This window comes from Mus musculus, chromosome 4, assembly GCF_000001635.26.
Source record: "Mus musculus strain C57BL/6J chromosome 4, GRCm38.p6 C57BL/6J".
In the NCBI taxonomy this organism is placed as follows: domain Eukaryota; kingdom Metazoa; phylum Chordata; class Mammalia; order Rodentia; family Muridae; genus Mus; species Mus musculus.
This window is the reverse complement of record NC_000070.6, coordinates 118,739,203-118,811,291: the sequence shown is the minus strand read 5'-3', so window position 1 is coordinate 118,811,291 and position 72,089 is coordinate 118,739,203. Positions and strand designations below refer to the sequence as shown.

At 42.4% G+C, this 72,089-nt stretch overlaps 3 protein-coding genes and 1 pseudogene across 5 annotated transcripts; all 4 read left to right on the top strand.

The window, feature by feature from the left end:
- Window positions 1-1,429: 1,429 nt before the first annotated feature.
- Olfr1335 (olfactory receptor 1335) lies at window positions 1,430-2,437 on the top strand. The gene has a single exon (NM_207703.1). The coding sequence runs from the start codon at window positions 1,430-1,432 to the stop codon at window positions 2,435-2,437; it is 1,008 nt and encodes a 335-aa protein (NP_997586.1).
- Gm12855 (predicted gene 12855) lies at window positions 19,385-20,292 on the top strand (annotated as a pseudogene).
- Olfr1337 (olfactory receptor 1337) lies at window positions 28,706-29,656 on the top strand. Its single transcript, NM_146309.3, has one exon. It carries the CDS (start codon window positions 28,709-28,711, stop codon window positions 29,654-29,656), a length of 948 nt encoding a protein of 315 aa, NP_666421.2. The 5' UTR covers window positions 28,706-28,708.
- Window positions 29,657-54,333: 24,677 nt separating this feature from the next.
- Olfr1338 (olfactory receptor 1338) lies at window positions 54,334-58,103 on the top strand. Of its 3 annotated transcripts, none has more exons than XM_006503115.2 (2): window positions 54,334-54,383; window positions 56,742-58,103. In XM_006503115.2, the coding sequence occupies exon 2, from the start codon at window positions 56,750-56,752 to the stop codon at window positions 57,695-57,697; it is 948 nt and encodes a 315-aa protein (XP_006503178.1). In that variant the 5' UTR covers window positions 54,334-54,383; window positions 56,742-56,749; the 3' UTR covers window positions 57,698-58,103. The 3 variants fall into 3 exon arrangements, with proteins under 3 accessions (XP_006503178.1, XP_006503177.1, NP_997035.2); XM_006503114.2 differs by lacking the exon at window positions 54,334-54,383 and adding an exon at window positions 55,743-55,881; NM_207152.2 differs by lacking the exon at window positions 54,334-54,383 and having other exon boundaries at window positions 56,756-57,697.
- The last annotated feature ends 13,986 nt before the right edge of the window (window positions 58,104-72,089 follow it).

The window sequence follows — 72,089 nt, the reverse complement described above, 5'->3', positions numbered from 1 at the left end:
GACAATGCATTGAGTGTGCTTAACCTTAGGGAGCACATCCAAACACCACTAAAGGGATTACTTTAATTTTCTCCACTGTTGGATCTAGTTACCCTTGTTGATACTAGACACGTGTTACTGCAGCCATGCTGGTAGGTGCGTGGGGATGTGAGCTTGAGAAGCAGAGGTGGGCGTGGCTCTGTGGTGTCCTCTGCAATGTCCAGATGAGTGATGGAGCTGAGAACCTCTTACCCTCATCAGTGCCCAATAGACAGCTGCCTCCGTGAAATGCCTTCAATAGTGTTCTCTGTTCTCCTGGAGCATCCGAAGTTCTGTTTCTTTAAGTCTTTCTACAAATATTTTGAGTTCTTCGTTTTTGGTTTTATTGCTTACCATTATTTTTTCCCTCCATGGAAAGTTCTCTTAAAGAAATTTTACCTTCTCATACCCTAAAATGATACGTATATTTATCAGGTTTGATTCTAAACATTTAATTTTTTTAGAATTACCACTCAAATCTACGGTATGTCCAGAATTGACTTTTTGTGGGTAAAGGGATATGGAAGTTAAAAAGGAAGAAAGAATTTTCCTGCTTGAATAATGTCAGGATCCACCAGCATTCCCTGAGAAGACTACAATGTCTGCAGCATATTTCATGCAAACATATCTATCCTTACTATTATGTCTGTATGTGTGGGGGCCTGTGTCTAATTCACACAGGTACTTTTTGCTTCATCTGTTAGTTTGCTCTTTTTTGCATATGTTTGGTGTGTATGTGTGTGTGGTTGGCTGTGTGTGTGTGCATATGTGTATGCAAAAGTGTGCATGTGTGTGTCTGTGTAAGTGTGTGTGAGTGTGTTTGGAGTCTGACATGGGATTCTTCCTCAATTGCTCTCACCTTATTCATTGAGGTAGAATCTCTCAGTTGAACCCAGTGCACATCATTTCAGTGTCACTAGGGCACTCACTCAGGGATCCCCTTTCTTTGCCTTCCCAGAGACAGATCGAGTGTGTGAGACAACATGTGACCTGTCATGTGTTGTGTGGTGTTTCCAGGAGTTACATGAGATGCTTCAGATATTCCTCATAATCCCAAGTCATGACTGTAATCAGCTTCATTAGATAGCTGAAGAGACTGCGCCACTGGGAGCTTCAGTAACGTGAGAAGAGTGTACAGGAACTGATCACAGAGCTTAGAAGCCACATTGCAATCTTTATTTATTTTTGAATAAAAACTATTGTGCTTCATTTTATGTATATGGATTTTGCGTATATGCATGCTTATGCACCAAGTGTGTGTCTGGACTGCGGAGGTAAGAGCTGGGCATCAGGCTCCTGAGAAGTGGACCTAGATAGCTTTGAGCTGTCTGGTACCCTGGAACAGCATCAGTGCTTCATGTTTGAACCATCTCCTCAGCCTATATCTCCCCTTTCTGCCTCTACTGCTGCCATGTGTCAGACAACACATAGAATAATGGATTCTCTTACAGTCTCTACCATGTGGAGGATGTCAGGACAAAACCAAAGTTGGGTTTCTGAGTTCATCCTGCTTGGCTTCTCCAGTGATTCCACAACCAACAGCATCCTCTTCATTGTCTTCCTTCTCATCTACCTGAGCTCAGTCCTGGGCAACGGGCTCATCATCATGCTGGTATGCCTGGACACACAGCTGCACACTCCCATGTACTTCTTCCTCTCTACCCTCTCCCTGTTGGATATGGGCTATGTCACCACCACCATGCCCCAGATGTTGGTGCATCTTCTTGCTCACTCTCAGACCATCTCCTTTGCTAGCTGCTGGCTGCAGATGTACGTGTTTGGTGCCCTGGGTATGACAGAGAGCATCCTCTTTGTTGTCATGGCTTATGACCGGTATGTGGCCATTTGCTATCCACTGCGCTATACTGTTATCCTCAACTGGGACCTGTGCATACGTTTGGCAGCAGGGACTTGGATCTGTGGTTTCTTTTCCTCTTTATTGAATACTTTCTTCACCATGAGTCTGCCATATTGTGGGCCCAACAGGGTCAACCACTACTTGTGTGAAGGTCCTTCAGTGCGTAGCTTGGCTTGCATGGATACTCACTTTGTAGAGATGGTGGACTTGGTCTTGAGTGTTTTTGTAGTTGTTACTCCAATTTCCCTCATTGTGGCTTCCTACATTCATATTGCCAAGGCAATTCTCAAGATTAAGTCCACCCAGGGGCGCTGCAAGGCTTTCTCTACCTGTGCCTCCCACCTGACTGTGGTTACACTCTTCTATCTTCCTGCTACTTACATCTACATGAGACCCAACTCCAGCAGCTCTTCTGAAAGAGACAAGCAGATCTCACTCTTTTATACTGCTTTTACACCATTGCTCAACCCTGTGGTCTACAGTCTGAGAAACAAGGACATCAAGAGGGCATTTCTCAAGGTGATGTTTTATGGCAGGTGGACCCGTGGACCACAATGGTGAATCCTTAGATAAACTTTGGATAAAATGGTCTTTGTTTAAAAAGAGTCAGTGCCTTTGCTTTTTTTTTTCCTTCAATCTTTTATTAGATATTTTCTTCATTTACGTTTCATTCTATCCCGAAAGTCCCCTATAACCTCCCCCAGCCCTGCTCCCCTACTCATCCACTCCCACTTCTTAGCCCTGGCATTCCCCTGTACTGGGGCATATAAAGTTTGCAAGATCAAGGGGTCTCTCTTCCCAAAGATGGCCAACTAGGCCATTTTCTGCTAGATATGTAGCTAGAGACACGAGCTCTGGGGTTACTGGTTAGTTCATATTGTTGTTCCACCTATAGGGTTGCAGACCCCTTCAGCTCCTTGGGTACTTTCTCTAGCTCCTACATTGGGGGCCCTGTGTTCCATCCAATAGATGACTGTGAGCATCTACTTCTGTATTTGCCAGGCACTGGCATAGGCTCACATGAAACAGATATATCAGGGTCCATTCAGCAAAATCTTGCTGGCGTATGCAATAGTGTTTGTGTTTGATGACTGATTATAGGATGTATTCCCAGGTGGGGCAGTCTCTGGATGGTCTATCCTTTCATCTTAACTCCAAACTTTGTCTCTGTAACTCCTTCCATGGGTATTTTGTTCCCTATTCTAAGGAGGAATGAAGTATCCACATGTTGGTCTTCCTTCTTCCTGATTTTCTTGTGTTTTGCAAATTGTATCTTGGGTATTCTAAGTTCCTTGGCTAATATCCACTTAACACTGAGTGCATATCAAGTGACTTCTTTTGTGATTGGATTACCTCATTCAGGATGATATCCTCCAGATATATCCACTTGCCCAAGAGTTTCATAAATGCATTGTTTTTAATAGCTGAGTAGTACTCCATTGTGTAAATGTATCACATTTTCTGTATCCATTTCTCTGCTGAGGGACATGTGGGTTCTTTCCAGCTCCTGGCTATTATAAATAAGGCAGCTATGAACATAGTAGAGCATGTATCGTTATTACAAGTTGGAGCATCTTCTGGGCATATGCCCAGGAAAGGTATTGCTGGATCTTCTGGTAGTACTATGTCCAATTTTCTGAGGAACGGCCAGACTGATTTCCAGAGTGGTTGCACAAGCTTGCAATCCCACCAGCAATGGAGGAATGTTCCTCTTTCTCCACATCCTCGACAGCATCTGCTGTCACCTGAGTTTTTTATTTTAGCCGTTCTGACTGGTGTGAGGTGGAATCTTAGGTTTGTTTTGATTGGCATTTCCCTGATGATTAAGGATGTTGAACATTTTTCAGGTGCTTCTCAGCCCTTTGGTATTTCTCAGTTGAGAATTCTTCGGTTAGCTCTGGAGCCCATTTTTAATGGGGTTATTTGAATTTCTGAAGTCCAGCGTCTTGGGTTCTTTGTATTTATTGGATATTAGTCTGCTACCAGATTTACCATTGGTAATGATCCTTTCCCAATCTGTTGTTGTCCTTAGTGTCTTATTGACAGTGTGTTTTGCCTTACAGAAGCTTTACAATTTTATGTGATCCCATTTCTCAATTTTTGATCTTACAGCACAAGCCATTGCTCTTCTGTTCAGGAATTTTCCCCCTGTGCCCATATCTTCAAGGCTTTCCTCCCACTTTCTCCTCTATAAAATTCAGTGTCTCTGGTTTTATGTGGAGGTCTTTGATCCACTTAGACTTCAGCTTTGTACTAGGAGATAAGAATGGATCAATTCGCATTCTTATACATAACAACCGCCAGTTGTGCCAGCACCATTTGTTGAAAATGCCCTCTTTTTTTCCACTGAATAGTTTTAGCTCCCTTGTTCAAAGATCAAGTGACCGTAGGTGTGTGGGTTCATTTCTAGGTCTTCAATTCTATTCCATTGATCTACCTGTCTGTCGCTGTACCAGTACCATGCAGTTTTTATCACAATTGCTCTGTAGTTGGGCATGGTGTGCTAGTACAAGCAAGCTGTACTAGTACCATGCAGTGTTTATCACAATTGCTTGAGGTCAGGCATGGTGATTCTACCAGAGGTTCTTTTATTGTTGAGAATAGTTTTTGCTATCCTAGGGTTTTTTTTTTTTTATTCCAGATCAATTTGCAAATAGCCCTTTCTAATTTAGTGAAGAATTGAGTTGGAATTTTGATGGGGATTGCATCGAATCTGTAGATTGCTTTCGGCAGGATAGCCATTTTGACTATATTATTCCTGCCAATCCATGAGCACGGGAGATCTTTCTATCTTCTGAGATCTTCTTCAATTTCTTTCTTCAGAGACTTGAAGTTCCTGTCATACAGCTCTTTCACTTCTTTAGTTAGAGTCACACTAAGGTATTTTATATTTTTTGTGACTATTGTGAAGGGTGTTTCCCTAATTTCTTTCTCAGCCTGTTCATCCTCTGTGTAGAGAAAGGCCACTGATTTGTTTGAGTTAATTTTATATCCAGCTACTGCACTGAAGCTGTTTATCAGGTTTAGGAGTTCTCTGGTAGAATTTTTGGGGTCACTTATATATACTATCATATCATCTGCAAAATAGTGATATTTTGACTTCTTCCTTTCCAATTTGTATCCCCTTGATCTCCTTTTGTTGTTGTATTGCTCTGGCTAGGACTTCAAGTACTATGTTGAATAGGTAGGTAGAGAGTGGGCAGCCTTGTCTAATCCCTGATTTTAGTGGGATTGCTTAGAGTTTCTCTTCATTTAGTTTGATGTTGGCTACTGGTTTGCTGTATATTGCTATTATTATGTTTGTGTATGGGCCTTGAATTTCTAATCTTTCCAAGACATTTATCATGAATGGGTGCTGGATATTGTCAAATGCTTTCTCAGCATCTAATGAGATGATCATGTGATTTTTGTCTTTGAGTTTGTTTATATAGTGAATTACGTTGATGGATTTCCATATATTAAACCATCCCTGCATCCCTGGGATGAAACCTACTTGGCCATGATGGATGATCGTTTTGATGCGTTCTTGGATTCAGTTTGCAAGGATTTTATTGAGTATTTTTCATCAATATTTATAATGGAAATTGGTCTGAATTTCTCTTTCTTTGTTGGATCTTTGTGTGGTTTAGGTATCAGAGTAATTGTGGCTTCATAGAATGAATTGGGTAGAGTACCTTCTGTTTCTACTTTGTGGAATAGTTTGAGGAGTATTGGAATTAGGTCTTCTTTGAAGAACTCTACACTAAACCCATCTGGTCCTGGGCTTTTTTTGGTTGGGAGACTATTAGTGACTGCTGCTATTTCTTTAGGGGAAAAGGGACTGTTAAGATCGTTAATATGATCCTGATTTAACTTTGGGACCTGGTATCTGTCTAGGAAGTTGTCCAATTCATCCAGGTTTTCCAGTTTTGTTGAGTATAGCCTTTTGTAGTAGGATCTAACGATGTTTTGGATTTCCTCAGGTTCTGTTGTTATGTCTTTTTTTTTAATTTCTGATTTTGTTAATTAGGATACTGTCCCTGTGCCCTCTAGTTAGTCTGGCCAATGGCTTATCTAATTTGTTGATTTTCTCAAAGAACCAGCTCCTGGTTTGGTTGATTCTTTGAATAGTTCTTTTTGTTTCCACTTGGTTGATTTCTGTCCTAAGTTTGATTATTTCCCTTACTGCTTTTAACATTCTGTCTTTATTTAGTGCATTTGTTGTTCTGATTATTATGTGATGGGAGGAATTTCTTTTCTGGTCCAGTGTATTTGGAGTTCTGTAGGTTTCCTGTATGTTCATGGGCATGTATTTCTTTAAGTTTGGGAAGTTTTCATCTATAATTTTGTTGAAGATATTTGCTGGCCCTTTAAGTTGAAAATCTTCATTCTCATCTACTCCTATCATCCATAGGTTTGGTTTTCTCATTGTGTCGTGGATTTCCTGGATGTTTTGAGTTAGGATCTTTTTGCATTTTTCATTTTCTTTAATTGTTGTGTCCATGTTCCCTATGGAATCTTCTGCATCTGAGATTCTCTCTTCCATCTCTTGTATTCTGTTTCTGATGCTCACATCTATGGTTCCCGATTTCTTTCCTAGGGTTTCTATCTCTAGAGTTGTCTCCCTTTGGGTTTTCTTCATTGTTTCTACTTCCATTTTTAGATCTTGGATGGTTTTGTTCAATTCCATCACCTGTTTGGTTGTGTTTTCCTGTAATTTTTTGAGAGATTTTTGTGCTTCCTCTTTAAGGGCTTCTACCTGTTTAGCAGTGGTCTCCTGTATTTCTTTAAGTGAGTTATTAATGCCCTTCTTAAAATCTTATACCACCATCATGAGATATGATTTTAAATCTGAGTCTTGCTTTTTGGATGTGTTGGTGTATCCAGGACTCTATGTGGTGAGTGTACTGGGTTCTGATGATGCCAGTGTTCTTAGTTTCTGTTAGTAAGATTCTTATGTTTGCCTTTCACCATCTGGTGCTCTCTGGTGTTAATGTTGTAGTTGTTTCTGGCTGGAGCTTGATTCTCCTGTGATTCTTTTTTTTATACTTTTTATTAGGTATTTTCCTCATTTACATTTCCAATGCTATCCCAAAAGTCCCCCATACCCTCCCACCCACTCCCCTACTCACCCACTCTCACTTTTTGGCCCTGGCGTTCCCCTGTACTGGGGCACATAAAGTTTGCAAGTCCAATGGGCCTCTCTTTCCAGGCCATCTTTTGATACATTTGCAGCTAGAGTCAAGAGCTCCGGGGTACTGGTTAGTTCATAATGTTGTTCTACCTATATCTCCTGTGATTCTTTTTAGCCTCTGTCAGCACTCCTGGGAGTCCAACTCTCACTTGAGCCCCAGTGGTCAGAGCACTCTCTGCAGACAAGCTGTCCTCTTGCAGGGCAGGTGTCTGGAAGTCTGGAGCTCTGATCCACCTCCTGTGTCCTGGAGTCAGAGCCCTCCCTGTAGGCAGACTCTCCTCTGACAAGGAAGGTGCCCAGGGGTCTGCATCTCAGCTCTATCTTCTGGCTGAGGATGAAGGCCCGAAGGGACTCTTTCCATGAAACTCTGTTGCTTCTTTCACCCACTCTCCAGTGATCACAAGGTCCTGGGTGTGCTAAGGGTCCTGCGTGGTGGAGAGTCCTCTAGTGCCCTCAATGCCCTTGGCCGACGAGGAAGATGGTGGGGCTGGCCCCTACCAGAAAGGATCCCAGCCTCTGGTTGGGTGGGGTTCCTTTGTCACTGTTCCTGCTGGCACAAGACCCTCCGCGATTCTTTGGAGCTGATGTTGCATTCCACTCACCCGTGATCCTGAGGTCCTGCAGCGTGGAGAGTCCTCTGGGGTTCTTGGCAGCCTCCGCTGGGTTCAGTTGGAAGATGGTGGGACTGGCCCCAACTGGAACAGATCAGTGCCTTTGTTTTATGTGAGCAAATTGTGCATTTGATCCAACATACAACTTAATAACTAGAGACATCATTCTTAAAAGAGAGCATGTAAATTGATAAAATGACTACCACAGTTCAACAGAAACTGTTATATTAGTGGTTCTAAATCCAAAGGCATCCTTGGGGCTCACTTTTATCAGTGGTAGATTGCAAGTCACCTTGTGTAATCAGGCTCAGATCCATCCATCTATAACTGAAGGAAAAGAATAGTGGATAAAACCATTACACGTAATCTTCTCAATAGTGATCAGCCTCTCTTTGCACACATACTTTTCCAATGAAAGCATCATGGTCCAGCCTGACACCAAGATATTGGGATTTGTTTTACTTCCCCAGAGAAGTAATGAATGCCATGTGACAGTGGTGTGGTGTGTACACTCCCGGTAAAGAGAAGTGGGAAAGTAAGAGTTTTGCTTGCTGCACTTTCCCAGAAGCCAACCTCATACATGTAAGCCAGCAGGAAACCTGTTGTTAGTGATGTTGTAATAGACACAGTAGAGGCCGAGGTGCTGTAGCCTAAGTAATGCAGCACAGGATGTCATTATTAAAATTAAAGCAATGGTGTGTGGAACAGTAGGAGTACAGACAAGAGACCAAACTTTATGCCTATATTCAATGTAGTCTATGCTGAAGTCTTCATTGTGTGGTTAAATGGAATTTAAGGGGTCTGCATTTCATCAAGGATGTCCCAGCTTTTGCTGCAAGTGACATGCTGCATCTGAGGACACGAATCCTCTGTGATGGCTGATGGTGGGGCTTTTCTACACTGAGGTGGTGAGTATCAGCTCCAGAGTAGCTCTTGACTGGCTAATTAGCAAACCCTTCAAGGGCTTGAGCTCTTTCCCTAATGATGTGTCCCTTCTGATTGTCTTCTTTAGCCATGTTTTCTTTGGGGGGGGGCACTGAATAAAAACCATTCATAGTTAAGATTTAATATTTATTCATATGTTTATGTCAAGAGAAGGTTTTACACATCCCATGCTGGCTTCGATTTTTCAGTGTACCTAAAAATAGTCTTGAATTTCAGATCTCCACCTCCACCTCCAAGTTACTATTATTATGTGCTTATGACACAAGACCTGCTGATATTTCAGCTTCTGAACAATGTCCTTTGTATCACAGAGGTCTCAGTTTGGTAAAAATCCATCTCCACCACTTTTACTTCTGTCTCTTGGAATATAGTCCACATGTCATTACCTGATACACGTTCATAAAATATTCTACTATATTTTAGATGTTTCACTTACATTTTAATTCATTTTGTGTACAGTATGTGGCCAGGATTCAATTTCATCATTTTGTGTAGGGATATACATTTTCTTAACATTGCCTCTTGACACCTTGTATGTTCACATTTGAAATAAAAAAAGATTCTTTATTTTGATATTGCCAAGTACACAGATAAGATACATTAAGCTTTTAAAGAGGAGACAGTCTAATTGGATAGAAAAAATAAATAAAAAACCTGAATATATTAAAAGTAAGAGCTCTTAAGATATTCAAATATAGAAGGCAAAGGGACATTTTATATTTCAATATATTTTTATTATAATTTCTATACAGATATATAATCTTGAGAAATAGACAGATAAAAGGCTAAAGAATTTGGACCACAGCTGTGAGCACCAAATGCTAAATACCAGAGATTGGGATATTCCTATCTTATGACAATGACCTATTTAAGAGGTATGGCAAAGGGTCTCTCCTCCTATAAGTCAGGATAACAGAGACTGACTTATGAATGTATGTCTAATAGCCTTCATTTGGCTAAAACTGCTAAGCTGTAGCTATTTTGGTAAACTGAGTCACACAAGAAAGTGTTATATTGTTGGATCTTCCAGTAGTACTATGTCCAATTTTCTGAGGAACCGCCAAACTGACTTCCAGAGTGGTTGTACCAGCTTGCAATCCCACCAGCAATGGAGGAGTGTTCCTCTTCTCCCCATCCTCGCCAGCATCTGCTGTCACCTAATTTTTGATCTTAGCCATTCTGACTGGTGTGAGGTGGAATCTCAGGGTTGTATGTAGAATAAAAAGGTGTTTTATGCCTCTAAAAGATAATTATTGTTTATATACAAAACACTCAGGATTATAATATGGCCATATTTTAAAAATCACAAAAGGGAGATCTAAATTGAAATAAATGATTGACCCCCATTCTCATTTGCAGGTTTCTACTAGATAGAAGAACTATTAACTATTGTAAGCCATCACAGGGGCCTTGATTCTTGTGTCCCTTTCTGGACACCAAAAACGTGATGATTATTCATTCTCAGTTAAATAGGTATCCATAACAGACCCAGCGTGCACAGTTGGGTCTAGTGGTTCCTGGGTTTCAGCACCAATGTAGTATTAGAAATGTGGCTCGTGTCTGGAAAGACCATACCAGGTCAGTACAGGTCCACATAAGAGAGGTTCTTTGTGGGGAAACTGGACGAGAGAGATGAAGGGGGGAAGGGAAAGAAAAGAGAGATAAGGTCAAGAGGGTCTGCCTTTTACTTAGACCATGACATAACCACTAGCAGGTAAAGGTGGGAGGTAATCCAGGTGGATGCTGGGAATGTATGGCAATTGCCATGGCAACAGATGAGTGGATCCCTGTTGCCTACAGGTGAAGTCACCTTTATCACTGGATTCGGAGGTGACCTGTAACAGTAAAACCAGTTTCTCATACCAACATAGCTCCCTTTTTCTTATCATAAAGAGAAGAAAAAAGGGGGGAGGGGGAAACTGGTGGTGAAAGGGGGATGGGGAGTCAAGTCTCTTAAACTGCTTCCTGTTGTCTAGGGGCATTATCAATTTTGGGGTGTGGCTGACTTCCACCATCAGGGTCCACTTAGTAAACACTTGCATCAGGCTCCTCTGCAAGCATTGGCTGGTAATCCTGTAATAGGAACTGGAATTCCTTGGGTCTTGTATGTAGAAAAAGAGTGTATTGCATTGTTGATAGATGTGATCGGTTCGTGATTCTAGCATATGTATCTGACAAGACAAAGATGGACAGCCCCCATATTTGTCTGGCCATTTTTTGCAATCATCTTTTGTCTTCTCAAAGAGAAAGAAAGCAAAGAGATCATAATATTTAGATGGGATAATAGATACAGGGGCTGGTTGAACAGCCTTTGCCAGCATATAGTATTTTTGTCTGTTAGCTTTTTCATCTCTCTCATGGTACACCTTGAAGGCCAGCACTAAAACTTCTCCCTGTGCAGTTAGGGGTCCCCTCTCCAGCTTTCTAAGTTTGGCTTTTTATGTCAGGGTAGCTCTGGGAAAAGAAGTAGGTCACCAGAAGTTTCCTACATTCTGAGTTTTCAGGGTCCAGATTAGTGTACTGTAATAAAGCCTTTGTGAGGTGTTCTACAAATTGAGATGGGTTTTCCTGTTTGTCCTGGATGACCTCTTGTCGGGGAGGTTTCAAAATTTACTGGTTTTAAGGCTGCCCTGCAGAGACCAGCCAGGAGACAGGTTATGAATCTATCCCTGGCTAAAATACCACCTAGAGAATTATAATTCCATTGAGGATCTTTGTCAGGCCCTGCCTCAGATCCTTTTGGATATGTTCTACCTGTTTGATGAATGTCATCTGTGTGTGTTCTTGCCTGCTCCCAAACTCACCTGCATTCATCAGGAAGTAAATTATTAGTGAAGGTCATATGTACATCGTGGAAAGTGAAGCTATAAGATTGAGTAATGTACTAAAAGTCTTTAATAAAAGCAGGGGAGTTAGAGGTATAGGAAACCAGTCTGCTTTCTATTTGAGAAAGTTCACTCAGTGAGAAAGGGACATGAACTCTGACAATGCCATCTACCCCAGAAACTTTCCTTAAAGGACGGACTGATGCTGGGTCAGGTGTCCCTGGGGGAGAAGGTCTTGGGAGTTTGGCTGTGACCTTAGAGCAGGTAATGGGAGGGCTGAAGGTAGGAGCCACTGCAGGGCAATTGGAACGACATACAGCTGGCACAGGAGGAGGGGAGGGGTCTGGAGAGGTGGAGCTAGTAGGCTCTGGGGTAGCCTGTTGAGAAGGAGAAACTGAGGAGGCAGTTTGGGTTTTTGGAGGCATGGAAACAGGTGTTTGGTGAAAAGGAGGCAGTTCCTTAGCTGGATCGAGGGTTGGATGGATTGTAGCATCATCTGGTGGAAGTTTCATGGCTAAAAGAAGTTGGGTTGGGTTGGGGAACAAGAACAAGAACAAGAACAAGAACAAGAACAAGAACAAGAACAAGAACAAGAACAAGAACAAGAACAAGAACAAGAACAAGAACAAGAACAAGAACAAGAACAAGAACAAGAACAAGAACAAGAACAACAAGAAGAACACAGGGAGGAGTTGGGCATAGAGAACTTTTTTCCATTTATCAGACTGCTGACAATATGTATGAAGATCTGGTAAAATAATTGGACCTAGTGTGCCATTAAGTGACCATTTGGAGCCATTGTCTAATGGGTACTGAATCCAGACATTATTGCAGAGGTGTACTAGTTTTGATGGTCTCAAGTCGGGCATTAACTTCAGAGATTTGAGGTTTTTCAGGAGACATTCCAGTGGGGAATCTGGAGGTATGTTCAAAGACAACAAAGCACCGATTGAGGAGTTATTGTATTATTCATACCGATGTCCTGAGAATAACTCAGTAACGAAATTTCAACCAGGCTGGATGTCCAAGTCATCACCTAGACCTTCTAAAAGCTACAGTGAATCCCAGACTCACCAGAAAGTATCTATACCTATGCCTAGATTTTCCTGAATTGCTGCCAGAGCCTGGGGGGGGGGAGTAGAGTCTGCTTTTGAGGGGATAGTCACCCAAGGGTTGAAGTCCCATCTTGTATGTCAGCTAGGACCATAAGGACCATAGCCACAGAATACCAATCCCTTAACCCATAAAGGCTGGCCATGCCATTTTTGAGAAATCTGAGCCTTCCCAAAGACTGGAGGAAAAACCTCCTTTTTTAAATTAAATATTTTCTTTATTTACATTTCAAATGTTATCCCCTTTCCTCCGAAAACCCCCTAACCCCTTCCCCCACCCCTTGCTCACCAACCAACCCACTCCTGCTCAATTGCTCTGGCATTGCCCTAGACTGGGACATAGAACTTTCACAGGTCCTCTCCTCCCATTGATGACCAACTAGGCCATCCTCTGCTACATATGCAGCTGGAGCCATGAGTCTCACCATGTGTTTTCTTTGGTTGGTAGTTTAGTCCCAGGGAGCTCTTGGGGTACTGGTTAGTTCATATTGTTGTTCCTCCTATGGGGCTGCAAACCCCTTCAGCTCCTTGGGGACTTTATCTAGCTCCTTCATTGGGGACCCTGTGCTCTGTGCAATGGATGACTGTGAGCATCCACTTCTGTATATGTCAGGCACTAACAAAGCCTCTCAGGAGAAAGCTATATCAGGCCCCTGTCAGCAAGCTCTTATGGGCATCCACAATAGTGTCTGGGTTTGGTGGTTGTATATGCAATGGATCCCCAGGTGGGGCAGTCTCTGGATGGTCTTGAGGAAAAACCTTCCAATATACTGATGTTTGTCTGAGAAATTTAGCAGTCTGGTAGCAGGAAACATGAAACTGTATGGTTGGTGTGGGCCCACCTGACTGAGTAACCCACATGGCAAAAGCTAGCCCACATATGGACCACAGTGGTAGCAGCTCACCTGGCAGAAGTTCATAAGTCCTGCGGAGGCGGTGGTGGCGGCAGCGGCGGCAGCAGCAGCAGCAGCAGCAGCAGCAGCAGCTCATGTGGTGGAAGTCTGAGTCCCACAGCAGCAGGTGGCAGTGGTCTGCAGCTGTGGTGTCAGAAATCCACATGGAGTGCAGTGGTGGCAGGAAAGCAGAGGTCTGAACCCATACACAAAGGGAAGCCACAGTCGCAGGCTGTGGTCACAACAGTCTGGGTGATGGTAGATGGGCCACAGGCCCTGCTAGTGCCCAGTTGCCTAGAACACCAAAGAAGCTACCGGCAAGCACAGCTGGGGGTCAAGGCACCCATGTTGTGTTAGAAACATGGCTTGTGTTGGGAGAGACCACACCAAGCCAGTATACACATGATACAGATTTATTGTGGGAGAAATGGGCAAAGGGGGCAACAGAGATAAAGGGGGGGGGGGAGAAGAGAGAGGAAAGGTCAAGAGAGTCTTCCTTTTATTTAGGCTGTGACATAACCATAAAGGTAGAGGTGGGAGGTAAAGCAGGTGGATGCTAGGAATGTATGGTGATTGCCATGGCAACAGTTGTGTTGGTCCCTGTCCCTTATGGGTGACCTCACCATCATCGCTGGATTCAGAGACAATCAGTAACCATAAAGTTGGTTCCTGATACCAACAGACGTGTCTAGAGTTCTTTTTACCTGGCCAGTTTTTTTAAATTAAAGCTTGATTTAAATTTGGCTCAACTTTATGAAACTTGTTTCTCACATATGAATCTCAGGATCAATAGTTCCAAGTACTCAGCATAAGCACACTTAATTCTCCCAGCAACCCCAGCCTGGAAGAGGTTACTGTTGGCAGTTTACAGAAGAGAGAGCCGAGGCAGGGCCACAGTGAGCTTAAGTGAGAATGTTCTAGAACAAGATATATCTGGAAACCAAGCTTCATTATGTTTTTAAGGGCTACAATTCCCTGGTGAGATCCCTCACTCAGCCATTAGGGGAATGGCACTGCTGACCACCAGTGATGACTTGTCATGGAGGACTCTTAAATGCCCATGTGGCCGTCCTGGCTCAGGTCCTGGATACACAGTTGGGGAAGGAAGAGAAGTGACACTAAACATGGTGTCGCCGGGGGCCAGGGAGGGTCTGGGCAGTGAATGAAAATGAGCTTCTCATCTTCCCCAATTAAGTCTAAAATGAAGGTCATCATTTCTCCATTTGCCTGATGTTTTTTCTTGCTCTGTCCCCCAAGAGTCTCTTCCAAGGAGTCTACTTGTTGAGTGCATTCAGGGAATCCCTACTGGGAACAAAAATGGCCCTTTCCCAACTCACCTGGGAAGGCTAAGAGAGAAGGCAGAATCATAAAGTCACTGCAGCTTGTACCACAGGGAAAAGGGACAAGTCTGAGACTCAAGTTTGTTGCACAGGTTCACCACCCTCAGAAGACAAGCCTAGACTCCTTGGAGACTCAGCTGGCTGAACTGTCAGTAAACCTTGGATATGTTCTGCATTGTGATCATCTCTGGATCCAGTTGGTTAGGGGTTTTCCTGATAGTCACTGCCATGAGAACAAGCAGCAGCCATTCAGTGACACCTTATTGGACCCATGAGGGATAAGATGGTCATTAATCTTGGGCTTCCTGGAGAATGCAGGCATCACATGGGACTGGAACTCAGAAGAAGCAGAACCACTCCTTTCAACTGTGTACATGACACCATAGACCTGTGGCCCAGTCCCCATTTCCTTCTCTTCTTCCTTCACCCTGGTTTACCTCACCCTCATACCCTTTATTCCTTCCTCTTCATCCTCCTTACTCCTTTATACATTTAATGTTTCCTGACAGTTTGTTTCCTGTCATGTCCTAGGTCAGTACTAGACATAACGATACAATATTTTTCTGAGCTCAAGGGCCTTAAGTGAGACTGAAAGCTGTACCCATGACTACAGTGATGGACTGTTAGAAATAAGGGAGACAGCTGGGTGTGCACTTATGGCAGTTTGGTTTTGACTGAGATGGACCTCAGGCTGGCCAGGCTGTCTTGCTCTGTGGGTGATGCTACACTTCAGATTCTCATTTTCAGCACTCCAGGGGTAGAGTTGTGTGTTTTTGTCTTTCTGAGAATGAGTATTGCCAGGTAGCCCACTTTTTTGCCCGGAACTCATAGTCTGGCTGTCTTTGTTCTCATAATGCTGGGACTGATGATCTGTATCACCAGGCTTAGTTGGATATTATAAAGGAAGACACAGACTGCTGGACAGGCAAATCAATAAAGACTGTAGTTGTCTAGATCATTTCCCTCAATCTCTATCTCTCTCCATCTCTGCATCTGTTTTTATATTTTTGTTATTCAGTCAGTCTGTCTGTTTGTCTGTTTCTCTCTTTTTGTTCCTCTTCCTGTTTCTGAGTCTCTGTCTTTCTGAGTCTCCGTCTTTCTGAGTCTCCGTCTTTCTGAGTCTCCGTCTTTCTGAGTCTCCGTCTTTCTGAGTCTCCGTCTTTCTGAGTCTCCGTCTTTCTGAGTCTCCGTCTTTCTGAGTCTCCGTCTTTCTGAGTCTCCGTCTTTCTGAGTCTCCGTCTTTCTGAGTCTCCGTCTTTCTGAGTCTCCGTCTTTCTGAGTCTCCGTCTTTCTGAGTCTCTGTCTGTCTTTCTCTCTTTGTTCTGTCTCTGTCTCTGACTCTCTCTTTTACATACACACAGAGAGAAGGAGTAAGGGAAAGAGAGGGGGAGGGAGAGATAAGGAAGAGGGGGGCTTTTACTACAATGTATTTAACTCCAGAATACTTACAATTTACTAAATCCCTTCCCATTGTTTCCTTCTATCTTTCAATGCATCCCTCAGGGCCTCCCACACTCAGACATAAGGGAAATCTCCCCAGGAGAGCAGGTCTGTGGCTAGTCATCCACCTCTGTCCTAGGAGCTCTGGTCTGTGCTCAACTAGATGGACATTGGGAAGACTTTGCCTTCACCGCCCACTTGAGAGCCCGTTTGCCAGAGCAGAGAAAGTAATGACTAAAAGAGTCAGGCTCTGAGGCTGGACCATCCGAACTCCAATTTCTCCCATGGCGACCTTGTAATCTGGAACAAACTGTCCTCTCTGGACCTTAGATTTCTACATATAGCACATGAGTAAAATCCTTCCTCCAGTGAATTGATGTTATGTTAGCCTAAAGCTGATGAACAATGGCTGGAATATACAAATTACCCAAAATAAATATTATAAATATTAGTTGTTTTATTATTACAAAGGTAGGGAACCACACACGCTGCTGTACTCTACCATAGATAGTTTGTTCTTACTTGTCTGGGAATTCAGTTACTAGGAGAAGAAGGAAGACCCCTCTAGGAGTCTTCAGATTTTATCTGGCTAATGAACATGAACTACAGGATGTATCCTACCTGAGTTGGGTCTTGGAGGTGGCAGCACAGCAGGCAAGGCTTCCTGGCTGTCTTAGTCAGGGTTTCTATTCCTGCACAAACATCATGACCAAGAAGCAAGTTGGGGAGGAAAGGGTTTATTTGGCTTACACTTCCATGCTGCTGTTCATCGCCAAAGGAAGTCAGGACTGGAACTCAAGCAGGTCAGAAAGCAGGAGCTGATGCAGAGGCCATGGAGGGATGTTCTGTACTGGCTTGCCTCACCTGGCTTGCTCAGCCTGCTCTCTTATAGAACCCAAGACTACCAGCCCAGAGATGGTTCCACCCACAAGGGGCCTTTCCCCCTTGATCACTAATTGAGAAAATGCCTTACAGTTGGATCTCATGGAGGCATTTCCTCAACTGAAGATCCTTTCTCTGTGATAACTCCAGCTGTGTCAAGTTGACACAAAACTAGCCAGTACACTGGCCAAGCTGAGTCCTGCTGTGTGGGCATCACTGGGCAGGTGTTGGTCCCCACTCTATAGTGAAGTGCTAGGTGCGTGCCTTGCAGTTTGAGAGAAGAGGTGTCTAGGGTATCAGGAGCTTTTGCATAGCGACTTGAGAGTGGAGAGAGAGTGATGGAGGAGACAGCTGTGTGTTGTGATTGGAGTCTTTAGTGAGTAGAGCATTGGGGTTTACTATTGTCATTCTGGTAGGTGAGTGGTGTAGGGAGCCTCAGGGATGACAGGAGCCTGTGTGGCTGTTTACACTGTGGTCTCACAGCTTCTCAGTGCTTATTGAGATAGCCACATTGCAGAAATATCCTTTACATTAATTAATTTATTATTTATTTATGCCTTTTTCTATTGGGAAGTCTGTTTTCTTGTAAGGCTCTTCTACAAATAATTCCTTATAAGAATCTTTGGAATAATTCTTTTTTGATACTGTCTGATTTATTGCTTTTTTGTCTGGGGAAACTATTTTATTTTGCCTTCTTAAAGGAATCTTTGTATACCCACTAAAGATAAAAATACTCCATTGGTTTTGATTCTAAATTTTGGTTGTTTTATAACCGTATTTTAAACCAGTGGTAGACCTGGAATTGACTCTTGTGTGTGCAGAGGGAGGAGGGTGTGATACAGAAAGGAGAGTTTTCATCAATGAATACCTCTCATTGACCTCTGTTGATGAAGGCTCAGGTTGCACACAATCCACCAGCATCTATTGGAGATACTATGGTAGCTCCTGGCCACTGTAGAATGCCTTCCATCAAAAACCATTTGACTGTTGTGGGGGTCTGTGTCTGAATTTTTTCTGTTCTGTTCTGTTTTTGTTGTTGTTGTTGTTATTGACTTTTTGTGTTGAAAATGTTGTGGTGTGTGTGTGTGTGTGTGTGTGTGTGTGTGTGTGTTTGTGTGTACTTGCATGCTGGCACCTTCCCCCAGCACAGGAGGGAATCAATCTTCTCCTTCTACCTTGTGGCTTCACAGATTGCTCTGGGGCCATTGGGCTTGGCCTCAGGCCAACTTTCCTGATGAGCCATGTTCTTGTCCCACACTGATTTATTTTTAGTGTTAGAAATTAGCTATTTATAGTGCCTCATGTAACTCAGGTTAGCTTCAAACCCATTATGTGGCCTAGGCTACACAAGAACTACTAATTTTCCTTCCTCTACCTCTTTATGTGCTGGGATGACAGATGTGTCACCACCATATAGAGCCTGTGTAATCTGAACAGAGATTCAGACTCTAATGAAGAGGCTCTTGCATAAAGCATGTGCAGCCTATTAGTGCAACCACCTGACAGAGTTTGCATGAAGAGGACACCATGCGGGGAAGACATTGCCTGGAGTGTGGTCAGGGCTGGACTGTAGATACAGCTGACACAGAGTTATAGGCAGTGCAGGCTGGAAGTGCCAGGAGTACAGTTGCTGTGGGGGAAGGGGGCAGCGTGGCACTTGTCATGCTGGGTGTTGGTCCAGTGAGACCATGGAAGTGAACACTGCCAGTCCTGACATGTCCACTACCTTTCAAGACTAAGGAGGGAGGACTCAAGACCAGGGTAAAGGAAATGATAGCAGCTTCACATAGTGAAGCTCAGGGCCTCTCATTGACCTCTGTCGATGAAGGCTCAGGTCGCACTAGTTGGTCAGGAATAAAGGATTCCTTGGTGTGAGAAGAGAAAAGTTATACACAGGACACAGGCTCTACGAGGTTGAAGGCCACTTCAGGTCTAGGAATTATTGAGAGACCTACTTCTGAATGGGTGAGAGTGAACTAGTCAATGTACACAATGGAGTGAAATGAGTGTATGAGACAGCACAGGACATATGATGGATTATGTGGTGTTTCCAGAGTGACGTGAGATACTTTAAATAGTCACAGCACTCTCAAGACATGAGTATCATCAACCTCACTTTACAGATGAAGAGACTGAGGGGTTGTTAAGCAACTTGGGAAGAGTGTACAGAAACTGAGCAGTGTGCTCAGAATAACCACCCCAGCATTCCAGCCTCTGTCTTTCTCGGCTACCATGTATCAGGTGTTACATATATGGCTGGAAGCCTCTCACAGACCTTGTGTTTTGGATGATTCCAGGGCAAAACCAAAGTTGGATTTCTGAGTTCATCCTGCTTGGTTTCTCCTGTGACCCCACAACCAAGAACATGCATTAAGTCTAAAGTCTGAAGTCTGTTGTTTTGTTTTGTTTTTTCAATTTTATTTTATAGGGGATTACAAGAGATTGAAAGAGGGGGCAGGGTTTCCAGCAGCAGTACACTCGGACTGATGCAGAGTGGATGAGTATCATGTGACATGGAAATTACTCTGGACAGGAAGAGGACGGAAAAAAAAAAAAAAAAAACCATCCACGACTCTATGTGGAAGTGGACTCAGAGCCACCATGAACAGCAACGGTCCGTCAATATCCAACACAGTCTATGTACCCTGTGCAATCTCCTGGGAATCCAGTATATTATCCTCAGATCTTACATCTTCCTCAGGCTCCACCCTATACTGACGCTCCGCCTGCATACCAGAATTTGTTGTCCAAACTTTGTTTCTTCAGGGGCTGCTATAGACCCCACCAGGTCAGCTGTATTTCCTGGCACCTCATTATATCTGCCGATGTCCCAGTTTGTGGCTGTTGAGCCTTTAGGCTCCACAATCCCCATAACTTATTATCTAGTTGGTTCCATCGTATCCACCTCGCTCAGCAGTGCTGGTGGCAGGAGGGCATGATGCAGGTGCCAGATTTGGAGCTGGCGCCCCCGATGGCAACATTCCTCCTCCACCTCCTGGATGCCCTCTGAACGCTGCCCAACTTGCAATCATGCAGGGAGCCAAAGTCCTTGTAACTCAGCGCAAGGGAAACTTCTTCACGGATGAATCAGATGGTGGTTACTTCATTTGGTGAGGAACCGTGGCCACTTCTGAGCCGGGAAGACACTACAAACCTTCAGCATTTCTCACAATGTAATTGCTTTAGTCATATTAACCGGAAATTACCATTTAGACAACATGTTTTTGGGGTGTCTTTCTGGTGTCTAAACTTTGAGGCACTTTTCAAATTTAATAAGAAACCATGTAAGGGTAGCAGTCCCTCCCTAAAGCATTAGAGGTAAGGAGTTATCCATTCTTCAGGTGAATGTGAGGGAAGCAGCCCTAAGGCTCTTCATAATTCCTCTGGAGTGATAGTGTGCCATGCTGGTCTTCGCTCCCAGTAATAAAACATCAAATTAGGTTTGGAGGGAACTTTGATCTTCCTAAGAATTAAAGTTGCCAAATTATTCTGATTAGTCCTTAACTTCCTTAAGTCTCTGATTTATCTTGCTTGTTAAATGAAACACACTAGCTGTCTGCATTTTCCTTCCCATCCTCTTCCCCTCCTGTCTGCCTGTCCCTACTACTCCACACCTCCCATCTGTGTCCATGGAATCAGTGGTGCAGCCCCTTGTGTCCCTGTATCTGTCCCACTTGACATTTTTGTTTGTTTGTTTTTTTGTCTTTAGAGACAGGGATTCTCTGTATAGCCCTGGTTATCCTGGAACTCACTTTGTAGACCAGGCTGGCCTCGAACCCAGAAATCCACCTGCCTCTGCCTCCCAAATGCTGGGATTAAAGGTGTGCACCACCACGTCTGGCTCCCCACTTGACATTTTTAAATTTGTCTTTCATAAGGATCTTCTGAAGCCCCCTGTGTGTCCCGAGCATAGCCTCTGTTTCGCCAGGTTTTGTATATCTCCAGGTAAGGTGAAGGGTACCTTTTGGACCAGCCTCATAAACCATCTCTGCATCACCATGAACCCAGACTAGCATGGTGCCAGAAACAGGAACTTAAACAACAGTTCTCAGTGCAGCCTGTCCTAGGAAAATTTAAAAATGACAGGCAGGGAGGAAGATGCGAATCAAAAGCTTGGCTTTAAAGCCTAATTAAGGGAGTTTTAGATTAAAAACTAGCTATCACTTCCTGAGTGTCTCGTGTAGCCATTTGGGCTCCCAGGAGTTTCCTGAGGTGGGTTAGTAGGGTCACGTGAATGCCTCACTAGGACATGACCTGAGTCCAGTGAGATCTCACTAGGATTAATATTTCAGAGATCCTTATATTTTTATTTGTTTTCCAAGATTGGATTTTATTTTATTTTATCTGATATTTTACTTCACCTTTATCTTCTGTTCTGTACCTGTGGTGTTTGTCTGTACCATCAACTGTTATGGAAGCTCAGCGTTATATGTCTCTCTACACTGTGGTGCACATAACTTGGGGATATTTTTATACTAAAACTGTAGAATAAAGACTATTTGGAAGATTTAAATAAAGTGATGAAATTGCATTACAAAAAACAGATTGAGAGAGAGATACAGAAAGACAGAGTGACAGAGACACAGAGACAGAGAGACAGAGATAAAGAGGAGCCAGTTTTCCTAGGACAATTTTACGGAGACAGGTTGCAGGTGAAGACAGAATGAGCCAGAGAATGAGAAGGAGCCGAAGATTAGAACAGGTTGGCAGACTTAGTTTGAGACCAAGCAGAGCAATTCAGTGTGAATCTGAGAATCACGTTTGAATCAATAACCTTGGAGAGGCATTTGAGCCAAACAGCTGAGGTGATTTAGCTAGCCAGAATTCAGAAAGTGCTAGAAAACTGAGTGTATTTAGCAGCAAGCCCCTGATATGACAATTTCATCTAAGAAAATAAAACTGGCATGTATACTTTTATCACTCAGAAAGGTATAACATAGTCCCTCTTCCCATTTTTTCCTCTTTTGTCTCTTTTGCGGTATCTGAAATACACTTTCTGTGAGAGATGGACCTTTTTCACTTTTATCAAGTATCATTCCTAACATGTGATGGCTTTTCTGCCTTGTTGTAGAAATCCATGTCTTAGTCAAATGTTCTCTCTGTGTCTCTCTCTTTCTCTGTCTCTCTGTCTTTCTCTTTCTCTCTGTCTCTCCCTCTCCTCTTCCTCTCCTCCCCTCCCCTCCCCTCCCCTCCCCTCTCCTCTTCTCTCCTCTCCTCTCCTCTCCTCTCCTCTCCTCTCCTCTCCTCTCCTCTCCTCTCCTCTCCTCTCCTCTCCTCTTCTAGTGAATCTATAATAAAATCTTTATGAATAAACCCAACAGAGCCAGGGTGGCTGCATCATCCTACATGTGACACTCAGTTCTGTCTGCTTCTCTCTGAACCTCTGTCTCCTTATTGATCCTGGGAGAGAAGAGTCTGCCTGGACTCCACTGCCTGTGCAGAGCTAATGGGGATCACCAACACCAGTGAGAAGAGTTGGGGTCAGAGCTGTGGGACAATGCTTAGCAACAGCATTGTAGGGGCCAGGGCTGTGCCATGATGCTTCTGATTAGAGCTGATTGTTATTACTGAGGTGTAAATACACTGATCATAGCCAGCTTCATGGTTACCAACAAGCCACTGAACAGCAGTTGAGATCACATATCACTACACAGTATTTCAACCAGCAAGTGCACCACACCAGACAACTTCTAGAACACAGACCACAGGAAAATGTAGTTGATCATCAGGATGTAAAGAGTTTTGGAGTTTTTTGCCTTTTTTTTTTTTTTTTGATGTTATAAATCAAAATCCAGACTCAAGCATTCTATTTACTCAGGTGTTACAGAGCTTAGCACCATTCTCAGATATTCTGTCTTTATTCCAATACAACTTACTTTACTGTCATTTATATAATTAACTTTTAATAGTCACTGTGTTTATGGAATACCTCGCAGAAATTCTTTTTTGTTTGTTTGCTTGCTTCCTTGTTTGTTTTTAAAACGTGGTTTCTCTCCGTATCCTTAGCTGAACTGGCTTGGCTTGCTCAGTAGAGCAGGCTGGCTTTGAACTTATAAAACACAGCTGTTTCTGCCTCCCAAGTCTTGAGATGAAACTCATGCACCACACAGTCCTGTGCTCACAGGAATTCTAAAACCTTATCGATCCAACAAGGAAGATGTTTATAGTCCTGGGTTCTCCTTCTGGATAGTTGGGAATTGGAGACTCAGACAGAAGGCAGGGATAGAAACTCAAGGTCACGGACCATAGGCCAGTACTTGCGGCAGGTGCAGCACATCATCACATTTTAGTCTAGCAAGCCTGGAAGGGAAGCGGTTACTTCTGGATTCTACAGAAGAGGAAACCAAGGCAGAACAACAATGTGTTAAGGAGAGCATGCTCCAGAGTTTGATATATTTGGTCCCCAGTTTTATTCCCATCCAAGATTCATGAGCCCCTGGGAGAGTTTCCTCTGTACACTGTCATGAGAATGTCATGTTGACTTCCATGTTGCTGTTTCATGGTTGACTCTTTTTTCTTGTCTCTGCTTATGCGTATGAGCATGTTGCCTCCAACTCCACAAGCATGCCTGAACCCTGGGGAAGTCACTAGAAGCTACCAGATCCTCTATAACTCATGATATAGATGGTTGTGAGCTGCTATTTGCATGCTGGGAACCAAACTAGGGCCTCTGCCTGAGTAAGAAACTGTCTTTTTCTGAAAGCTACCGTTAAGCCACCATGGTTGTTCTCACTTTATAAGCACTAGAGTGGCTAGGTTACTTGCTCACATATACAGCAGGAAGGAAAGTCTTTGGTTTGCCCCACGGTAATTAAGGAAGGAAGAGGAGTGTGATTCAAATATGGTCTCATCATTGCTTGTCTGGACACAGTTTGGAGAGCAAAAGGAATCACAGTGAGAACTTGTTCTTGACCTGTGTATCAGCTGACCACATTCCATCTCCTGTTATCTGAGCTGTGCTTATTCCCAAGTTAGTCTATAATAGGGAACAGTTTACCACCCCTTCACTCGTGGGCTGTCTCCTCCTGCTCAGACCTCAAGGGTCTCACTTGTAGTGCTCTTGTTTATACTATCCCAGGAATCATCTAACCATCCCAATTGGGAACAGAAATGAGCCTTTCTGTTCTCTCCTGGGGGAAGCTAAGGGAGAAGGCCAAGTCACAAAAACTCAGCTGCTGGTCCCACTGTGAAGAAGTAAAAATGTCTGAGCTTGCCTTTGTTAAGCAGGATTTTATAGACACCATCTTCAAGAGCCAGTGTTGCCTAGCCTTTGTAAAGGGTGAACCCTTGAAAGAGACTCAGCCCCTTAAACTCCATAGCACCTTGGCATTTTTTTTCTGGAGTCTGGGCTGCCTAGCATGCTGTACCTCTTCACTCTGTTCCTTTAGGGAAATTCCCCTTTAGCCTTGCTCTTGTAAGACCAAGAAACAGCCACTCATTGACACATCCCTGGATTTACAAGTGGTAAGGTGGTCACTGGTGTTTGGCTTGTGAGTGGGGTCAGACACATGATGGGCTGTAGGTGACTAGAAGGCATGCCATCCATCTCCTCCTCCTCTGTGCGTACATCTCAAACTCCCAGACCTCTTCTGCCTTCTCCTACTCTTCTATCTTCTCTTTCGCAACCTTGTTTCCTCCTTTCTACCTTTATTATTTTAATGAATATTTATAGAGAGTTTGTTTCAAATCATGCTGATAAAGAAAGAATGTGGAGTCCTAAGCTGAAAGAGCTCAAGCCAAGCAGAAAGCCCTGTCTATGAGGGAGCAGTGAAGGTCAGTGACTCTGAAGATGTCTTCCCACACCACAGAGACACAGCTTGATGCTCTTTGTAGCCATGGCCATCATGATTTTCTTTTTTGGGGTGAGGCAAGCAAGTCTGCTGTAGCATAGTACTGATTTCTGTAGACTACTGATCTTAAGCCTTCCAGATGCTATATTTGTGGATTGGAGCTACCTGTGTAACATCATATAACCTTGCACTCAATACTGATGTCTTCATTTGCAGTATTGGGCTCACAGATTTGGCCCAGCAGCCCTGGTGGAACACTGTAAGCTAAATCGGAGGCCACTGAGCTGGGAAAACATAATAGACTCTGCATGACTAAATGATCTTCCCATGCTTGCAAATGCCACCTCAGATACTCTTTCCTTGGATTCTTCTTCTTTAGTACACTCCAGGGCCTCCCACAGTCAGACAAGAGGGAAATCTGTCCAGGAGAGCTGGTCTGTGGGTAGCCAGTAAGCTCTGTCCTGGGAGCTCTGGTCTGTGCACAATCTCAATGAGCTCAATTTTAGGACACTGAAGTCTGCATTCTTCAGCACCACCTTGAGAACTTGTGTGCCAGAGCAGAGCAGGCAGTGACTGAGAGCCAGGCTCTGAGGCCAGACCACCTCAACTTCCACTTCTCTCATGCCAATGTTGTAATCTGGAACAAACTGACCTTTCCAGTCCTATGTTCCCATCTATAACACACAGGTAATAACACTTCTTTCAGTGAGTTGTGATGTTAGCCTAAACTTAGGAGAACAATGACTGGAATGTAGAAATTATTCAAAAATTAATATTAGTTATTTTTATTATTGCAAAGTCTAGAAAAGCATCCATTCAGTCATACCCTACTCTAGACAATTCTTTATTAATGTCTGGGAATTCAGTCACTAGGAGAGAAAGAAAGACTCCTCTAGGATTCTTCAGACTGTAACCAGGGAATAAACAGGAAATACAGGATATATCCTACCTGGGTTAGGGGTGGAAGGGAAGCATTCCTGGCAGAGCTGTGCCCTAAGGTGGGAGAGAGGCAGAGGTGTACAGGACACAGTGTGCTTGCATGGAGATTTGTACATGGAGACAGGGGAGGTGGAGGAGACAGCTGCATCCTGAGGCTTAGTCTTCACAGAGCAGGCAGGTTGGCATGAGCAGTGTGCCTGCCTCAAATGATGGGGCTTCAGAATTGTTAAAAGGCTTTCAGCTGGGGCCACATAGGACCAGCTTGAAAATTCTTGAAAAATCCCTGTAGCAGTCTCATGAAGAATGTGTTGACCCAGATGAATACCCAGCCAGAGAGGAAAGTGAACACCAAGTCCTGCCCCTAAACAAGAACTCACTTGCAACTGATACCCACTAGGAACGAGGAGGTCAGTTTTCTCCAGTAGAGTCTCACTGTACGTCTCTGTCACACCCCAAGGTAAGCCACTTGGTCAGGAGCAGTCGGCCAACAGGAAAGTGACTCCATGGTTCTGTTTTGTTTGTTTCTTTCTTCTAGGTGTTTTGTTGTTGTTGTTGTTGTTTGTTTGTTTTTTAAATTTTGTTGTTTCTTTTTCTTTTATATCTTTTGTCTTGAAAGATAATTTGGGAGGAGAAAGAACATGAAGTTGGGTGGGGAGAATCTGAGAGATGTGAAGGAGGAGAAGAATATTTTCAATGTGCAGTGTACAAAAACAGGTTTTAAGATACTTTTTAGACTTCTTTATTTAATATGAATACACTGTCACTGTCTTTAGACACACCAGAAGACAGCATCAGACCCCATTATTGATGGCTGTGAACTACCATATGGTTTCTGGGTGTTGAATTCAGTACCTCTGGAAGAGCAGTCACTGCTCCTAACTGCTGAGCCATCTCTCCAGCCCCTGACAAATTATTTTAATTAAAAAAAAAAGACTGTATTGAAGAGGGAAAATTTAGAAGTAAGGGTCACATGGAGATGGATACAGGAATAACAGAAGAGAGGATGGATGGTCTCCTGACCTGGGTGAAAGAAAGGACAACTGTGTGTATGATGAGCAGGGACTGGTCAGGAGAGGGGACGGGGACAGGGAAAGTGAAGACTGGGGATGGCTTCAAGTCTCTTTCATGTTTCTACTCCCATCAAAACATCTCCTGCCCTAAGCACTGTCTTGCTCATCAGCATATGAGTGGAGCCCTACTTAAGACTATTAAGAATAGTGTTTGAAAATTTCCTTTACATGCCTTTCCTTGATCATATGTTTGTATGTGTCTATGTGCTTACATATTGTTTCAGAATTATACTTAATATTTGTATTGTTGGACAATGCATTGAGTGTGTTCAACCTTAGGGAGCACAGCCAAGCACCACTAAAGGGATCACTTTAATTTTCTCCCCTGTTGGATCTAGTTACCCCTGTTAATACTAGACACGTGTTACTGCAGCCAGGCTGGTAGGTGTGTGGGGATGTGAGCCTGAGAAGCAGAGGTGGGCGTGGCTCTGTGGTGTCCTCTGCAATGTCCAGATGAGTGATGGTGCTGAGAACCTCTTACCCTCATCAGTGCCCAATAGACAGCTGCCTCCGTGAAAGGCCTTCAGTAGTGTTCTCTGTTCTCCTGGAGTGTCTGATGTTCTGTTTGTGCTTTTCTAAGTCTTTGTAGAAATTCATTGAGTACTGGTTTTGACTTTTCCAGCTTACCACTATTTTTTACTCCATGGAAAGTACTTTTTGTGTTCCTTTAAGAAAATCTTTGCTTATTCAAAAATGACAAAGTTTTGATGATATTTATTAGGTTTGATTCTAAAAATAAATTTGATTGCTTTAGATTTACCCCTTAAATCCACAGTGCAATGGATATATTTTGTGCAGAGGGAGGTGGGGATTTTCCTGGCAGAAACACAGTGTCCCCAGTGCAGTGCACACATGGGCTTCACAGTGTCCCCAGTGCACACATGTGCTTCTATCCGTATTCATTTGACCTTATGTGCATAGGCCTGGGTTTCATTTGTTCTGTCTTTTCATCTATTTGTTTACTAATTTTTGCATGTCAGTGGCAGCCATGCCTCTGTCAGTCTGTTTCTCTGTCTTTCTCTTAGTGTGTATGTGTGTGTTTGTGTGTGTGTGTGTGTGTGTGTGTGTGTGTGTGTGTGTGAGAGAGAGAGAGAGAGAGAGAGAGAGAGAGAGAGAGAGAGAGGAAGAGAGAGAGAGAGAGAGACTAAGAGAGAGAGAGAGAGAGACTAAGAGAGAGATCAGAGACTAATAAGCAAACTTTCCTCAGTTGCTATGCTATTCGTCTTATTCATTGAGGCAGGGTCTCTCAGTTGACTCTAGTTCTCATCATTTCAGCGAGGGTAGCTTATCCCTCTTGCTGTGGGGACTTCCTGTCTCTGCCTTCTCAGAGACGGATTGAAAGTGTGAGACAGCATATGACATGTTTCCAGGAGTTATGTGAGAAGCTTTAGCTATTCATCACAATCCCAGGCCATGACTATCAACAGTCTCATTAAGTAGATGAAGAGACTGAGGCTTTGGGAGGTTCATGACTTAAGAAGAATACACAGGATCTGACCACTGAGCTCAGGACCCACATCCCAGACTTGTTTTATTTAAACTAAAGAGTGTTCTATTTTATTTTATGTCTTTAGGTCTTTGTCTATATGATGCTTGCTTAACATGTGTGAGTCTGGCCTGTGGAGGTGAGAGAAAGAGTCAAATCCTATGGAACTAGAGTTAGACACAGCTTTGAGCTGTCTGGTCCCCTTAGAAACCACACAGTGCTTCACCTTTGAGCCATCTCCTCAGTCTGTATCTTCCCTTTCTGCCTCTATCGATGTCATGTGTCAGGTAACACATGGAATAATGGATTCTCTTACAGCCTCCACCATGTGGATGATTCCAGGGCAGAACCAAAGTTGGGTTTCTGAGTTCATCTTGATTGGCTTCTCCAGTGACCCCACGACCAACAGCATCCTCTTCATTGTCTTCCTTCTCATGTACCTGAGCTCAGTCCTGGGCAATGGGCTCATCATCATGCTGGTCTGCCTGGACACACAGCTGCACACTCCCATGTACTTCTTCCTCTGTACCATCTCCCTGTTGGATATGGGCTATGTCACCACCACCATGCCCCAGATGTTGGTGCATCTTCTTGCTCACTCTCAGACCATCTCCTTTGCTGGCTGCTGGCTGCAGATGTATGTGTTTGGTGCCCTGGGTATGACTGAGTGCACCTTCTTTGTTGTCATGGCTTATGACCAGTATGTGGCCATTTGCTATCCACTGCGCTATACTGTCATCCTCAACTGGGGCTTGTGCATACGGTTGGCAGGAGGGTCTTGGATATGTGGTTTATTTTCTTCTTTGTTACATACTTTCTTCACCATGAGTCTGCCATATTGTGGACCCAACAGGATCAACCACTACTTCTGTGAAGGTCCTTCAGTGCGTAGCCTGGCTTGCATGGATACTCATGTCATTGAGATGGTGGACTTTGTATTGAGTGTTTTTGTGGTTGTTATTCCAATCTCCCTCATTGTGGCCTCCTACATTGGTATTGCCATGGCGATTCTCAAGATCAAGTCCAACCAGGGCCGTTGCAAGGCTTTCTCTACCTGTGCCTCCCACCTGACTGTGGTCACATTCTTCTATGCTCCAGCCAGTTACATCTACATGAGGCCAAACTCCAGCTACTCCCCTGAGCGAGACAAGCAGATCTCACTCTTTTACAATGTCTTCACAGCCTTGCTCAACCCTGTGGTCTACAGCTTGAGAAACAAAGATATCAAGAGGGCATTTCTCAAGGTGATGGGACATGGTAGGCTGGCCTGGTAAACCAGAATACTGGGAAGCTTGAGTCTGAGTATTCACTATTTATGAAAAGTACAGTTTCTTTCTTTTGTGAAATCAATATATGCATTTGAACCAATGTAGTATTTAGTAATTGGAACAAAACATCATGAAACCAACATTGTTGTCCTGATTGACAGGTGTCACTAAGGTATAATCCTAAACACCTCAGTAATGTTACTGGATGGTAATGGCAATGGTTCACTTGTTGCTCATGTTTTTAGCTCTGGGGTGTGACCTTCTCTGTTCTCATGTTCATTCTTAAGGAGGAATGTTATATCCAACATGTTATCTGGACCAAGGCAACTTTTATAAGGACAGCATTTAATTGGGGCTGGCTCTCAGGTTCATTATCATCAGGGGGCAGGAAGAAGGGCAGTTTCCTGAAAGGCAGGAAGGATCTGAGAGTTCAACATCTTCATCAGAAGGCTGCTAGAATACTGGCTTTCAGGCAGTCAGCATGAGGGTCTTAAAGCCCACACCCATAGTGACACACCTACTCCAACAAGGCCACACCTCCAAATAGAACCACTCCATGGGCTAAGCACATTCAAACCATCATCCCATGCTATTACGAAAGGTAAGAAAGAGTGGAAATAATAAAAATGACCCAGCTTTTCTACAGTGGTCTGCTTCTATTTCCACCCATTCTTGTGGCCAAATCAAGTAGTACTGTCCAGGCTGACAGCAGGAGGTGAGAAGTTTTTTGTCTGTTGAGAAGAAATCTACATAGCTATAGTCTGATGCGTTGGTTCCCTTACGGACAAGGCAGCAAGTAATATGCATCACGTAACCTGGAATAGTTCACAGGAAACAACAGCATATCTATAAACCAACACAAAACATGCCTGCTGTGGATAGCAGGATACTAGAGACAACTTGTAGACTGAGGCAGTGTATACTAAGTACCTCAGCATGTGCTGTCATGACAAAATTAAGCTGATAATTTGTGGCACAGAATCAATACAGCTCAGAGAGCAAATATCACATATATGTTCAGTGTGGTCTATGGGTGGCTATGGTGACCTCTCCTGTGAAATGATGTGCTGCTGAAAGAGAAGGAGCTGGGTTCTCATCAGAACCTCCCAATGTCTGCTCTAAGTTGCATGCAGCATCCAAGGGTGTGTCTCACCTTTGGCTACCCTCTGCTGATTCCCTTCCAACCCTACAATGGTGGTGAGTATGAACTGTCTGTCATATGCAAAGTAGCTCTTCTCTCACCAAACACCACATTCCTCTGTGGTTCGGTGCCTGAACCATTCTTTCCCTAATGTGGCCTCAACCCCTGATTTTATTCTGTTGCCACATATTGCGGAGATAGGGTACCCTTCATTCATAGTTTATGCTCAGTACTATTGTTTACATATATATTTATCTTTTGAGAAGTCTCCAATATCCTAGGCTAGTTGGGAACATTCCATATTCCTTAAGATATCTTTGAGTTTTTTAATCTTTCTGCCTCTACCTCCCCAGTGTTAGGATTAAGGGATTGGGCACTACAGCTGGGGGGAATTTTTGATTCTTGGATGATGTCTTGTGATTATAAACGTTTTCAAATTGATAAAATCCAGTTCATACACTACTTTTTTGAGACAGATACACTCTATGTAACCGTGCCTTGCCTAGAACTCACTGTGTAGACCCAGCTAGCTTCAAATTAATAGAGATCCTCCAGCCTACTTAAAGACATTAAAGGCATACTACACTGCTCCTGGCCAAGCACTTGAATCTCTTGTTATTTTTTCATTAGATCTACAAGATTGTTTTCGTGATCCCATGTTATGAAGATTTACTCCTGTGTTTTGTTTTTAAAGTTTCTTTTAGGCTTGTATTTTAATTTTTTTGTCTTACTATTTTTATTTATTATTTATTTGAAAAATTTTCACAATGCACCCAATCACACTCACTTCCTAGCCCTCCCATGTGTACTCCCAGACCCTTGTACCCTCCCCCACCAATAAAAGAAAAAGAAAAGAAAACAAAGGAAAACCACACCAATCTAATTAGTGTTGCCCATGTCCTGACTAGAGTGTTAAACTCTCAGCGTCTAATCCCTAAAAGATAACTGAGTCCTTCCTCAGCCCAAGCCCATGCCAGAAGTCATCTACTGTGAAGACTTACATGTCAGCACCCCATCACTTTTTTGTGAGCTTTCTTCAATGGATTCCTGTCTGCATTATTTCTTTTTACTAGTGTGTGTTGGGAGATTGTCAGAGAAGCCTTCAGTGTCTCTTATACTCAACTATGAGTCTACAATTGTCACTGATACCACTACAAAGGAAGCTTCCTTACCCATCACAACCAACAGTAGACTGGATCATTGACTTCCACATAGTTCTGGTGACAGCATGGAACACGGGCACCAACACGACACTCAGCTGCAGCACAGACCACTGGCATCCAGATGGGCCACAGACATCAACATGGAATGGGGCAGCAACATGAACTACTGACATCACTATGTCCCCTGGCTGTATCACAAACCATGGACACAAACATGGTCTCTGGTTGCAGTACAGACTGTGGAGGTTTGTCGGGGCTACACAATCCAGAGGGTAAACCATTCTCCATCTTGTCCAACACTGTCCTTCTCCCAGCAGGATAAGCAGGATGGGCTTCAGTGTGAAGGCTCCATGTTGTAGGCTGTCCAGCTGGTCCTGCTCATGGTAGGCAAAGGACCAGCCCTATTCAGCAATGACATGTTTCCTATAGCCACACTCTCCTAGTGCTCCCATAAGCTTTGCTACCTTATCCATCATTTCACCATTCTCCTTCCAATTTCATGACACCTCTGTCTAAAAACTTCTTTCCATTAGATCTGCCTCTCTAAAAATGTTGTTCTACAGATACTTCAGGCTCTGCAAACTCCTCCACCATCATCATGTCCCTGCTTAAAGCCCCTGTGTGTATCTCTCATGCTCACCAGAGCTGCTGTGTGATCATGAAGGTTCCAGCAGCTACTGTCATCTTGAATCCAATTCCTGTTAGGTTTTGATCCATTCTGAATTATTTTTGTGGACAGTATATGGTAATGGCTAGATTATATTCTTTTCATATAGATTTCCATGTTAGTAATCCATATTTTTGGAAAATATTATGTTTTCCACAGTGAAAGATTATGTCCTCAACTAGTATAATGTCAATAAGTTTTAGTGCTGAAGTGAGTGTCCTAGTCTACTAGATTCTATGATTTTTCTGGTTTGCTATGGCTTTCTGGATGATTTCAAAAGTGTTAAACATGAGTTCTTGCCCTTTGTCCTTCTTTCAAGAGACTGTTTGGTCTTGTCTTAGTCCCTTGTTTATTGCTATGAAGACAATGTTGCCATGGCAACTCTTGTAAAGGAAAGCACGTAATTGTGGCCTTGCTTACAGTTTTACATGTTTCGTCCATTATTTATCACCATGGTATGGTATGGAGGCACTCATGGCTCTGGAGAAGTAGCTGAGAGCTTCATCCTAATTTACTGGTAGAAAGACACTGGACTTGACATGGCCTTTTGAAACTTCAAAGTCCACTTCCAGTCACACATTTCTTCCAACTAAGCCATACCTCCTAATTCTTCTAATTCTTCCAAAGTATTCCACTCTTTGGTGATGAAGTATTCAAATATGTGAACCTATGGGCCATTCTTATTACAACCACCACAAGACTCTTCTGGGCCCCTTGCACTTAACATTAAACTTTAAGATCCATTTGGCAATTTCAAGAGAATGACTGCTAGGATTATGATAGAAGCTCATTGAATCTGAGTATCTGTTTAGGATATTGACATCTTATTAATGTAGTCTTCTGCTATGTGAACCACGAGGCTTCAAATGACAAAGTAAACTCACTGTCTGTGGTGGTTTGAATAGGTATGGCCTCCATAGATGTGTTTGAACACTTGTCTGTAGGTTTTTATTTTTTCAACCTATATTTAGTAAGGGTTCTTGAATGTTTAAATTTCCTTTTTGCCCACCATCCATCAGAGGCAATTGGAAAGAAAGGTTAAACTACTAGGGAAGTGGATATGTTTAGATAGTTCTTTGAAGCAAATCTAATCTGTGTTGTCAGAATATATACCAGTAGTCTAGTTTAGTAATGTCAGGTTAATAAACAGAATCAGCAGCAGTGTTACAATCTTGTAGACCAGACCTCAGCCAAATCCACAAGAGTCAGCAGGAGGGACCAGGATCACCAGGGACTCTAGAAGTTCTTTGCTGTGCCTCTCTCAATGATGTGAAAATCCATGAAGATGCAGGACCAAAGAAGGGTTGTAAAGCTAGTTATGTAGGTCTCTAATCACTGTCTGTTAGAGAGTCATATTTGTACTTCTACCAAACATCATGTGTCCTCCCAAGGGTCTTACCTTAGATATGAGTTTGTCGTAGTAAAACTGCACATGATTCTGTACCAGAAGCCATCAGTTTGTTAGTTGACCCAAGACTGAAGAAGTGGCAAGAAGCCTTCAGAACAGCACCAGAAGTTTTGTTTTGAGTTTCCTTTTATAACGTCATAGCAAACATTGACCAATAAACAATGGTGAGGTGTACAAATGACATCTGGAATATTCTAATGTCGTTTGGGTTATATTCATATTCTTTTATACACCATGGGTCTTTTCACATATCTGCTTCAGCAAAACATCCTTTCACCTGTGTCTGCTTCAACGAAACATTCTTTGACATGATTGACTTTCCAAAGAAACCAGACATGTCCACTTCACTTGGCCATAGGTCATAGCACTATTAGGAGATATGGATTTACAGGAGGAGATGTGGCCTTGTTCGAAGAAGAGTGTCACTGTGAAGGTGAGTCTCGAGCTCATATATGCTCATGGTACACCAGTATGATACACAGTCTCCTTCTGCTAACTAAGGATAAAGATGTAGAACTTTTGGCCCCTCAAACACCATGCCTGACTGCAAGTTCCATGCTTCTGGCCCTCATGATAATGGAATAAACATCTGAAACTATAAGCTAGCCCCAATTAAATGTTTTATTTTGGGTGATATAGAGATCACTCAGAGGTTGGAATCACTTGTGGTTCTTGCAGAGGATCTGGGTTCAACTTCTACAACCCACATCGTAGCTAACAACTACCTGTAACTCTAGATAAATGCATCTAACACCTTCTTCAGATCTCCAAAGGCAGTAGGCAAATGGGGGTTACACATATACACATACAGACAAGGTACTCATACACATAAACAAACAAACCTACAAACAAACTAACTAACTAACTAACTAAAAATAAAAAAAATCTATAAGAGTTGCTGAGGGTATGTTGTCTCTTCACAGTAATTAAACCCTAAGTAAGACACAAGTTGGTACCAGGGACTGGGGTATTACTGTGATAGGCCTTACCATGCTTTTGTTTGGAGGAATGTGGATTTCAGAACTTTGGATTAGCAAAGCAGCAGAATGTTTCAAGTAGGGCTAAATGGGCCATACTAATAGGAACATGGAAGACAGTGGTGCTGAGGGTGACTTGAACTATGGGATCCTGGCTCAAGAGGTTTCATAGCAGAAGAATGTTAGTATGTTGCCTAGAGATCTTTCTTGTGATATTTTGGTGGAGAATGTGGCTTCTTTTTTGTCCTTGTCTAAAGAGTGTGACTAAGGCTATGATAAAGATATTTAGGTTAATTGTATTGTCTGTCAAAGAAAAGTATAAAACAACCTAGCATAGACTCTATTTTGTGGTTCACTCTTATAAAGAGAGTTTTGATGAAACAGAGCAAGCTTGGCAAGGAAAAATACACAATGTATGGTTCAAGGGTTAAAGGGGCACCAGGAAATAGAATCGAGTTAAATCCTTTGCTCAAGGAGAAAAACAGATTAAAGATACAGAATGGAATTAAGGGCATGGTGGTCTCAATGGTAGCAAGATCCCACCCAGCTAAGCTTCCATCTTGTGAAAAGGAACTAAAGAAAAGAATAGGTCTAGGAATGGTGGCCTTTGGTTGTATTTCAGCACTCAGGAAACAGAACAATGCAGACCTCTGAGATCAAGGTTACTCTACAGAGCAAGTTCCAGGACAGCCAAGCTTACATAATGAAAGAAATCATTGAAAAGAGAGAGTTGGTAAAGATGTTCTAGAACAAGGGAGCCACAGAATTTGACAGGAAGCAGCAGAACTTGGCAAATTCAATCACATGTTTCTGGCTTAAGAGTCAAGAATAAAAGAAAGGGGTTGAGGAATCTCACTCCATGACTAAGGAAAGTCACTGAGGCCAGGCATGTAGCAGGGGTGTCCCTGCATGGCAGCCCAGAGAGGCCACTGAGAAGCTGTGAAAGGCCATCATGTGAAGCTGTGAAGTTGACACCTGGAATGCCTTTGAGTCCACAAAATGTAGGAAACACCAGAGTTGTATGATATCTGTCAAGGAAAGCTACTAACTGTGCTCGGAACCAGCCCAAGAGAGAGAAGTGTGTTACAGTCAACCAAGCTAAAAGGGGTTGGATATATGAAGAGCATTTTGGCATCAGACATGGAGATGTAGGGTTTAAAGTTTTCCCAGCTGGTTTTTGGTCTTGCTTTGTTCTAGTATTTCCTCACTATCCTACCTCTCCTCCATTATGGAACAGTAATGTATATCCTATGCCACTGTATTTTGGGAGTATGCAATCTGTTTTTTATTTTGAGTTTATAGGGGATTACAGTTACAAGATTGCATAAATCTTAGAAGAGACTTTGAACTTTGGACTTTTAAACAAATTTGAGATTATTATAGACTATGAGGACTTTTGAAGTTGGACTGAAGGCATTTCTGGATTATGATATGGCTACAAGCCTTTGGGGACTGGTGAGTGGGATGTGGTGGTTTACATAGATATCACCTCAATAGATTCATGTTTTTTAATACTTAGCTACAGGGAGTAGCACTATTAGGAGGCATGGCTTATTATAAGGAGTATGGCCTTGTTAGAGGAAGTATGTCACTATGGAGACATAGCTTTGAGGTCATACATGCTTAATATCCAGCAGGGTAGTATACAGTCTCTTTCTGGTGCCTGTTGATCAAGATGCAGAACTCTTTCCTCCTTCAGCACCATGACTGCCTACATGCTGTCATGCCTTCCATGATGATAATAGATTAAAACTCTGAAACTCTAAGCTAGCCCCATAAAAGGATTTCCCTTAGAAGAGTTGCCATATTTATGTTTTCTCTTCACAACAATAAAATGCTAAGATAGTACCCATATATGTGTTTATAAACATATAAACGTGCATGTACATGCAAACATGCATATGTATATCTGCATATATATGGTTTTTTCCTTTTGTTATTTTTTTCCATTGGTGCCCATAATTAATTGGGCACCCAAGTGCTTAGTCACAAAACTGTAATCATCAAATGTAAGTGTGTACCCACAGACATCTTTAGCAGACCATAAAGGCAAAAGATAATGGCCCAAGTGGTTTACTCCTGCTGCATCAGGAGCCACCACATCCTGAATTTGTTGTCCCCAGGTATATTGAGGAGGAGGACCAATGTCAAGCTGGTTGCACATGGTTCTGTGTGGCATGCCCGCCCCAACTAAAAGTGAGCAGAGGAGCAGTGTCCTATCTGTGGGATCTATCTGAAGATAGTGGTGAGGAGAAACTTTTCCAGAGGACAGAACACTGCAGGATATTTGGTTGTTCCTTTGGTTTAGAAGGATAAATGTCTTCAAAGTAAGATTCTATATTGATGAGGTCATTGTGACTCATAGGAATGTTACATGGTCATGAAAATCCATGGACTATAATTGCAAAATTGGAGAGAGCGAATGTGGAGAGATCAGTGGGTAGCCTTCTTAGAAATGGGAAAGCATGTTAAGATGTCTCTATCTCATGTACATCTGCATCAAAGGTGTCCTCAACAGGACAGGATGTGAAGAACTAAGTGGATGAGATGGCATTGCTTGAAGACACCTGTCAGCCTTTCCCTGGCCATCCCTCACTGCTTGTTATGGTTGTCCTCACTTCCTTCTCTGCCGCAGACCCTCTGGGTCCCTGTGTCTGCATGGAACGGGTCTCTTGGGCAGGTGAGCAAAGCGTAGGAATTGACAAACAGACATACACAGGAGAGGTGTTGAATCTGAATGTAATGTCAGGTCGAGCATTAGACTATTTTATAATACAGAGAATACCAGGGGCTACAAATCACATCAGACAAGGCACACTGAAATTTTCCAGATACAAGAGAATGACTGCGAAAGGAATTTGCAGGAATCAAATAAATGTTTACAATAGAGATTAGCAGCCCTGCCTAGGATGAGCCTAGTGACAGGTAATAATTTCACACTTTAGTGTTAATAACACCAGGGGTTTTTACTCTTGGCAGGCCTCAAGAATAATGTAGTGGCACGGACCCCTAAATTCCTAGGTCTTGCTAATTCTTATCTTGTCTGGAGAATCTCCATTTATCAGAAGAGTATATCAACTTGCTCTTGGCATGGAATGTAGCCTGTAGTAAAGATTTTTATCTCAATGAGATTCCCAGGCTCTTTCTGCAGACCAGTTGAGCTAATGGTCCTGTTTTATTGTAATGCTTAATTAGTTACTGAATAGGTTAAACTCCTTGCTGTTATCTGGGATCTTGGAACACTGGATTTAGCTATGTCAGAATTCAATCTTAAAAGGCACTTATAATAGGGTAATACTAATAAAAAGCACGTGGATCCATACACTAGACTAACGCGGGAGTGGAAAATTAATTTATGGGTTAGGGAGGACACCAGACTCTAGGAGGGAGTTTCCGTGAAACTCTTTTCCTCACGAGCAGCTTTTAGGCATCCCTGCCTGACAGGCTGACTTGACCAGAGTGCGTGGCACTTCTCCAGATATTGCAAAATGAATTATTTTAATATAAGTGTAAATAATAGAATTAATCCAGCAGCTATATTTCTTTGTCTCTGCTAGTCCTCTACAATGCACAGAGAACACAAGATTTATTTCAAGCTGCACCTCAGTAGCTGAGAAGTTAAAGGATCTATCTTATCCTCTAAGCCTCCCATTCATTATTTCATGATACCTGAATCAACATTATTATTGGTCTGGCTCTTTGGTTTCAGATGTTTATTTTCATGGTGTTTTCTCAGATCCTGTCCTCCTCGTCTTGACCTGAAATTCTTTTCTGTCTCTCTCCTCCCCTGGCTGGTGTAACCTTGCTCCCTATTCTGTCTTCTGCTTAGCCATTGTGTGATCAGCATTCATTGGCATGGCAGAGAATAAGTGGTAAGAATTGCTTACCCAAACATGAGACAGGAGATTCCCTGCATTTAAACAAGTAGGGGAACAGAGAAATCAGCATTTGAATAATATAACCGTAAACTTTCACATTGTATAAAAATATTATGCATACAAGATACAAATCAAGAAAACCTTTTGAAGTACTCATCTTCTGAAATTAATCAATTCTCACATGGTCCATTAATGAGGCTTTGTCATCTGGGGGCCAAATAGAGAGTCCCTGGATACAAGAGCTGTCAATCTGCTAGCTTCTCCTTTCTCAAAGCTCACCATTTTCTCCTTCAGGTCCTTGGGTCCCCCTGGTGCAGAATGAAACCTCTAGAGTTTGACTTCTCCTTCATGCTGACCTCTGGATAATCTCAGGACCACTATGGATCAGGCCCAATTCTGAGCTGCAGGAGTGATTTTTGGTTACAGCCCAGGTCCAGTCATTTGCTTGAACTTATACAATTAAACATGTGATAGACATGACAGAGTCTGTCTCACCCAACAGGCAAGTGGCCAGGCCCTGGAGTTGGTTCCGCCATTCACTAGCTGGGTGACCTTTTGTCTAATTGCTCATGTCTTCTGGGTCATTGTCCATTATCTGGGCATGGACAGGTAGTGCCATGCTTGACACTCTCTTTCTGATGCTAGCATTTAAAAAACCGGGGTGTGCAGTTTCTGAGAGCAGCCACGAGGCTGTACCATGTCTGCCTACCTTTCTGAGTCATCACTCTATAGAGGAATTTTAATTTTAACATCCATAGTCAGGATAGTGTGCCCCAGCTGGAATCATACATGTTTTTAATCTCTGGAATACTTACAAGGCCTTAGTGCACACCTTCAATCCCTAACACTGAAGGTAATGTTAGTTTGTAGAAAGATGCAACTTTATTCAAAAGTGATATCTAATTGAGTGGTGGACAAATGATGAATCAGAGAAAGATTTGACAGAATGAGTCAGAGATAGGATCTGCACACCTCACAGCACAGAAAAGAAAGGTGACTTAATAGACCAGTACAGAGAGAGAGAGAGAGAGAGAGAGAGAGAGAGACAGAGACAGAGAGAGACAGAGACAGAGACAGAGACAGAGACAGACAGACAGAAAGATGTTAGAGGCAGATATAGAGAGGTAGACACAGAAACAGAGATGGAAAGAAAAAGAGACAGAGATAAAGAAGAAAACATTTTCCTAGGACAGTTTTACAGAGACAGGTTAGAGATAAAGACAGAATGCGCTGGAGAATGAGAAGGAGCCGAAGATTAGAACAGGTTGCCAGACTTAGTTTGAGACCAAGCAGAGCAATTCAGCATGAAGCTGAGACAATTAAGTTTGTTTTTGTGTTTTGTTTTGTTTTTGAGACAGGGTTTCTCAGTATAGCCCTGGCTGTCCTGGAACTCACTTTGTTGACCAGGCTGGCCTCGAACTCAGAAATCTGCCTGTCTCTGCCTCCCAAGTGCTGGGTTTAAAGGCGTGCGCCACCACCGCCCAGCCGACAATCAAGTTTGAATCAGTCACCTTGGAGAGGAATTTGGGGCAAAACAGCTGAAATTATATAGCCAGCCAGAGTTCAGAAAGAGCTAGAAAAGTGAATGCACTCAGCAGCATGACAATTTCATCTGAGGAAATAAAACTGACATGCACACTTTTATCACTCAGAAAGGTGTATCACCTCCCCCTTCCCAAGTTTTCTCTTTTGTCTTTTTTTTTTTTTTTTAGTTCCCAAATACACTTTCTATGAGATTTGGGCCTTTTTTTTTACATTTATCAAGTTCCATTCCTATCATGTGACTGCTTTTCTGCCATGTTATAGATATCCATGTCTTAGTCAAATGTTCTATGTGTGTGTCCCTCTCTGTCTCTCTGTGTCTGTCCCTCTCCTCTCTATCTCCTCTCCTCTCCTCTCCTCTCCTCTCCTCTCCTCTCCTCTCCTCTCCTCTCCTCTCCTCTCCTCTCTTCCCCTCTCCTCATGAATGTATAATAAAATCTTCATGAATAAAACCAACAGAGCCAGGATGGCTGTATCATCCTACTTATGACACTTAATCAGTTCTGCCTGCTTCTCTCTGAACCTCTGTCTCCTTATTGATCCTGGGAGAGAAGAGTCTGCCTGGACTCCACAGCCTGTGCAGAGCTAATGGGGATCACCAACACCAGTGAGAAGAGTTGGGACAATGCTTAGCAACAGCACTGCAGGGGCCAGGGCTCCTTAGTAGCCATTGACAATGACTGAGAAGTAAATGCACCCATCATGGTCAATGTCATAGATGCCAACATGTCACTGAACAGCAGTTGAGATCATGTACAGTATTTAAACCATCAAATGCACCCCACTAAACAACTTCTAGAACACATACCACAGGAAAATGTAGTTGATCATCAGGATATGAAGAGTTTTGGAGCTATTATTGCCTTTTTTAATGCTATATATCAAGTTGTAGTCTCAAGCTTTCTACTTATTTGGATGTTATAGAGATGAGCACCATTCTCAGATATTCTGCCTTTATTGCAATACAATTTACTTAATTATCATTTGTATAATTAACTTTTAATATTTACAGTGTTTATTGAGCAGCTCACAGAAATTCTTTTTTGTTTGTTTTTCCAAACAGGTTTTCTCTCTGTATTCTTGGCTCTCCTGAAACTTGCTTGGTAGACTAGGCTGGCTTTAAACTTATAGAAACCCAAATGCCTCTGCCTCCCAAGACTTGGGATTAAATTCGTGCACTCACACTGTCCTTTGTTCACATAAATTTTAAAGCCTTATCAATGTAACCAGGAAGGACTATGTAATTTATAGTTCTCCTTCTGGATACTTAGGAATCCGAGACTCAGACAGAAGGCAGGGATGGAGACTCAAGTCATGGAAGCCAGTACTTGTGGCGGGTGCAGCACATCATCACGTTTTAGTCTAGCAAGCCTGGAAGGGAAGAGTTTAGTATTGGAATTCTACAGAAGAGGAAACCAAGGCAGAATAACAGCAAGTTAAAGAGAGCATGCTCCAGAGTTTGCTGTATCTGCTCCCCAATTATTATTTGCATCCAAAGTATATGACCACCAGCATGGGGATCTCATGTTGAATTCCAAATTGATTGACTCTTTTTCTTCTTTGTCTCTGTTTACGTGTATTAGGACTTTTCCTCCAGGTATGTATATATTTATTCCACCCGCATACCTGGTCCCTGGGGAAGTCAAGAGGCTACCAGATCCTCTAGCATTGAAAATGTAGATGGTTGTGAGCTGTGATATGCATGCTGAGAACTAAACTAAGTCTTCTGCAAGAGCAGCAAATCCTGTTTTCCCCCTCACAGCCACCTTTCTAGACTTCATTCTTGTCTCTTCATAAGCACCAAGATAGCTGGGTAACTTGCTCAGATATTATACAGCAGAGAAGGGAGGACTGTGCACTTTCCCCTAGAGTGGGCTGATTCAGACCTCATGTTTGCCACAGCCATCTAGGCCACCTAGGGTGGAGTCTTCCAACTTAGGTAAAGTCTATTGTCCTGCCACATCTGCTGCTTCCTCCAAGACACGACTACCTGCTGATAGGATGGTTGAACCTGTTTTCCTGATGAGATCCTGACAAAGCAAAAAGATCCTGGCATTGTGGGGGATGGGGTCCACACACCCCCCCCCTTTATAAGCTCAAACTCATAAGTAAACATTGGGCCTTGATCAGAAACTTTGTCTTGGTCTCATTCTTTTCTTGCCATCTATCCCATACAGCCCCAGCTTTCCTTTCAGGAACCCAGTAACCTGTAGCTGCAGGCAGCCACATGTGACACCCAAATGAGTGGCCTGAAAATGGAAAGAACAACTGAGGGCCTTGGTGGGGCCCCACGGATAAAGAAAGATGGTATCCTGCACAGTAAGCAACATGCAGCCATAATGTTAGTGCTGCAAATTTTATCTTTTGAAGGCTGTTGATCACAAGGGTGCAAAAAGGATACAGGCTAAACTGAGTCAGCATCAACCCAACATTGATATCAGCTAGGGGTTGAGAGTGGAAAATGGAACTGGAAAATTCTAAACAGGCATTTGTCCGCAGTCAAGAACTGCATCAGGCAAGAGAAGTTGGGCTTAAAATAAAATAAAATAAAATAAAAAGTAAAAAAACAGAAAACAAAACAAAACAAAAGGGCGATTTTGGAGCTCTCCCAGAGACAGAAGGAAATCAGAAGACTTCCTGCTTTCTCTCTGGCCTCTACAGGAGACATCCTTAGTTCTGGTTACATCAAGTTCTCTACCCTCTCTGTATTGTCTGTGTTTGGTACACTAATCTGTTCACATGTCAATTTGTGTCTGTTTTTGTTTCATTGTCTGAATGACTGTTGTCCTATATTTTATGTTAAAAAGAAAAAAGTGGTTAAAACTTTATCTACTGGCTATCCATCTCTTGATTCATTCTCCATTTGCACAGCAGAGGCTGATTTAAGTTGCTCCTGACCCTTAGCCAGGAGTCAAGCACAGCAGAAGAGGCCCTGCTAAAATGCTGCTTTTAAGAGGGGCCTGCAGTTTCTTAGTTCTAAGGCAAATAAGCTGATAGTTATTTTCTCCTAGAAAAATCTCTGCAATTGTGATTATTGGACTCAGCAAATGACAAAGTGCCTTTTTTCTTGAAATTATAGCTAGAAAAAGTAAAAATTCTTTGATCTAAATATGTAAGATTCATGCAGTCGCTTCATTTGGTTTCTTACTGGTCTTAAAGGTATAAATATAATCTGCATGCTTTGGTCATAGAGTATTGGCTTATAAGTTATTGGGCATGATTTAAAAGGTGTAACTCAGGGTTGGAGTCATTTTAAACAACAACATGTGATATGAACCAGCACAAGAAACCAGGTCTCTAAAGATACTTCTAAATTGGGATAATATTTCATGTAATTCTTATCCTAGAAACTAAACATATAAGGGATAAGATTTAAAACATTATCTCTTTAGTAAGTATTAAAAGTTGCACTGTCGGCCAGCACTGGGTCACCTTGGGCGCAGAGTCAGCGGACACCCCTAAGGTCCCTTAGAGGACTCTCCACACGAACTTAGGACCACTGGTGAATGGAACACAACTTCTGTTCCAAACCAATCGCAAGGGACCTGAGACAGCATTAGGGAAGCCGGCCTGACCAGGGTCACAAATCCCTTCCGGTTGGCTCCAGAACCGGGTCTCCTGGGCGCAGAGTCAGTGGACACCCCCAAAGTCCCTAGAGGACAGCTTCTGAGGCAGACCTAATTTCGGGCTCCAGACATCTGGGCACCTTCCCTGACAGAGGAGAGGTGTCCACCCCACCAAGGACGGCTTTGCTGGAGCACCTGGGGGCGTCATCTTGGTTCCCGGATCCCTCTGAGACTACTCTGTGCAGGTGAGAGTGTGGACTACAGAAGCTAACAGATTCTGGGACAGGGCCTGTTTCAGGCCTTCATCTTCTGCCAGGAGGCAGGTCCGAACACCAGATATCTGTGCACCTTCCCTGTAAGAGGAGAGCTTGCCTGCAGAGAGTGCTCTGACCACTGAAACTTAGAGGAGAGAGCTAGTTTCCCAGGTCTGCTGATAGAGGCTAAGAGAATCACAAGAGGAACAAGCTCTAACCAGAGACAACTATAACAACTAACTACAGAGATTACCAGATGGTGAAAGGCAAAAGCAAGAATCTTACTAACAGAAATCGAGACCACTCATGATCATCAGAACACAGCACTCTCACCTTGCCCAGTCCTGGGCACCCCAACACACCCAAAAAGCTAGACCCATATTTAAAAGCATATCTCATGATGATGGTAGAGGACATCAAGAAGGACTTTAATAACTCACTTAAAGAAATACAGGAGAACACTGCTAAAGTCCTTAAAGAAAAACAGGAAAACACAACCAAACAGGTAGAAGTCCTTAAAGAAAAACAAGAAAACACATCCAAACAAGTAGAAGTCCTTAAAGAAAAATAGGAAAACACATCCAAACAGGTGATGGAAATGAACAAAACCATACTAGACCTAAAAAGGGGCGTAGACACAATGAAGAAAACCCTAAGTGAGGCAACACTGGAGATAGAAAACCTAGGAAAGAAATGTGGAACCATAGATGCAAGCATCAGCAACAGAATACAAGAGATGGAAGAGAGAATCTCAGGTGCAAAAGATTCCATAGAGAACATCGGCACAACAATCAAAGAAAATGGAAAATACAAAAAGATCCTAACTCAAAACATCCAGGAAATCCAGGACACAATGAGAAGACCAAACCTATGGATAATAGGAGTAGATGAGAATGAAGATTTTCAACTCAAAGGACCGGCAAATATCTTCAACAAGATTATAGAAGAAAACTTCCCAAACCTAAAGAAAGAGATGCCCATGAACATACAAGAAGCCTACAACTCCAAATAGACTGGGCCAGAAAAGAAATTCCTCCCAACACATAATAATTAGAACAACAAATGCACTAAATAAAGATAGAATGCTAAAAGCAGTAAGGGAAAAAGGTCAAGTAACATATAAAGGCAAGCCTATCAGAATTACACCAGACTTTTCAACAGAGACTATGAAAGCCAGAAGGGCCTGGACAGATGTTGTACGGACACTAAGGGAACACAAATGCCAGCCCAGGCTACTATACCCAGCCAAACTCTCAATTACCATAGATGGAGAAACCAAAGTATTCCACGACAAAACCAAATTCACATATTATCTTTCCATGAATCCAGGACTTCAAAGGATAATAACAGAAAAAAAACCAATACAAGGACGGAAACCACGTCCTAGAAAAAGCAAGAAGGTAATCCCTTAACAAACCTAAAAGAAGACAGCCACAAGAACAGAATGCCAACTTTAACAACAAAAATAATAGGAAGCAACAATTACTTTTTCTTAATATCTCATAATATTAATGGACTCAACTCTCCAATAAAAGACATAGACTAACAGACTGGCTACACAAACAAGACCCAACATTTTGCTGCTTACAGGAAACTTATCTCAGAGAAAAAGATAGACACTACCTCAGAATGAAAGGCTGGAAAACAATTTTCCAAGCAAATGGTAGGAAGAAACAAGCTGGAGTAGCCATTCTAATATATCTAATAAAATCGACTTCCAACCCAAAGTCATCAAAAAAGACAAGGAGGGACACTTCATACTCATCAAAAGTAAAATCTTCCAAGAGGAACTCTCAATTCTGAATATCTATGCTCCAAATGCAAGGGCAGCCATATTCATTAAAGAAACTTTAGTAAAGCTCAAAGAACATAATAATAGTGGGAGACTTCAACACACCACTTTCATCAATGGACAGATCGTGGAAACAGAAACTAAACAGGGACACAGTGAAACTAACAGAAGTTATGAAACAAATGGATTTAACAGATATCTACAGAACATTTTATCCTAAAACAAAAGGATATACCTGATATACCTTCTTCTCAGCACCTCATGGTACATTCTCCAAAATTGACCATATAATTGGTCACAAAACAGACCTCAACAGATACAAAAATATTGAAATTGTCCCATGAATCCTATCAAATCACCATGGACTAAGGCTAATCTTCAATAACAAAATAAATAATAGAAAGCCAACATTCATGCGAAAACTGAACAACACTCTTCTCAATGATATGTTGGTCAAGGAAGGAATAAAGAAAGAAATTAAAGACTTTTTAGAGTTTAATGAAAATGAAGCCACGACATACCCAAACTTATGGGACACAATGAAAGCATTTCTAAGAGGGAAACTCAAGCTCTGAGTGCCTCCAAAAAGAAACTAGAGAGAGCACACACTAGCAGCTATACAACATACCTAAAAGCTCTAGAACAAAAGGAAGCAAATTCACCCAAGAGGAGTAGACGGCAGGAAATAATCCAACTCAGGGGCAAAATCAACCAAGTGGAAACAAGAAGAACTATTCAAAGAATCAACCAAATGAGGAGATGGTTCTTTGAGAAAATCAACAATATAGATAAACCTTAACCAGACTCACTAGAGGGCACAGGGTCAGCATCCTAATTAACAAAATCAGAAATGAAAAGGGAAACATAACAACAGATCCTGAAGAAATCCAAAACACCATCAGAACCTTCTACAAAAGGCTATACTCAACAAAACTGGAAAAACTGAATGAAATGGACAAATTTCTAGACAGATATCAGGTACCAGAGTTAAATCAGGATCAGGTTAATGATCTAAACAGTCCTATATCCCCTAAAGAAATAGAATCAGTCATTAATAGTCTCCCAACCAAAAGAAGCCCAGGACCAGATGGGTTTAGTGCAGAGTTCTATCAGACCTTCAAAGAAGATCTAATTCCAGTTCTTCACAAACTATTCCACAAAATAGAAGCAGAAGGTACTCTACACAATTCATTCTATGAAGCCACAATTACTCTGATACCTAAACCACAGAAAGACCCAACAAAGATAGAGAACTTCAAACCAATTTCCCTCATGAATATCGATGCAAAAATACTCAATAAAATTCTCGCTAACCGAATCCAAGAACACATTAAAGCAATCATCCATCCTGACCAAGTAGGTTTCATTCCAGGGATGCAGGGATGGTTTAATATATGGAAATCCATCAACGTAATCCATTATATAAACAAACTCAAAGACAAAAACCACATGATCATCTTGTTAGATGCTGAGAAAGCATTTGACAAAATCCAACACCCATTCATGATAAAAGTCTTGGGAAGATCAGGAATTCAAGGCCCATACCTAAACATGATAAAAGCAATCTACAGCAAACCAGTAGCCAACATCAAAGTAAATGGTGAGAAGCTGGAAGCAATCCCACTAAAATCAGGGACTAAACAAGGCTGCCCACTTTCTCCCTACCTATTCAACATTGTACTTGAAGTCCTAGCCAGAGCAATTAGACAACAAAAGGAGATCAAGGGGATGCAAATTGGAAAAGAAGAAGTCAAAATATCACTTTTTGCAGATGATATGATAGTATATATATGTGACCCTAAAAATTCCATCTGAGAACTCCTAAACCTGATAAACAGCTTCGGTGAAGTAGCTGGATATAAAATTAACTCAAACAAGTCAATGGCCTTTCTGTACACAAAGGATAAACAGGCTGAGAAAGAAATTAGGGAAACAACACCCTTCTCAATAGTCACAAATAATATAAAATACCTTGGTGTGACTCAAAGTAAGTTAAAGATCTATATGATAAGAACTTCAAGTCTCTGAAGAAAGAAATTAAAGAAGATGGAAAGATCTCCCATGCTCATGGATTGGCAGGATCAACATTTTAAAAATGGCTATCTTGCCAAAAGCAATCTACAGATTCAATGCAATCCCCATCAAAATTCCAACTCAATTCTTCAACGAATTAGAAAGAGCAATCTGCAAATTCATCTGGAATAACAAAAACCCTAGGATAGCAAAACTCTTCTCAAGGATAAAAGAACCTCTGGGGGAATCACCATGGCTGACCTAAAGCTGTACTACAGAGCAATTGTGATAAAAACTGCATGTACTGGTATAGCAACAGACAAGTAGACCAATGGAATAGAATTGAAGACCCAGAAATGAACCCACACACCTATGGTCACTTGATCTTTGACAAGGGAGATAAAACCATCCAGTGGAAAAAGAGCATTTTCAACAAATGTTGCTGGCACAACTGGTGGTTATCATGTAGAAGAATGCGAATTGATCCATTCCTATCTCCTTGTACTGAGGTCAAATCTAAGTGGATCAAGGAACTCCACATAAAACCAGAGACACTGAAATTTATAGAGGAGAAAGTAGGGGAAAGCCTCGAAGATATGGGCACAGGGGAAAAATTCCTGACTAGAACAGCAATGGCTTGTGCTGTAAGATTGAGAATTGACAAATGGGACCTCCTAAAATTACAAAGCTTCTATAAGGCAAAAGACACCGCCAATAAGACAAAAAGGCCACCAACAGATTTGGAAAGAATCTTTACCTATCTGAAATCAGATAGGGGACTAATATCCAATATATATAAAGAACTCAAGAAGGTGGACTCCAGAAAATCAAATAACCCCATTAAAAAACGGGGCTCAGAGCTAAACAAAGAATTCTCACCTGAGGAATACCGATGGCTGAGAAGCACCTGAAAAAATGTTCATCATCATTAATCATCAGGGAAATGAAAATTAAAACAACCCTGAGATTCCACCTCACACCAGTCAGAATGGCTAAGATCAAAATTTCAGGTGACAGCAGATGCTGGCAAGGATCTGGGGAAAGAGGAACACTCCTCCATTGTTGGTAGGATTGCAAGCTTGTACAACCACTCTGGAAATCAGTCTGGCGGTTCCTCAGAAAATTGGACATAGTACTACCGGAGGATCCAGCAATACCTCTCCTGGGCATATATCCAGATGTTCCAACCGGTAAGAAGGACACATGCTCCACTATGTTCATAGCAGCCTTATTTATAATAGCCAGAAGCTGGAAAGAACCCAGATGTCCCTCAACAGAGGAATGGATAAAGAAAATGTGGTACATTTACACAATGGAGTACTACTCAGCTATTAAAAAGAATGAAATTCCTAGGCAAATGGATGGACCTGGAGGGCATCATCCTGAGTGAGGTAACCCAATCACAAAAGAACTCACATGATATGTACTCACTGATAAGTGGATATTAGCCCAGAAACTTAGAATACCCAAGACATAAGATACAATTTGTAAAACACATGAAACTCAAGAAGAACGAAGACCAAAGTGTGGATACTTTTCCTCTTCTTGAAATTGGGAACAAAACACCCATGGAAGTAGTTACAGAGACAAAGTTTGGAGCTGAGATGAAAGGATGGACCATCTAGAGACTGCCATATCCAGGGATCCATCCCATAATCAGCCTCCAAACGCTGACACCATTGCATACACTAGCAAGAGTTTGCTGAAAGGACCCTGATATAGCTTTCTCTTGTGACGTTATGCTGGGGCCTAGCAAGCACAGAAGTGGATGCTCACAGTCAGCTATTGGATGAAACATAGGGACCCCAATGGAGGAGCCAAAGAAAGTACCCAAGGAGCTAAAGGGATCTGCAACCCTATAGGTGGAACAACAATATGAACTAACCAGTACCCTCCGGAGCTCGTGTCTCTAGCTGCATATGTATCAGAAGATGGCCTAGTTGGCCATCAGTGGAAAGAGAGGCCTGTTGGTCTTGCAAACTTTATATGCCTAAGTACAGGGGATCGCCAGGGCCAAGAAGTGGGAGTGAGGGGCAGGGGAAGGGCATGGGAGACTTTTGGGATAGCATTGGAAATGTAAATGAAGAAAATACCTAATTTTTTAAAAAGGGAAAAAAAGTTTCACTGTCATGCACTCATATATGGGAATTGGCAACCAAACTTTATAACATCGTAACGTAAAAATGATGCTTCTGGTATTTATTTTAAAGAGAATAGATTGTTTAAAATTGTGTTTTGCTTTCCAGAATTTATGGTTATGCCCTAATATTGCAAAAGAAACTTTAAAATTATGGTTAAAGTTCCCAGTGTTCCATTGACTGCAGTTTGCAATTTGATCGAAAGCTCATGATGCTTAACTCATCCATATATTGTAATTAGATGATTGCTAGATTAATAAAAGTTAAAAACAGCTGTGGCCAGTATGGGCCTGCTGCCCCTTTTACACAAGCTTTATTGGATACAGTGGTAGAAGCAAATTTTAACCTCCCAAGATTGGAAAGGAGATCTCAGTAAGAACTTATTTGGTTTCAAACAGGCTCCTGATGAGCTTTTTCAGGATTTTTGTGGATACACTACTAAAAACAGCTAGTAGAATTTTCCAAGACCCTTAAATAAGGGGGTTCCTTGTGTTACACAATTATCTTATGAGAACACTAATGCAGCTTGCTGTGGCCATCCAGCCATACAAAACGAAGACAAACTTATTCGGATATATTCATCTTTGTTCAGAAATTGGACTCTCATATAATCAGGGTTTGGCCTTGGTTGCTGCCTTGCCAGGGACTACAGTACGTACAAGCAATGCTTTCATAGCACTGAGGTTATAAGGAATGTTTTAAGTATAAATCATCTTAAGAAAGACTGTCCAAAAATTAGAGGCAGACAGACAGTAGAATTGCTCCCCTGAAATCTGTCCTCACTGCAAGAGGGATAACCTTTGGACCAGGACTCAAGCAGTATACTCAGATTAAGAAATATTTACATTTGAGTTAATGCAAAGCTCAGAGCAGCCTCATTAAAGCTTGTGTAGCTTTTCTTTTGTTTTGAAAATCATGCCTAGGGAAGTTTTGGGGGGCCTTGCCTCCCCTTGCCTCCAGGGAATTATTTTTAAGCCAAAACAACATTATTACAGATCTATCCAGGTGTTGTTCAAAATATAGTTTAAACTTAAAATTTATGAAAGGTCAATAAGGCTGTGGAACTTATAGAGGCATTAAAATCTGGCTTGTCTACTCCATATAGAATTATTATGGATTTGGAAGGTTGTTTTTTTCCTTTGCATCCTGATAATTGTAAAGGGTTTGCTTCTAGTGAGCTTGTAATCATTGGAAAGTTTTCCCTCTAGGAACGGCTAATAGCCTTACATTATGGAAAGAAAGAAAGAAGGAAAGAAAGAAAGAAAGAGAGAGAGAGAGAGAGAGAGAGAGAGAGAGAGAGAGGAAGGAAGGAAGGAAGTAAGGAAGGAAGGAAGGAAGGAGGAAAGAAAGAAAGAAAGAAAGAAAGAAAGAAAGAAAGAAAGAAAGAAAGAAAGAAAGAAAGAAAGAAAGAAAGCCATGTTTGTGCAAATAAAACAAACAAGGTGCACGTGACCTCCCAGACGGGTAAGAGAGAGCCCAATAGATTCACTCCTAAGATAGATTCACTCCTAAGATAGATGCAGCCACCAACCACCATAATTCCCAAGCAGGACCATGGAGCATAAGTAAATCTTATGCCCCAGTCCAGCTAATTTTTAATAAATAAAAAGGGAGGAACTGTGCCCTTCTCCCCAAGCCTTGAGCAGGCTGATTCAGACTTTGTGTATGCCACAGACTGCTAGCTCACCTAGGGTGGAGTCTTCCAACCTGGGTAAAGTCTGTTGTCCTGCCACAACTGCTGCTTCCTCCAAGACACCACTACCTGCTGAGAGGAGGAACAAGATCCTGGCATTGTGGGGGATGGGTCCCCTCCCCTTTATAAGCTCAAACTCATAAGTAAACATTGGGCTTTGATTAGAAACTTTGTCTTGGTCTCATTCTTTTCTCGCCATCTATCCCATACAGCCCCAGCTTTCCTTTCAGGAACCCAGTAACCCGTGGCCACTGGCAGCTACAGAGGATTTTGGTTTGCCCCCAAGGTACCTGAGGAAGGAAGAGAAGTGTGACTCAAATATGGTCTTATCACTGCATGCATGGGCTCAGAGTTTGAACAATAAAGGGAATCATAAAGAGAACTTGCATTCTTGATCTGTGTATCAGGTGACCATATTCCATATCCTGTTCTCTGAGCTGCTCTTATCCCCCAGTTAGTCCTAGAGAAATGAACAGGTCCCCACTATTCACCCATGGGCTGTTTCCTCATGCTCTGCCCCCAAGGGTCTTACTTGTTGACAAGCATCTGGGGAATCATCTTAGCACCCCTACTGGGAACAGGAATGAGTCTTTCTGAGAGCTCTCATGGGGAGGCTCAGAAAGGAGGCGGGGTCATAAAACCTCAGCTGTTGGTCCCACTGGGAAGAGGTGAAGATGTCTGAGCTTGCCTTTGTTAATCAGGATTTTAAAGGCACTGCCTTCAGGAGCCAGGGCTGCCTGGTCCTTGCAGAGGAATTGGTATACTCAGCCCCTCAAGCTCCATAGCACCTTGGCATTTTTCTGGAGACTGGGCTGCCTCTCCAGGCCCTCTCAACTCTGTTCCTTTAAGGGGAATTCCCCTTTAGTATTGTTCTTGTAAGACCAAAACACAACCACTGAGTGACACATCCCTGGATTTACAAGTGGTAAGGTGGTCACTAGTGTTTGGCTTGTGGGTGGGTTCAGACATACAATGGACTGCAGGTGAGTAGCAGGCAAGCCACTCATCTCCTTGTCCTCTGTGCATCAAAAACTCCCAGACCTCTTCCCCCTTTGCCTGCTCTTCCTTCTTCTCTTTCTCAACCTTGTTTCCTTCTTACTACCTTCCTCCTTTTATTATCTTAATGAATATTTATAGAGAGTTTGTCTGTTTTAAATCATAATGATTATAAAGGATGTATAGTCCTGAGTTCAAAGTTCTCAAGCATTAGTTCCTATGCATAAGAGAGCACTGATGGTCATTGTCTCTGATGCTAACTTCTCATACCACAGAGAGCCAGTTTGAAGCACTCTGTGGGCAGAGCCATCATGATTTTCTTTTTTTGGGGTTGATGCATGTAAGTCTGCTATAGCCTAGCCTCACCTAAAAACCCCATATATAGTTGAACATCATTTTGGATCCATAATCCTTCACCTTTCTGATGTTGGCTTGGAAGTTTGGTGGTTAGAACTACCATGTGTAGCATTATCTGAATAGACAGGAGGGAAATCTCATCAGGAATACTGGACTGTGGCTAGCTGTCCAGCTCTGTCCTAGGAACTCTGGTGGTGCAGCATCTCAGTGAACTCAACTAGAGGACACTGAAGACTGCATTCTTCACCTTCTACTTGATTCCTGTGAGCCACAGCAGAGCAGGCAGTGACTGAGAGCCAGACTCTGAGGTTGGACCACCTCAACTTCCACCTACTTCTTTCATGCCAAGCTTGTAATTCAGAAGAAACTGCCTTCTCTGGGTCTTAGGTTTTTACTTATAACACCTGAACCAAAAAAAAAAAAAAACTTTTTTCAGTGAATTGTTGTGATGTTAAGCTAAGTTTAATTAAACAATGCCTAGAGTATACAAATTATCCAAAATAAATATTAGTTGTTTTTATTATTGCAAAGGTTGGGAAATCATCCACTCAGTCATACCTTACTGTAGATAATTCTTTCTCATTTGTCTGGGAATTCTCTTAATAAAAGAGGAAGAAAGTCTCCTTTAGGATTCTTCAGATTGTAAACAGCTAATGAACAAGAAATACAGGATGTATCCTACTTGGGTTAGGGGTGGGAGGTGGTAGTACAGAAGGGAAGGCTTCCTGGCTAAGCTGTACCCTAAGATGGAAGAAAGGCAGAGGTGTACAGGACACAGTGTGCTTACATGGATATTTGCACAGGGAGACAGGGGAGGGGGAGGAGACAGCTGCATCCTGAGGCTTAGTCTTCACAGAGCAGGCAGGTTAGGAATGAGCAGTGTGCCTGCCTCAAATGATGGGGCTTCAGAGCTGTTAAAAGGCTTTCAGTTGGAACCAGATAGAACCAGCTTGAATATTCTTGAAAAACCCCTGCAGCAGTCTCATAAAGAATGTGTTAACACAGATGAATGCCCAGCCCTCAGAGAGGAAAGTGGACACCAAGTCCTACCCCTAAACAAGAACTCATTTGCAACTGATACCCACTAGGAATGAGGAGGTCAGTTTTCTCCAGTAGATTCCCACTGTGTATATCAGTCACACCCCAAGGTAAGCCACTTGGTCAGGAGCAGTCGGCCAACAGGAAAGTGACCCCATGGGTTTGCTTTTGTTTTGTTTTCTTCTTTGTTTCCTCTAGTTTTTTTTTTTAAATATTGTTTCCTTCCTTCCTTTCTTTCTTTTCTCTCTCTCTCTCTCTCTCTCTCTGTCTCTCTCTCTCTCTCTCTCTCTCTCTCTCTCTCTCTCTCTCCCCGCCCCCCTCTCTTTTGTCTTGAAAGAGAATTTGGGAGGAGAAAAAACATGAAGTTTAGTGGGGAGGATCTGGGAGACGTGGGAGAGGGGAAGAATATGATCAAAGTACATGTATGAAAAATGTTTTGATTAAAAAACAACAACAACATTGAAGAAGGAAAACATAGAGGCAAGAGTCATAGATGGCCTGATACAAAAAATGCCAGAAAAGACAATGGTTCCCTGATTTTGGTAAAACAAAGGATGTCTGTGAGAGTAACGAACAGTAGACTGGTCAGGACAGAGGATGGTCCCCTGACCTGGATGAAAGAAAGGATGTCTATGAAAGTGACTAGGAGTAGACTGATCAGGAGAGGGAACTGGGACAAGGAAGGTGAAGACTGGGGATGGCTTCAAGTCTCTTTCATGTTTCTACTCCCATCAAAAACATCTCCTGCCTTAAGCATTGTCTTGTTCATCATCATATGAGTGGAAACCTACTTCAGACTACTTAGAACAGTGTTTGGAAATTTCCTTTACATATATCTCCTAGAACATTTGTTTGTATGTGTCTATGTGCTTATATGTTGTTTCAGAATTATACTTAATATTTGTAATGATGGGCAATATATTAAATTGTTTAACTTTAGGGAGTACAGCCAAGCACACACTAAAGGGATCATTTTAATTTTCTTCCACGTTGGATCTACGCACACTTGTTAATACTAGAAATGTGTCACTGCAGCCAGGCTGGTAGGTGTGTGGGGATGTGAGCCTGAGAAGCAGAGGTGGGCGTGGCTCTGTGGTGTCCTCTGCAATGTCCCAATGAGTGATGGTGCTGAAAACCTCTTACCCTCATCATTTCCTAATAGACAGCTGCCTCTGTGAAATGCCTTCAGTAGTGTTCTGTGTTCTCCTGGAGCATCTGATGTTATGTTTGTGCTCTTATAAGTCTTTGTGAACATATTTTGAGTACTTCTTTTTTTGTTTTCTTCCTTACCATTATTTTTTCCCTTCATGGAAACTGCTCTTTTAGTGAAATTTTACCATGGCTTACCCTAAAATGATAAATATATTTATCAGGTTTTATTCAAAAATTTAATTATTTTAAATCTATCACTGAAATCTACAGTACACTCAGATTTTTTTTTTTTTTTTTTTTTTTTTTTTGGTGGGGAGAGGAACCTTGAAGGAAAACAAAGAAGAAAGAATTTTCCTGCTTGAACACCTAAAGGATCCATCAGCATTCTCTGGGACGACTACAGTGTCTGCAGCTTACTACATGCAAGAACATCTGTCGTTACTCATATGACTATATGTGTGTGAGCCTGTGTCTGACTGACATTGATTCTGTCTTCATCTATTTGTGGTTATATCTGGGGGGGGGGGTGTCAGTATAGGTGTCTGTGTGTGTCTCTATATATGTGTGTGCACATATGTGTGTGTGCTAGAGAGAGAGAGAGAGAGAGAGAGAGAGAGAGAGAGAGAGAGAGAGAGAGAGAGAGAGATTTTGTGTTAGCATGTGTGCATGCGTGCATGTGGGGATGTGTGTGGTCAGAGACTGACATAGGATTCTTTCTCAATTGCTCTCACCATATTCATTGAGGCAGGGCCTCTCAGGTAAACTCAGTGCTCATCATTTCAGTGTCACTAGCTCACTTGCTGCAAGATCTCATGTCTCTGCCTTCCCAAAGATGGATCCAGAGTGTGAGACAGTATGTGACTTGTCATATGTTATGTGGTATTTCCAGGAGTTATGAGAGATGCATTAGGTATTCAGCATGATCCTGAGCCATGGTGGTCATCCGCCTTATTTGATAAATGAAGAGACTGAGGCACTGGGAAGTTCAGTAACTTGAGAAGAGTATACAGGATCTGACCACTGAACTCAGAAGCCACATCCCATAACCCACACACACTTTATATATTACGTATAATATATATTACAAATATGTGGTTTTGCCTATATGTACTCCTGTGCACCATGTATGTGTGTAGCCTGTGGAGGTGAGAGCAGATACCCGGAACTGGAGTTATATACAACTTTGAGCTCTCTGGTTCCCTGAAACAACACCCAGTGCTTCACCTTTCAGCCATCTCCTCAGCCTGTATCTTCCCTTTCTGCCTCTATCGATGTCATGTGTCAGATGATACATAGAATAATGGATTCTCTTACAGGCTCCACCATGTGGATGTTTCCAAGGCAGAACCAAAGTTGGGTTTCAGAGTTCATCCTGATTGGCTTCTCCAGTGATCCCACAACCAACAGCATCCTCTTCATTGTCTTCCTTCTCATCTACCTGAACTCAGTCCTGGGCAACGGACTCATCATCATGCTGGTCTGCCTGGACACACAGCTGCACACTCCTATGTACTTTTTCCTCTGTACCCTCTCCCTGTTGGATATGAGCTATGTCACTACCACCATGCCCCAGATGTTGGTGCATCTTCTTGCTCACTCTCAGACCATCTCCTTTGCTGGCTGCTGGCTGCAGATGTATATGTTCAGTGCCCTGGGTATAGCTGAGAGCATCCTCTTTGTTGTGATGGCTTATGACCGGTATGTGGCAATTTGCTATCCACTGCGCTATACTGTCATCCTCAACTGGGGCCTGTGCATACGATTGGCAGCAGGGACTTGGATCTGTGGTTCCTTTTCCTCTTTGTTGCATACTTTCTTCACCATGAGTCTGCCATATTGTGGGCCCAAAAGGGTTGACCACTATTTCTGTGAAGGTCCTTCAGTGCGTAGTCTGGCTTGCATGGATACCCACCTCATTGAGATGGTGGACTTGGTGTTGAGTGTTTTTGTGGTTGTTACTCCAATTTCCCTCATTGTGGCTTCCTACATTCACATTACCAAGGCAATTCTCAAGATCAAGTCCACCCAGGCCCGCTGTAAAGCTTTCTCTACCTGTGCCTCCCACCTGACTGTGGTCACATTTTTCTATATTCCAGCCATTTACATCTACATTAGGCCAAACTCCAGCTACTCCCCTGAGAGAGACAAGCAGATCTCACTCTTTTACAATGTTTTCACAGCCTTGCTCAACCCTGTGGTCTATAGTCTGAGAAACAAGGACATTAAGAGGGCATTTCTCAAGGTAATGGGACTTGGTAGGATGGACTGGTGAACCAGCATCCTGGGAAGCTGGAGTATTCACCATTGAAGAAAAGGACAGTGTCTTTGTTGGGTATATCTGACCTGTGCATTTGAACCACTGTAGTACTTAGTAATTGGGACAAAATATCATGAAACCAAGATGTCTGTCTCAATTGACAAGGTACATAAGGTACAATCCCAAACACATCAGTCATCCTGCTGGATCATAATTGCAATATTTCATTTGCTGCTCATGTTTGTAGTTGTAGAGTATGAGTGACCTTCTGTGTTCTCACCTCCATCCTTAAGGAACCTTATATCCATAATGTCATTTTATAACAGAAGTAAAGGAACAGTGGACCACCTCACTATGACTCAGCTTCTTGAGAGTGGCCTGATTCTCTTTCTACACATCAGGCTTGAGAGATGGCTCAGTGGTTAGGAGCACTGACTGTTCTTCCTACGGTCCTGAGTTCAATTCCCAGCAACCATGTGATGGCTCACAACCATCTGTAATGAAATCTCTTTCTACACATCCTTTTAGCCACAGCAAGTAGCATGGTCCAGCCTGAAAGCAGGAGGGGGAAAGATTTTTGTCTATAGATATGTAATCATATTATTGGTTTTAGGGTACAGTATGTGAAGATGTATATTCAATTGTTAATTCTGTACCAGCACAGAGCTAAATGCTGGCACAATCTTGGTATTGTTATTTCTATGGCTCATCACAAGTCTTATATTTTGTAAATATTTGTTCTTTCTCATCTGCCTAAGGCAATCTAGAACCATATCTGATTGGCTGTAATAAATATCTGATGGCCAATACCTAGATAGGAAGTGGAAGGCAATACTTCCTGGGAGAGAGAGGGGTAAACCAAGAGAAAAAAATAACATGTAGGAGAGTCAGTCAAAGAACAGGAATGTGACTTGAGGGACCAGAGTGACACAGAGAGATAGATAACCCCTTTATTGTTCTAAAGCCCAGGATGTGCCAGGTTAGTTTTAGAGTATTCAAGAGACTGTCAAGCAAAAGGACTAAACTTTAAAATATTAAATATCTTCTTGGGGGTATCTGAGAGAGACCTGCTATAATTTGGCCATGGTCTGATAAGTTAGTTTCTCTAACCTGGTATAGTTTACAGAAAACAACAGCATACGTACCAGTCAACACAAAACGTGTTAACTGTGGATAGCATGATACTAGAAACAGTATAAGGCCAAGGCACTATGTATAAGAGCATGTGTTGTCATGACAAAACTAAGCTGATAGTTTGTGGAAAGGAACCAGTACAGAACCAATAAAATACAAACTTCACATATGAGTTTAGTGTGGTCTGTGGGTAACCATGGTGACCTCTCATGTGAAAATCCTGCACTGCTGAAAGAGAAGGTGCTGGGTTCTCATCAGAACCTCCCAACGTCTGCTCTAATCTGTAGACAGCATCGAAGGGTGTGTCTTACCTTTGGACACTACCCACTTTTTCCTTTTCTTCCTATGATGGTTATTCTTATGGACAGCCTATCATCTTCAAAGTAGCTCTTCCCTGACCAATCAGCAAATTCCTTTCTGATTCAATGCCTGAACTATTCTCTTCCTAATTAGGCCTCAGCTACTTTAAGTTTATTTGGTGGTCACATATTTTTGGGAAAAGTGTACTTTTCATTCATAATTAATACTCAGTACTATTGTTTACTTACATATTTACCACATAGCCTAGGCTAGCCTGGAACTTCCCACATTGCGAAAGTTACCTTGAATTTTTTTTCTCTCCCTGCCTCCACCTCCCCAATGTTGAGATTATAAGATGGGACACCCCACCTAGGGGAATTTTGATTCTTTGATTGCATCCTTTGATTATAAAATTTCTCTATTTGGTAAAATCCAATGTATGTATTTTTTGTTTGTTTGTTTGTTTGTTTGAGACAGATTCACATCATGTTACAACTTCCTGGCCTGGCCTGGAAATATGTAAACTAGACTGGCTTCAAACTCACAGAGATCACCCAGCCTCCTTAAAGGCATACTCCACCACTCGGAGGCAAGTTTTTTTATCTCTTGTTATTTTCAGTAGATCATTGATATTGTTTCTTGATACAGTGTCATGAAATTTTACTTCTGTGTTTTGTTTATAGGTTTCTCTTTCTTTTTCTTTTATTCCCTCTCCTCACCTTATGAATCTATAATAAAATCTTCATGACTTAAATTAACAGAGTCAGGGTGGCTGTTTCATTCTACATGTGATCCTCAATAAGTGTTGTCAGGTTCTATCTGAACCTCTATCTCATTATCAATCCTGATGGAGAATAGTCTCTGTCTGGCTTGTCTGACTTTCCAGAACCAATAGGGATTAACAACAGGAGGGAGAAGAGTTGGGGTGATAGCCATGGAACAATGCTTAGCAATAGCACTTCAGGGGCCAGGGCTGTGCTATGATGCTTCTGATTAGTACTGATTGACAATTACCAAATGTAAATCATGGCCAATGTCATAGATGCCAACATACCACTGAATAACAGTCAAGATCACATATCATTACACGGTATTTCAAGTGGCAAATGCACCACACTAAACAACTGCTAGAATGCAGACCACAGGAAAATGTAGTTGATCATCAGGATGTGAAGAGTTTTGGAAATTTTGTTGTCTTTTTAAAAAAGATTTATTTATTATTATATCTAAGTACACTGTAGCTGTCTTCAGGATAACAAGAAGTGGGCATCAGATCTCATTACAGATGATTGAGACCCACCATATGGTTGCTGGGATCTGACACCCTGTCTCTGTTTCCAATATAATTTATTTAATTCTCATGTTATAATTAACTTTTAATATCAGTTGTATTTATGGATCAGCTTGCAGGAATTTTAAATCATATCAAACAATCACTGATGCCAAGAAGGACTTAGGATCCAGTCTTTCCTTCTGGTTACTTAGGAAACCAAGACACAGAAAGAAGACAAGGATGGAGAATCAAGGTCATGAAACACAGTCCTGTACTTGTAACAAGTGCACGGCATCACCATATCTTATTCTAACAAGCCTAGAAGGGAAGAGGTTCCTATTGGAATTGTACAGAAAATAAAATCCTAGGCAGAATAGCAGCTAGCTCAAAAGAACATCCTCTAGACTTTGATAGATTTGGTCCCCAATTCTTCTCTGCATCCAAGAGCCATGAGCCCCTGGGAGAGTTTTCTCACTCCACTGGCATGGGGTTGTCAATGCTGACTTTTGTGATGCTATACCATTTTTTACTATTTTTCTTCTTTTTCTATTTATGTGTTTGAGTGTCTTGTCTCCATGTATGTATGTACACCATATGCGTTCCTGGTCCCTGGGCGGGGCGGGGGGGGGGGGGTTACAAGAGGGTACAAGATCCTCTAGAACTGGAGATGTAGATAGTTGTGAGATACCACCTGCATGCTGGGACCCATACCTGGTCCTCTGAAAGAGCAGTAAATTGTCTTCTTCATAAACTTAACCGCCAGCACCCATTTTTGTTGTTTCTTCATTAGCATCAGAGTAGCTGGATAACTTTCTCAGATTTTAAACAGTAGGAAAGGGAGACCTTTGGTTTGCCCCAAGGTAGTTGAGAAAGGAAAAGGAGTATGACTCAAATATGGTCTCATTATTGCATATCTGGTCTCAGGGTTTGGACAGTAAAAGGAATCACAATGAGAACTTGTGACTGTAGAGCAGGTGTCCAGGTTCCGTCTCCTGTTCTCTGAACTGTGCTTATTCCCCAGCTAGTCTAAAATAGGGAACCCCTTACCTATGTGCTGTTTCCTCCTTCACTACACCCAAGGGTCTCATTTGTAGTTTTCTTGTTGAGAGCATCCTGGGACTCATCTTAGCATCTCTACTGGGAACAAAAATGAGACTTTCTGGGCTATCAGGGGTGGGGAAGGCTGAGAGAAGAGGCAGGGTCATAAATCCTCAGCTGCTGGTCACACTGGGAAGAGGTGAAGTTGTCTGAGCTTGCCTTTGTCAAGCAGGATTTCATAGGCTCCTTCTTGAGAAACCAAGGCTGCCTGGTCCTTGCAGAGGAATTGAGAAACTCAGCCCCTCAAATTCTACAGCACCTGATAATTTTTCTGGAGACTGGGCCACCTAAAATCCCAACTAACTCGATTTAGATCCTTTATGGGGCTTCTTCATAAGAGCAAGAAACAGCCACTCAGTGACATATTCCCTGGATTTACAAGGGGTAAGGAGGTCACTAGTGTTTGACTTTTGGGTGGGATTCAGGTATCTGTGGGATCGCAGTTGAGCAGCAGTCAAGCCAACCATCTCCTCCTTCTCTGTGTGTATATCTCAAACTCTCAAGCCTCTTCCCCCATTACTTGCTTTTCTTTCCCTCTTTTTCCACCTTGTTTTCTTCTTTCCTTCCTTCCCCTTCTTCCTTTTATTTACTTAATGAATATGTACAGAGCATTTATCTGTTTTATGTCATGTTGAGTATGAAGAATATGGAGCTCAAAGATCTCAAGTGAAGCAGAAAGCCCCATTTATGAGAGAGCAGTGAAGATCAGTGTCCCTGAAGGCACTTTCCTATGCCACAGACACAGCTTCATGCACACTGTGGGCATGGCCATCATGATCTTCTTTCTTGGGGGTGAGGCATGTAAGTCAGCTGTAGCCTAGCTGGTCCTCAAGCTCGTTATGTAGTCCAGCATTTTTTGACTCCTAATTCTAAGCCTTCTAGATGCTGGCTTTGTAGGTTGGAGCTACCATGTACAGCAGCATCTGGTCTGGAACTTCATCCTTATGTCTTCTTTTGTAGTCACAGGCTTGGCCCAGCAGGCCTGGTGGGACACTGTAAGCCACACCAGAGGGCACTGAGCTTGGAAACATAAAAGTTTGTGGATGACTAAATGGTGTTCCTGTGCTGTTAAATTACACCTGATATATATATAAATGATCCATGTGTGGTGATTACATTGCAGTGCCTCTCACACTCAGACTTGAGGGAAATCTCTCCAGCACAGCTGGTCTGTACTTAGCGAACCAGCACTGTCCTAGGAGCTCTAGTCTGTGCAGATTCTCAGTGAGTTCAACTAGAGTACACTGTGAAGACTTTGCATTCTTTAGCTCCCACTTGAAAGCTTCTGTGTCAGAGCAAAGGAGGCCGTGACTGAGAGCCAGGCTCTGAGGTGAGGTCACCTAAGCTCTTTCCACTTACTTCTCTCATGCCAAGCTTATAATCTGGAACAAATGACATTCTCTAGGCCTTAGGTTTCCAGCCATAACATATGGGTAAAAATAACTTCATTCAGTGAGTTTTAATGTTAGCCAAAAGTTAAGGAACAATGGATGGAATATGCAAATTACTCTATAAATATTAGTTGCTTTTATTATTGTAAAGGTCAGGAAATCACCCATCCTGCAATACACTATAATAGATAATTCTATTTTGGCTAAGTAGGGATTCATTTAGCAGGACAAGAAGAAGGGGTTTGTCAAAGTTATTTTCCAAAAGTTTTTATCAGACCCCTCTAGGGTTCTCCAGACTGTAACTGGCCAATGAACAAGAAAGGGAGGATGTGTCCTACCTGGATTAGGGGTGGGAGGTGGTAGCACCACTCAAAAGCTTCCTAACTGAGCTGGGTCATGCTGAGTCCACCTTGTGGGAAACAATGTTCAGGTGATGGTTCAGCCCGCCCCCATACTCTGGTAGAAGCTAGACAAGTGTCCTAATGTATGAGAGAGGCTGCAGTGTATAGGACAGCAGAAGTGGTCCAAGGATATTTGTGTATAAGAGAGGGGAGGTGGAGGAGACAGCTGAATACAGAAGCTTACTCATCACAGAACAAGCAAGTTAGGAATGTCTTGTGCTTCTGCCTCAAATGACAGGGCTTTGGAACTCTTAGAAGTCTTTCACCAGGGGCCAGATAGGACCCATGTGAATTCTTCCAGAAACCACAGGAGCAGTCACATAAGAACATGTTGATGCCATCAAATGGCCAAAAAGAAGAAGGAGAAGTGGAAACAATGGCTCTCTGCCCCAAGCAGGAAGCAATTTGCAGTTGATTACCATTGATGTCTGCTATGAGAGGGGAAAATTGGTTTTCTCCACTAGAGTCTTGCCCTGTTTATCAGTTACACTCCAGGGTCAGCCACATGCTCAGGTGTAGTTGACCAATAGGATGTGACCCAATGGATTTGTTTCTCTCTTTGTTTTGTTTTAGTACTTTTTAATTTCGATTTTCTTTCTTTTAGTTACCTTTTTAAATTTTTGTTGTTTGTTTTGTCTTGGTTGAGAGAGTAGGAGGAGAAAGGACATGAAATTGGGTTGGAACAATCTAGGAGAAGATAGAGGACAGGAAGAATATTGTCAACGTTTATTGTATCAAATAATTATTACAATTTTAATTAATTTTTATTAATTTAATTTTATTAAATTAATTAATTTAACTTAAAATTAATTTTAAGCCGTCCTGTGGCTCTCATGTCCGGGTTCAAGCCTGGGAGGCAACCGAGCTGAACGAGAAGAGGGAATCTAGGCAGGTTGAGAAATAATGAAAACCAAGACATGCTAGTCTGTTCAAGGTTCACCAGTTTACTAAGAGAGTGTGCTTATAAGGGGGAAAGGCCCAAATAGGATGTTCCTCCGGAATATCTCAGGGGCTTCTCAGCAGGTAGCAGTGTCTTGGAGAGAGCAGTGGCAGGTAGCAGAACAAAAGAGCCATCTAGGTCGGAAGGCTCCACCCTAGGTAATCTCCTCCTAGTGGCAGCAAGGTCAAAGTCTGGATCAGCCTGCTTCAGGACTGAGGGAGGCTACAATTCCTCCCTGATTATATAATAAAAATAGCCGGACCGAGGCATATTTATTTATGCTCCATAGTCCTACCTGGGAGTTATGGTGGCTGGTGGCCATGCCTGTCTTAGGATCTCAGATTTTCCCGAATCATCCAATTCCATCTTGGAGGCTACGTGCAGCTAGTTTGTGTTATATTTCACACAAACATGGCTATGTGGTGTGTTATCAACAGCCACGGCCTTTTGGCATGTACCTGTCTTAGATTGGTATGGTTCTGAAATCTGGTTGCTCGTCATTGACTAACCGGCCCTCATAGCACACCTTATTCCCAAATCAGACCAAAGCCACAATATCTACTTAGAATGCTTCTTGATGAAGATTAATAACTGCCACCTGCACTGTTGCAGGCAAGGCTGTACACCTGCTGCAGTCAGGCTGAACAGCTTGAGAAACAAAGGTGGGACAGTGAAAAGCAACAGTATAAAAGCTTCTTTGTGGAAGCCCAAGTACTTTATTCAGTTGCAAATTAGCAATGACCAAGCTAGACCTTGAGCTCCCAGTGTGGGGGAGCTGGCCTTGAGAATCACAGAAAGGCTGCAATCTTCCTGGGAGAGGAGGCTGTGCTCCAAAATAACTTAAGTTAGGTAATTAAGAATAATTAGGTATCTTCAATAGGAATTTCTAATATTGGAATTATTACTAGACCAGTCCAAGATTGAGTTAGAATAACTGGTCACACTGAAGGAAAGAGAAGCATTGTTATAACTCTTTCTTATGACCAATATTTCTAAGTCAGATTACACAGTCTCTGATGTTCTTTTTACCATAAGGTTTAAAGCTTGAAGCAAGGCAGCTTCTCTTGTCCAAACTGGAAAAAATGGCAAGCAAGGATGGGTCAAAAACATGTACCCAATTCAGCTTCCTTGTCACTATAGTCAGGGCACTGAGCAAACTTACCTGTCAGCTTGTCACACAAATTAGCCATCATGCTTCTGCAGCATTCTGTGGAGAGAACCTATGCTTTTCCCTTTCCTAATAAGGTAGCTGTTCAGGATCAAGCCATATGCCAATAAGTAGACCCTTTTAAAATATTTTAAGGTATTTATTAAGTTCTTTGACATCCAAATTTCAAAATTCTAAAATAAAAGTATGATTTAAATAATGTGCACGGGAATGCACTAAATAATATGCATGGGGATTAATTTCCCCCTTCTTTGTCTTTTAAGAAGATAAAGTTTTAAAGTTCCACAATACCTTGTCCTTGAGAATTAATAATTTGTTGACAAAACATCTCAAATACTTGACTGTTATAGTCAGTATTAATGTAACATGGGCAGTGACTAATTGCACTTTCAATTGTTTCTCTTAAAGAGTGGTTGTAACTAGAAAGCTTGAAAAGTTATTAATAGTTGTAGTCTCCCCTCCCCTAGCCTGAAACCTGCTTGCTCAGGGGTGGAGCTTCCTGCTCATTCGTTCTGCCACGCCCACTGCTGGAACCTGCGGAGCCACACACGTGCACCTTTCTACTGGACCAGAGATTATTCGGCGGGAATCGGGTCCCCTCCCCCTTCCTTCATAACTAGTGTCGCAACAATAAAATTTGAGCCTTGATCAGAGTAACTGTCTTGGCTACATTCTTTTCTCTCGCCACCTAGCCCCTCTTCTCTTCCAGGTTTCCAAAATGCCTTTCCAGGCTAGAACCCAGGTTGTGGTCTGCTGGCCGGACACAACAAATAGTCACATGTGTATAATTTATTTATTTATTAATCAGAAATAAGAGCATTCATTTGCAGCAATTGATTAAGTATAGATTCTCAAGAATTAACACCATTATGTGGAAACAGATAGAATCTGAGGACACCAAGAACAACTCTTTCACAATTTGATATGCACCTTCTCTAAAAAGATCAAAATACTATCTTAAGCCATTACTGTTTTGATTAAATAAAGAACGTGATTATTCTTATGTAAGGCCTGTAATCTGCCTGAGATATAAATCTAGCATGGCATTGGCTTAAGGGGTCTTGTCCAGGCAACCCAGGACAAATTCTTAACTGTCCAAAAACAGTCTTCTTAAAAGAACAGCATTTTTCTTATGAGTTATGTATGCATAAGTGATTGCAAATTTGAGAATTAATAGCATCCAAGGGGCAAACTATCTTAAGCAATTGTGAGCTCTAATTTTGAGATATAATATTGACTATTAATATACAAATTAAGGTTTGATTGTTCAGCATTTTAAAATACCATTCACAGCACACAACTTAATTATCTGTGTTGAAGCAGGGGGAAGCTCAAAAGAATAAGTGTGTGATCTAATTCACATGTACTTATTTCCCATAGAGGGGTTGTTTTTAAACACAGTAAATGGGAGATATTATATAGCATGCATAAAAAATAAATTTTAACTTATCTTTTATTATTTAAAATGATGGTATGCAATAGGTCAATTATTAATATTCTGTAATAACCAAATTAATTGCTGTTTGGAACAAGGAACAGACACTTAGTCAGGTTCTTAAGACATAATTTTTGTTATAGTTATACCAAACTATATGAGTTTATCTTATAATTCTTTGTTAGCACCACAGCGGCCTTAATAGGATGTTGAAACTGTGCTTTGAGGTGAACGCCACCTCAGCCTCGCCCGCCCACGGCCTTCCTCTCAGGCGGAAGAGGCTGAAGGTGGCTCAATCTATTGTAGGACAGAAAGCCCAAGCGAGGGCGGCAGAGCACCCGGAGTCTTAGCGGGGTGCGGGGGTGTGGGGGGAAATACAGCTACCCCGAGGGGACAGGAGGAGGCTCATGGGGGCAATGGTGAGAGCGGCCCTCCCCTGAGTTCGCAACAAAGCCGCCCGCTTTCTGGCAGCCTCCCAAGCTCAGGGAAAGCTACATGCCCCAAGGCCCTGCCCGCCCCACAGCAGCCAGCAGCCGGCTGGCTCCACGTGGGCCAACGGTTGACTGGGAGGAAAAGAAAAATGACTTTACAATATTTTCTCTTGCCAAAGAATTGCTGTGGACACAGCTAATATTTAATTACCATTGATTATAATTAATAACAATTATAAAAGCTTTCTTTATTTTCTGCAAAAAGCCTTCCGTAGTATAACTAAAACCCTAAGTATTAAAAAGATATTGCCTCTGAATCTTTTCTGGAGCAACAGCTACTCCCCAGAACTTAAAAGCTCCTGTGTGAGAGCAAGGATTTGGATTTAAAGTAAACTTCCCTTGAGAGGCATTAGCTAATAAAATACTTTTCACTTAGGAAACAATATACACTGAAAGATTCAAACTCTTAGCTTCTTGTATAGAAGCAGAAACAATAAAAATTCTTCTTATATAATGTAGAGCTATATTAGTCATACCTAGAGGCAAAATTTTCCAGTGATTACCAGTTCACTGGAAGTGAACACTTTACCATGTAAAAGGAAAAACAAACAAACAAACAAACAAACAACAAAAAAACCAGAACCTTTAAACCTATGATGACTTTACATGAAGTAGGCAAGCCAGATAGTAATGCCTTTATAAGTTCTACAGTCTGATTGACCTTTTATAAACTTTGAATTAGAACCTTAATTAGAACAACATCTGGATAGATCTGCAACAGCATTCTTTCAGCTAAAAGAAAATTCTCCTGGAGGCAAGGAGAGGCAAGTTTCAAGAACCTCCCCAGGCACACCGTTTGCAAGACAAAAGACACAAGGCCCACAGAGGCTGCTCTGAGCTTTGTTCCTCTTGCTGTGAGGACAGATTTTAGAAATTTTAAGTTTCTTTTGCAATATTAGACTATAACTACAACTTTGGGAAAGCAAAACCCAATTTCAAAACAATTTATCACCTGAGAATAAATGTTAGAGGCATTACTACCATGTAACGAAGTTTGGCTGCCAATTTATACCTATGAATGCATGACCATGCAAATTTAATGCTTCATTAAAGAGACATTGCTTTAAATCTTATCTTTAAGTCTATCTTTTAGGATAAGAATCACGATAAGTATTATCTCAACTAGAAGTATCCCTAAGAGGCCTAGTTTTTTGGCCTGCATTATGCCACGTGTTTGAAAGACTCCAAACCTGAGTAACCAATTTAAAGCTAACTTTCTAGTAACAAGTGTTACACCTTTTTGATCATACCCAATAACCTATAAGCTAATACTCTTGTGATGAAGACACACAGAGCATATTACACCTCTAAGACCAGTAAAAAGCCAAATGAAGCGGCTACACTTAGACCAATCAGAGAATTTTAATTTTTCTAGCTATAATTATAAAATAAAAAGCACTTTGTCATTAGCTAAACGCAATAGTCATGATTGCAGAGAATTTCCTTAGAAAAAAACCATCTATCAGCTTTTTCACCCCCAAACCATGAGGCTGCAGACTCCCTTTCTTTTAAAAAAAAAAAAAAGTTTTTCCAGCAGGAGCCCTCCTGCTGTGCCTGATCCTAGCTAAAGCCTGTGGCCACTCTCTTGCTAAACCGGCAGATAAAGTTTTAGCCATCTTTATTTTCCAACATGAAACACAGAACATTCAGTCATTCAGACGACTAGACACGAACACACATGAATTGGACACGTGAACAGACCGGTACACTAGACATTAGACGTTAGACAACACAAAGAGGGTAGAGAACTTCTGCTGTAAAGGCTAGAAAGAAAAAGGCAGGGCATCCCCCAACATTTCTCTCTGCCTCTGGGAGAGTTTCAAAATCTACTTTCCTCCCGCCTGATGCAGTTCCCGACTGCGGCCATCTGCCTGATTATTTCATCCAAACCCTTTTATTTCTCTCGCCTAAAAAGCAGCTTCTGAAAGCTGCGGCCGACTGCCTGCTGCGTTCCTAGATCCTGATATTACTGATGAACCTAAGCGGGTCCAGCGCAAGGGTTAGCGGGTTAGCGCACTGTTCCAGCTCAGACCATACACGCTTAGCAACTTTTTACCCGCTGCTTCTTCATGTCCTGTTACGAATTTTCTAATTCTTTCCTATCTGTGGAGCTCCATACCAGCGGTGTTTCTTCCAGCGTCTTCTGCCATTCCCAGGCCCCACGTTGGTATGCCAAATTGTTGGGGCTGTCCTGCAACTCTCGTGTCCGGGTTCAAGCCTGGGAGGCAACCGGAGCTGAAAGAGAAGAGGGAATCTAGGCGGGTTGAGAAATAATGGAAACCAAGACATGCTAGTCTGTTCAGGGTTCGCCAGTTTACTAAGAGAGTGTGCTTATAATGGGGGAAGGCCCATCTCCCGCCAGTCCATTCTTGGTGTCTGGAGCCAGCCAGTAGGCAACTTGAAGAATAGGATATTCCTCAGGGGCCGCTCAGCAGGTAGCAGTGTCTTGGAGAGAGCAGTGGCACGCGACAGAACAAAAGAGCCATCTAGGTCGGAAGGCTCCGCCCTAGGTAATCTCCTTCTAGTGGCAGCAAGGTCAAAGTCTGGATCAGCCTGCTTCAGGGATGAGGGAGGCTACAATAAGACATAATTAGAGGCAAGGGTGCATGGAGACTCTGACACAGCAATGCTGTGTCACTTGCTTAGTATATGAAAATGACTTTGTTCAATTTACTACTTTCTGAATCCCACTTAATTACTCAATAAAATCAACACCTGGACTTTGTTTCCAAAGCTTGTTTGGGCTCTGGAACTCTGTGTCTGTCCTTCTCTCTTTTGCCACGTGGGAGCACAGCGGGAAGGTAACTGTCAATGAACTAGGAGGGGGAGGGAAATTCTCAGAAGATCCCATTCATGTTGCCACCTGACCTCAGAGGCGATAGATAATCTTGCCTGCCAATGTCACTGGGTTGAGAGACGACTGGGAAACTTGTAAGCACATTTCTCAGAGTGTCTGTGAGGAGTTTCCACAGATGTCAGGCATGTGGGTCAGTCAATTGAGGGGACAGATCTTCTTTGTGTATGAGTGGCACTCTCCCATAGGCTGGGATCCCAGATGGAAGAAGAAAGTCCAGCCACAGGCAAGTGTGATTCTCCTTGAGTGTGACTTTTGCCGTTGCCATGCCTTGCAGACATTAGACTCCAGCTGCTTCAGTCTTCAAAGTGGACTCACATTCTTTGGCACTTCTCCAAAACCTATTTCCCTATAGATCCCTGAGCTGACAGATTCATAAACTAAACCCGATTAATGTTATTTCCACCAGCAACAGGTTGTGAGATGGAAAAAGACATTAGATGTCTAGAAATGAAGGTGCAGTCTCTGAAGGGAACAAACACGGTTCTTTGATAGAGAAAACTGGAGGACAGGCATGATTACAAAGCATGAACAAGTAGATCTTGCCGTTAAGGAGCCTGTGCTTACATGATGCTTGTGGATGAGAAGGAGCTGGATATGGAACGAGCAGAAGCAAGGAGAAGCCTCATTTTAGGAAATGACTTCCCCTTGTTCAAAGAGCTGAGGGCTACTGGGAGTAATGACTCACATCCCCGCACTTTGGAGGCAGAGAAGGGCTGATCACTAAGTCTTTTGAGGCCAGCCTAGTCTTGAACATAGAGTTCAAGGCCATCCAGGGCTACCGAGTGAATCTCCTCTGACCTGAAACACAAATACTAGAGGATGTTCAGGAAAGGCAGAGATAAATTATAAAGTGGGTCAGATCCCGAGTCCCCGAGGACACTGAGACACTGATTGGAGGAGTGATGTACTCTGAGGGATGATAAGCTCCAGAATAACCCTGGCCTTAGGAGAGGGTGACTGGGAAAGAGTGGCATCAAATGCTGGGACTCCCACGGGACTCAGGCTATGATTGTGAATAGACTCTCCGCTTTAAGAACTGCAATGCCTGTGGAATACTAGGACAGACTCCAAGTTGAGAATCCTGGGAGGAGTGATCTTTGTTGATTTTTTTTTTTTTTTTTTTTTTTTTTTGCTGGAGTTTAGATGACACAGAGAGAGCTTGGAAAGAGCAGAGTTGGGGTGGAGCAGAGAAGAGCAGAAGGATTTGATTAGATGATCCTGGAAAACACATAGGTGGAAAGTTCCTGACTACAGCTTAGAATGCACTTCAATTTGCAGCCTCAGATGTTGTCATGGAAATCAGCAGTCTTGCACATCCAGCCACCTGCTGGGCACCCTCAAGTCCTCCTGTGCAGCTAGCTACCAGGTGGGCTCATTCACAAGGTTCCCTGTGTGCCACGCATACAAGCTGTTCTTTTGCAAACCCTACCCACAGTGAAAACCTCTGCTTCCAGAGGCATGGTCCATACACTCACTGCTGGCTAACACACTCATTCCCTACGTGTAAGTTTGCGTGTCAGAGTGGTGTGGCCTGACTAATTACCAAATTTCTCTGTCAACCAGAGCCTGAGGAACAGACCTGTTGGAGATTTTTAGTTAATTGGATCATTTGAGGTAGGAAGATCTTACTTAAAGCAGCACACCTACCTTAAATCTGAGCCACACCTTCTCTCAGCAGCCTGGATAAAGGACAAGGAAGAAACCTTTTTTTTTTCTTTGTCTTCTTTCCCTTGCTCTTCCTATACTGGTAGTAGAACATACTTCTGTGGGATTCTGACATCCAGCTGAGACACCCAGCCTTGTGGACTGCAACAACTACTGGATTCTTGGGCTTTTCATTGGGAGGCAGCCATTGTTGGACTAACTGGACCCCAGCATATACTGCCTTTTGAAGAAACTATCCTAGCCCTCCAACTTGC

Bases quoted from the DNA above. Each gene is read 5' to 3' on its own strand.
- Olfr1335 (NM_207703.1), top strand. From the start codon at position 1,430: ATGTGTCAGACAACACATAGAATAATGGATTCTCTTACAGTCTCTACC.
- Olfr1337 (NM_146309.3), top strand. From the start codon at position 28,709: ATGTGGATGATTCCAGGGCAGAACCAAAGTTGGGTTTCTGAGTTCATC.